The sequence below is a fragment of the Gymnoscopelus braueri genome (genome assembly GCF_963280865.1).
Source record: "Gymnoscopelus braueri genome assembly, chromosome: 4".
In the NCBI taxonomy this organism is placed as follows: domain Eukaryota; kingdom Metazoa; phylum Chordata; class Actinopteri; order Myctophiformes; family Myctophidae; genus Gymnoscopelus; species Gymnoscopelus braueri.
This window is the reverse complement of record NC_137605.1, coordinates 15,022,730-15,089,867: the sequence shown is the minus strand read 5'-3', so window position 1 is coordinate 15,089,867 and position 67,138 is coordinate 15,022,730. Positions and strand designations below refer to the sequence as shown.

Genomic DNA, 67,138 nt, shown 5'->3' with positions numbered 1-67,138 from the left:
TGGGGTTCAAATCCACCGCGGTGTCCACGCCTTCGCCGTGCTTTATGAACACATGTTGGCCTTGTAGATTGTTTTGTTTGAGTTCAAAGATTCCTCAAAGAACTTTGACAAAAAAAAGGTTATCTAGAACTAAATGAGGAACACGAAGAACCATTCACTAGATCAAATGGTTCTTTAGTACTAGAACCATATAGCCTTTTAAAGAACCATTATTTTTCTGTATGTAGGGTAATGGCTACTAGCATATAGGGTACTAGCGTATAGCGATGGCAAACACAAAGGAATGTAATAGGGAGGGTTAATTGGCACAACAATGAATTTGGGACAGACAATAGACCCCCCCCCCCCCTGCTGATTAAAAAAACGCTAACCCTAGTGCCACATTTCACCGTTTGTTTGTGCACCTGCATAATGCTAAGTCTAAGTGTCCCTCATCTTCCAGCAGAGGATGACAAAATGAAGTTCAAACTGCTGTAAATGACTGCACCGCTTTGTCACCTTGACTTACATTATTCAACCTATTTTAAGGAACGGAACAGTTTGACAACACTGCATCCAAAAAGCTCCAGTTCATTTTGGCCTTTAGATAGAAACGAGGATTCAGAAAGTCCCAAATTAATAGCAACACCACAGAGGATTAACCCATTTAGATCGGGAAAGAATCGGTCATTTTTTTGATTTCTTTGGCTATTCAAAAATAGCAGATCTGCAAGCTCTATGAGCTTGCAGATCTGCTATTTTAGAAAAATCGTGAAGGTTTGTGCAAATCTTTGAATATATATTTTTTAAAGCGAACATTTGTAACTCAAATCTTTGCTTTCTGGGAGATTCTAAATGTCTTCTAAATCCTTCTTTCTATGTCAGTGGTTCTCAATTTTTTTCATGTCGAGGACCCCGAAAATTATATATATTTGGTCGAGGACCCCCATCTCAAAATATTTTGTAGTAGGGACTAGGGACCCCCAGAAGCAAAGATTTGACTCAAAATGTTTTCAGTTAAAAATATATATTCAAACATTTGCACACATTTTCACTATGAGCTTGTAGATCTGCTGTTTTTGAATAGCACAAAGACATCTAAAATGACACACAGATGCGTTCCCGGTCTTAGTGGATTAAGGAGCCTTGTACATGTCCCTCTCTGGTGAGTTGCCTTGGATAATACTGGGACACTACTTTGATGTCTTCTTCAGCCCGATTTATACGCCGTCATGGCGGTGTTGCGTGCAGAAAATAGCAGATCTACAAGCTCACAATGCATTGCGGCGCAATGTGGTGTGAGCTTGTAGATCAGATATTTTCCCCGCGTCCGAGACAGGCATACTACGACACAGTATCCCGTACATTAAGCCAGTGGTTCTTAACCCGTTAAAACCCGGGAAAGCATCATTTTAGATTTAGCACACTTTGGCATATAGCATACTTTTGCTATTCAAAAATAGCAGATATACAAGCTCATTGCGCCTGTAGATCTGCTATTTTTGAAAAATCTTGAAAATGTGTGCAAAACATTGAATTGGGGGGGGCACGGCCAAATACATATAATTTTGGGGGTTCCTTGACATGAAAAAGTTTGAGCACCACTGATATGGCAACATAGGTTTTTCAGAAAACATTTGTAGAATCGGCCTCGGGTCTTAATGGGTTAAGCCAGTGGTTTTTAAATGGTATGCCGAGGCATGCCGGTGTGCTGTCCAGGTCAACGGTTTTCAAATACAACACATGTTTACCGTCACCGATCAGTGGGAGTTCGGCACAAAGTCAGTGAAAACCGTGAAAAATGACGAAAGAATGGGCCACGAAGGCAGGCTTGCAGAAAGACAAAACACTTTTAATTGGTTCCAGGCCAGTACAACAAAACCAAACAAAAATTGTACAGCTGAACAAACTGTAACTGAAAATTCTAACAACTCGAATGGAGAGGTGAAGTGTCAACCTGTCAACCTCTGAACCTCTCCCCACTACACTCCTAGCTGTTATCTACTTTGCAAACTCCACCCTTGGATTTCTAATCACCCAACCACAGTAGAATAGCAATCCACCCAAGATGCTCCCCGTGTTCTAATCAATCAGCTCTTCAGGCACCAAGCACCCTGCACTACACAGCTATAGTCGCTTCCCCAGAACAGCATCTTCTTGTGCAATGCAGATAAAAAAAAATGTATTAGACATTCCAGTCACAATAGAATAGAATGTGTGCACCTTCTGTGGGACTGGGAATACATGTTACAATACATTTCAATATGCTGAACATAGAGAACATTGGTCCGCAAGAGGCTGCTCTGCGACATTTACATTTGCAGTGGAGCAACTATAGGACTCTAAACTACTACAAGTAATCTATATCATATCCTCTCTATTATTTTCTACCAAAACACATCATCGTCGGAGAGTCACAGAAGGTCTGCGACGGAGCCTGCCGTTCCAACAAGCTAAACTCTAAAGCTAAATTCTATCATTTAGAATGGAACATAATCATCACCACTTATCCCTTGTCTATGACATTATTCTGTTGATACAGGCTTTGAGCTGAGAGCTAGAGATAGGCTAGAGAAGAGTGTTGATGTGCTTTTAAATATAACAATGCTGTATCCCTTATAACGTTGCTCAGCTGACCTGTTCAGGCAATAAAGAGGCTACTCACAGGTTGTCCTGTAACTTGTGGTGGACGGCACGTCCATGCGTCTGCGCTTGAGACAGCTTCGGGGGAAAGTTGATTTAAGCATTTGTGATAATCATTGTTCAGTCTCCTCAGAGCTTTTCAGTTCAAGTGGTTAAGTGTGTCCACGGTCCACCTTTATGATTAACGTCTTGCTTGTGCATCGCACTCTCGTTTGAAAGTGTCTGTGGCATATTTCAACTCGTACTGATACAAATAGTTTTGACTGTTCAATACCGCGCACTGCCATCTTGTCTCGACAACTTCGCAGCAACAACACCTCTCCTCTTCCTGTCGTCCCTTCACAATAAAGTGTCTCCACTTTACCTCCCAATGCCCCACATTTTACACAGGTTATTATTAAATAGGTGTAAATTAACAGCATTGGGGAGAGCGAGCGAGCGAGCGAGCGAGAGACAGAGGGCCCCGGTGCAAGGGGGCTCCCCTCCCTCGCACCGGCCACCCCCCCCCCCCCCTCGTTCCCCCCCACCCCGTTTGAATTGAAACGGGAGAAGCATCGCTAAGGCCGCCACTGAACACGGAGGATGTACAGATGTACAGTATAGACAGGTTTCTTGTTTACAATCATTACTGGGTGTCGTGCGCACTCAGGGTGCAAAACCTCTTTAAAAGAAACACGCACAGCTGAGATTAACAATCTGTTTGATTAGAGTCAGCTATAGAGCCATGAGCTGCAGTGTGCGACGATGGTGATCACTTTACCACACGTGCCTCAAACTAGATAAGATAAGACCTTTATTGCCAGGTACAAATGTTCGCTTTAAAAATATATTTATAAAAAATCACGATTTTATTAAAAAAAAATAGCAGATCTATACAAGCTCATAGCTATGAGCTTGTATATCTGCTATTTTTGAGTAGCCAAAGAAATCTGAAATGACAGAGATGTGCTCCCGGTTTTAATGGGTTTAAGCCAAGGCACCAAATTGCTCAGAGGCCGGTACTGTCTCTCAGGTCTTCTGGTTGTACCCAGGACCAGTCTCAAAACGACAGTGACCGGGGCCTTAGTTTGCAGTGGTTGCTCCCACTCTGTGGAACGCTCTCTACCTTTAGTTATACAAAAAATGCTGAGTCAGTTGACTGTTTCAAGAGTATGTCGAAAACACATTCTGTTTCGTAAGCACTTTGTCTTATCAGGTTTTACCTGACTGACTCACTTCTGCAGGTTAATGTTTTTGCTTTGATTTATTTATGTGTTATTGCTCTTATGTGCCTTGTTTTAGCTCTTTTTTTAATGTGTCGTCTCTGTCGGGTGGAAACCTCATATGTCCAAAACTGTTACTTTTCAGGATTCAAATTCAAAAGTAGCAAAAGTAGCAGATCTACAAGTTCGAAACGATATAAAAGACAGAGAGAGAGCCGGGGAGTGGCAAAGGTCCGTCGGGGTTGGGAATTGAAACTCTCTGTCAGGCAACAGAGCCTATGTGGTATGCCACATATCCACTCGGCTATCGGCGACCTCCGTTTCAATTAGATTTAACTTTATTGTTGTCTCCGCCAGGCCGAAGGCTGGGATTTTCATATCCCAGCCTGATTGGCAAATTTTGAACATTGCTGACCCACAAAAAACCTACCTGACCTGGCGGAGACCTGTGCTCTGAGGAGCGCTTTTTCTAGTTTATTTTGTACAGCACTGTTTAACTTTGTTTTGACTTTGTTTTTAATAAATACAGTTTAATTACGTACTTACATACTTATGTAATATCAACGTCAGCAGCTGCGATATGAGGTTAAATGCGAAAGCTAGGGGGTAGCAATTGCCACCTGGTCGGGGTGGCTCTTCACTTCTGGCATCCAAGGCAGGAACGTTGGTGACGTTGACTTGACGCAACTCCGGCAAACACCCTCTCGGCTGCAGGGTGCATTCATTTGGCATCACACTGATGGATTCTCAGCTGGGAGGAGGTGGGGTGCTTTGGGTCCAGTACTATTGGGTGGATGGCTCCTTCCTCCAACACGCTGGTGAGGTGCGACCGCCCCTCCAACCCGGATAAGTCCCAGGGACACATCCATTTCTGGGGAGAGTGTGACAAGCCGGCTGGTGGATGGCACTGGTCTCCCAAATATCGTTCGCTGTCGGGTGGAAACCTCATATGTCCAAAACAGTTACTTTTCAGGATTCAAATAAAGAAATAGCAAGTATCGGATCTTCAAGCTCAAAGTTTCGAGCTTGTGGATCTTGTGACGCTTTTGTCTGAGGCTGCATGTGCGATCAAGTAGGGCGTTGATTTACGAAAGAAAACACAAAAAGTTAGAATATGGAGATATAAGGTTTCTTCCCGACGGCAACGATTTGCATAAAAGACCTGAATTTGAGGTTAAATGCAAACGCTAGAGGGTGGCGATGGCCGTCTCCTGGGGCCCCTAAATGATGCCCCTGAAATGATGGAACGTGCACCCCTGCTCTGATCTGTGCACCGAGTTGATCTCGGTACACAGAACTGCTGTAAACGATCCGTGCAACTACCTTTAAATACTATTTGAAAAACCACTGCTACCTCTTCACTATCTTAAATACACTGGAAAAAGGTTTTATACCAAGTGACAGCTAAATCGTGAAATATTGCTATTTGTTCCAAGCGCGTTATACCAAAGTACCCATGCTTACAAAGTGACATGTACTATAACTGATGCTAACAGCAAATGCACCATTCTTCTGGTTTTGTAAGCTAGTTCTTTCTAATGCAATGTGACACAGCTGTGTCTACACATGTCTTGTCTTCTGTCCCTTTTTTATTGTACTGTACGTACAATTCTTTACTCTTTTCATTTGGTTTTGATTGGTTTGTTTCATTTTCACTTTGGTAATGTAAACGATGTAAATGTTTCTTTCATGCCAATGAAGCACCCTTTGAATTTAATCGAAATTAAATTAAATACAATTAAATGAGACAAAATTTGACGAAATTGAACAGATTGTGAAGTTGACGTTCTCATCGGTCTGTAACTCTGAGAGCGTATGCAAATGTACGCTCTCAGTGTTATGGGGGTCCATGGCAACTATCATCCATGGGGGTCCATGGCAACTATCATCCCCTCTGACCCCAAATGACAGCCCTGAAATGAAATCAGTGTTGATTTTGACAGCCAATCTTGATTTAGTTTTAGTCGTAGTCTTTTGAATATTTTTGTCAACTGAAATGTTTTAGTTTTTGTCTAGTTTTAGTTGACTAAATATCATAAGATTATAGTCGACTAAATCTACAGTTGATTTAGTCGACTATAATGTATGTTGGCGGTGCCTTGATGGCGTCATAATGGCTGATTTTACACTTACGCATGCTGAAAATAGCCGATCTACAAGCTCACAATGCGTCGCGCTGCGACGCGTTGTGAGCTTGTAGATCTGCTATTTTCAGAGCGCAACACCCGAGCGCAACCAAACATAAAATGACTTGTCTCTTAGTTCTACTGGATCTCTTCTCCACTATAGTCCCTCACTAACATTTTAGTCTAGTTTTTATTTGTTGACGAAATTGTCAATATATTTAGTCTTATAGTTTTAGTCATCGTAGCTTAGTTTTTATTTTGTTTTTATTTAGTTTTCGTCAGTGAAAAAAGGTAGTCGACGAACAATTTTCGTCATAGTTTTAGTCGACGAAATCAACACTGAATGAAATGCAATTGAACAGTTTTGTGAAACTGACTGTCTTCCTGTCTTGTGTGTGTTTGCAGGAGAACCAGCCATCATGTCCTCTCCAGTGGAAGCTCTCTGCTGACAGAAGAAGCATCCTTCCACACCACAACCAGCAGCATTCCACCAGCACAACGTTGAGCACACAGAGAGAGACAGAGAGAGAGAGAGAGACAGAGAGAGACAGAGAAGAGAGAGGGGAAGAGAGAGAGAGAGAGAGAGAGAGAGAGAGAGAGAGAGAGAGAGAGAGAGAGAGAGAGAGAGAGAGAGAGAGAGAGAGAGAGAGAGAGAGAGAGAGAGAGAGAGGCAAGGGGAGAGAGAGAGAGAGAGAGAGGGGGCTTGGAGTGAGAACAGTAGATGGATGCTGTCCGGCTTGAGGGGACAGCTCATTCTTCACTAACGGGGAAGCCAAACATTTCAAAATGGAGTCGAAGGATAGGAACACGGCGTCAGGTAAGAATTCCACCTGAAGGGGCTTCGGGCTGTGGTTGTTTGACAACTCCTAGCATGACTGAGTGTGTGTGTGTGTGTGTGTGTGTGTGTGTGTGTGTGTGTGTGTGTGTGTGTGTGTGTGTGTGTGTGTGTGTGTGTGTGTGTGTGTGTGTAAAAGTATAGAAATACTCTGTTACAAGTAAAAGACCTGTATTATAACTTTTACATTAGTGGACAAACTATAGCCCGTCAAAATATACTGTTCTACATGTTTTCAAAAATAACAAATCTACAAGCTCAATGCAATTACAATGCCTCACAGTCGCGACACGTCGTGTGCTTGTGGGCTTAGCTTGTGAGCATATGAGCAGCTATTTTTGAATAAAATAGGGCTTAATTGCATGTGTTGTAATAATAATCTAAATCTACAACGTAACTTGTAACTAAGGTTTTCAAGTGTGGAGTGTAATGTGGAGATGTAGTGGAGCAGGAGTGAAAAATGCTACTTGAGTAAATGTACTTAGTTACTGAGAATGTGTGTGCATGTGTGTAGGCACTCAGGCCTTCATTAGTTTGTCAGACCGCTGCTGCGGTTAATTAGAAATGCACACATTTCATTTTTGTTTGTTTCTTTGTTTGTTTGTTTTCAATGTAGTCGCTATGCCAATTGATCCCTCCCCCACACACATGTCACTGTGATGTCACTGCTGTTGTATCCTACGGACTCACCTCCTCCCAGTGAGGAGCCCCCACTGGGAGGACGTCGTAGAGCCTTCGTCCTTCTCCTCCCGCCCAACACTCCTATCCCTTGACAAATATCCCACCACCACCCCGGCTTTTCTCACCCAAACATGGGCCGATGAGCTCTATAGACCATATTCACACGGCGGCCATATTGGAATTTAACATTGAAAGTGCCGCCACCCGGGGTGGCTACTTTCATTGACTTCATAGAAACATGGCCGCCGTGTGAATATGGTCTATGCACAGCAGCCATATTGGGAAAACTTTGAGCCCCTTTCCTTACTTCCTTCACAGGTGTTACCAATGATACTAATGAAGGCTCTGTTCCATTCTGGTCAAACAGAGTCAGGGTGCTGCAGTGTTGATTTTGACGGCAAATTTTGATTTAGTTTTAGTCATAGTCTTTTGGATAACATTCCATTTAGTTGTAGTCATATTTTTGTTATCTGAAATGTTTTAGTTTTTGTCTAGTTTTAGTCGACTAAATATCACAAGATTATTAGTCGACTAAAGCTACAGTTGATTTAGTTGACTAAAATGTATTTTGGCGGTGCCGTGATGGTGTCGTAATGCCTGATTTTACACTTGGTTGCATGCTGAAAATAGCCGATCTGTGAGCTTGTAGATCTGCCATTTTCAGCGCTCAACACCCGAGCGCAACCAAACATAAAATGACTTGCCTTTTAGTTTTACTGGATGTCTTCTCCACTAGTCCCTCCATAATATCAAATTTTTATTTGTTGACGAAATTGTCAATATATTTAGTCTTAGTTTTAGTCATCTGTAGCTTAGTTTTTATTTTGTTTTCGTCAGTGAAAAAAGATAGTCCGCCATAGTTAAAGTCGACGAAATCAACACTGGGTGGCTGGTATTGTGCATGTTGGCTCACTAGAAACACTCTGCTACACCAGTGGATCTCTGGGACCTTTATGGTTCCTAGAGAGGATTCCAAATGGCCCCTTACGGGTGTGTAACTCTGAGAGTGTACGAATAGAACCAAATGGACCCGGAAGGGTCCATTTGGTTCCATTCGTACTCTCTTGGAGTTATGGGGGTCCTTGAAATTAAAAAGTTTGAAAACCACTGCTAAATGGAGCAGAGCCTTCATTAGCATCATTGGTAACACCTGTGAAGGAAGTAAGGAAGAGGCCCAATTTCTTTCCAATTATGGCTGCTGTGCACAGAGTCTATTGTGTTCGTATAGACGTTCGACGAAGCGGGAAGCACCACGGTGGAATTGAACCCCCAACCTCCGTGGTCTGCACCCGTCATTCTTTAGGTTTAGTTTATTTCGATCCACATCAACAATCATGAAAAATTACACACCGCAATCCAACATTTATTTCTGGTTGATCGGAAAGGCATAGGCTGAAGCTCAAAGCTTATTTATACATGTTGGTTTAAGTTAGTTACATCAATTACAAACTTCATAGTGAACGAACACTCAAAAATATTCAATATTTACATTCAAGACTTCATACTTCACAATCACACACAAATATACACCCGAATGTGTGTATATACCCATATACACACATTCAAATATACATACTGTATACAAACACTAACACTACCACATCATACCATACCCCTCAATCATCAATGAACTATTATTTTATTATGTATTAACATGTTATACAGAGCAAGCAACACTCCCTAATCCTTATATATTATCATATGTATACAATATGATATATATATACAATATGATGTATATAAATATGTATATATATGTATATGTATATGTATATGTATATGTATATGTATGTATATGTATATGTATATGTATATGTATATGTATATGTATATGTATATGTATATATATATATATATATATATATATATATATATATATATATATATATATATATATATATATATATATATATATATATATATATGTATATATATGTATATGTGTATATATATATACCCGCCTATACAATTAGTATAATTATATACTGTATACATCTTTTTTTCCATATATCCCTCAATTATCATGTCTATATTTCTCAACAAAAAAAAACTGCTTTTTAAATTGTATTACATTTTTTTCAATGTTGGACATCATCCTAAACCATCCCATACCTTCACTCCACTGACAGATATGCACGTGCTCTTCAGAGCGGTGAGAGCACCAAGATGTTTCCAATTCAATTCCCTTCTCAATTCATACCACCCCTCCCTATCCTTGTTTCTGTATATTTCCAGGTAGTAGTTTATTCCTTGCCTTGTAAATAATTTGTTTGTTTTAAATTCAACTAGATCTAGAAACTTCAATGTGTTAGACCTTAAGAACAATGCATTTGTATATGATCATGATATCCTACCTTGTGAACTATTCTTATTGCTCTTTTTTGGATTGTGCATAATGGTTGAAGGTTGCTGCGGTAAGTGTTTCCCCACACCTCCACACAGTAGGTCCGATATGGCAGTATTAGCGTGTTGTACAAAGTGCACAGTGACTTGTAACTTTTAAATATGCTTTGCTTTATATAGTACCCCAATACTCCTTGCCACTTTGGTCCGTATATGATTTATATGGGCTTTCCAACTGAACTTATGGTCAATTATAACTCCCAAAAAGATATTCTCATTAACTCTTTCCAATATTACTTTATCAATCATTAACTCAACCTGTGTATTTAAGTCTATTTTTCTATTCCCAAACATCATGAATTTTGTTTTTTTTTGGTTAAGTGATAATTGATTTGAATCGAACCATAATTTCAGTTTCCCCAGTACCACCTCAAATATTAGTATCGTCTGCATACACAACAAATTTCAAAATGCTTGAAACTTTGCATGTATCATTTATATATAAAAATAAATAATTCTGGGCCTAATATAAAGCCTTGTGGGACGCCAAGGGTCTATATTAGTCCCAAAATTATTTAAAGCATTGGTTCTCACAGTGGGTTCCGGGGACCCCCAGGGGTCCTTGGGGGGTTCCAGGGGGTCCCCAGCAAAAGTAGTTAATGTAGCATGCACAATCATTTTAACCACTTTATCCATGTATATGTTGGCTATTCAAAAAATACCAGATGTACATCTGCTATTTTTGGAAAATGTTTGGAAACTTTTGAATAATGTTTAATCTTTTAAACACATCTTCTCTTCTGGGGGTCCCTGGCACAAAACATATCCAGATGGGGGGTCTGCAGCCAAATACACATACATTTGGGGGGCCCTTCGCATGAAAAAGTTTGAGAACCACTGCTTTAAAGTACTGTCAGTAGAGCACACTTTGTGACACTTAACTCAGGACGTCTGTCCTATAGCATTTTTATTATTGTGGAAGTACTGTATAAGTTTGCGGTATACACTCATCAGGGTGCGCTTGTGCGCTCCCCTCCAGGCATGCCTCCGGCGCTATAGGGAGGGGAGGCGTCACACGGTAAAATCTGCAGGGAAGATTTTCATTGATCTTAAATTAATGGACCCAAACGAATCCCATAAGGTTGCAACTGACGCACTCACGGTTAAATGAACACTGAGGGTTTTGCTGTGCAGGTTCATGAATATGGAGTCCTTGCCTTCGCCTTCTGCCTAGTTAGGCTGACTCAGCACCCAACTTCTCCTTCAAGGACATGCCAGAGACCACCTGGATCCGTCACACACACACACGCACACACACACACACTCACGTACCATCGCGCACGCACACAAGCATACACGCAAGCAACGTGACTCCAACCCTTGAACCTAACCTCTAGTGCCTAATCCTAATCCTAACCCCAAACTGAATCTTTTTCGAGGTGAAACTATAAAACATAAATATCCCAAGTGAGGACATGCAGGGAAAATAGGCACAACGGGCATCATTCACAAACCATAGGTACACCAACTGCAATGAGGCACTCATACGTGTCAGAAACCATGTGAGGATGTTATTAGAATGCTCTCATGAAAAACATCTGTTAAACAATCTATTGCTTTTTTTTAAAGTAAGAACGCATACTTTTTTAATTTATTTTTTATGTAAATCTATTACAAATATTTTTGGCTGCATTTGATGTCATGAAAGGTGCTATACAAATACAGTTTATTATTATTGTTATTACTGGGCTTATAGTCATGAGGCAAATTCAAACCGAATTAATCTCTAATAGCAAAACTGGTTGATCACATGAACGCCACTAACACTGTGTATACAGTGTAGAAGTCCTATAAGGTACGTTCCTCTCGCCAAATATCTGTCTATTCACTTGAATCCCTCCACTTTGGTGGTCTGCGTTGTTGGGGGGGGGGGGGGGGACAACCTTAGCCTCAGTTGGAACTTTTCATGTCTTTGCATTGACTTTGCTTGTAATCGTGCCGTTCGACCATTTTTGATCTTTCGGGGGGGACAACACCTTTACCATGTGATGAAGATTCAGTCTTGATGAAATCTAGCTGGGTAATACAAGCACACACACACACACACACACACACACACACACACACACACACACACACACACACACACACACACACACACACTGACGCATACCCTTCCTCCTCCTCTCCATCTCACCTTCTCTACTGAGTAACACCATCCCCTCCTCTCCTCTCTTTGTGTCCCCGTCTCCACTTGGCCCCTATGACCCCCCCTCCCCCCTCCCCCAGGCTCCAACCCCCCCCCCCCCCCCCCCCCACCCCATCCCGTTCGCTCGTGCTATTTCTGGGCTTCCTGAATCCTGTTTCCTTTCCGCTCGTCATGCGAACAACGTTCAAGAAGAGTTCAACCTGACCTCCGCCACTGACACTTTCATCACATCTAATGTTCCCCTCCTCCTCCTCCTCCTCTTCCTGTCTTCCCTTTCTCTTCTTTATTACTGTTCCCTCCCCCACACTCCCAATTCAATTCGAAGGGGATTTTATTGGCAGGAGAAAGCATACATACACAGTGTTACGTTGCCAAATATGAAAGAACAATCCAAAATCAAAACTAAAGAAAGATATGGTCGCTGTCGAGAGGGAACCTTGTGTGTCCCAAACTGTCACTTTTTCAGGAAATGAGGGGAAAAAAAGAACCTGCGTTCCACTGGATGTAGTTATTATTTAGTCTTGTTGATACTTTCATTGGTTCAGTAGTTCTTAAACCCACAGACTTAACCGCGTTCACTTTAAAAAAAAAAAGCTGATCTACAAGCTCACAATGCGACGCGTTATGGGCTATTTTTGCTACTTTTGTGAGACACTGTATAGTATGACGATGTAGGGCGTTAATTTACGGGAAAAAAAGATCCTCTGTTAGCACGTAAACAAAGGCAAACAAAGTTGATTCAGACAATATAGAACATCACCAAACCCAGTGCTGTTTATTTATTTTATAAAAATGTTAACTTCCTGCTGATTTTACTATTTTGAAGATCCGGATCCGGCTCCAGATCCACGGATAAATTCTTCCTAATAAAAATGGCAAAATCAACAGGAAGTTAACATTTTTATTTAAAAAAAAAAACTGCTGGATTTTGTGGTACTCTATATTGTCTGATTCAACTTTGTTTGCGTTCGTTTACATGCCAAAAGAGTGACTTTGAGAGACGTTTCAGTGTACAATGTAAGTCAATGAGGAGCATAATTTAGAATGATCAATTTCTGATCACTGGAGCAAATATCTTTTATTTCTTACATCATGGCAAGGTAACTACACAACCCAAACCTCTACCAAAGTGGTCTTCCCTTTAAGAAGAAGTGAAAATATCCGATCTACAAGCTTGTAGATCTGCTATTTTCACTAGTTTGGGTCCCGGGGAGACTCTTTTAGGTCTCCACCTAAAAGGTTTGGGAACCACTGGTCTCGATCAGTGATCCTCAAAGTCAATGCATTAGTCCACGGAACCCCATCATACAATTTGCTATCTCCGGGGGCATCAATCTATACTTTTAATTTAACTTGGAGAATGTAATGGAACCATTTGTACAGAACCCCTCAGGGTCCATTCGGACCTTTTGGTCTACAATAGATGCTCTCAAAATCTTCACTATGATGTCAGGCAGGTCGTTTTTATCTCCTCTTAGTTTTCTGACACATGCTTTTTCAGGCCAGTTTTGAAAGAAGCCAGTGATTCAGGTCCTTTAATGGTGCTAAAGTAAGGTTAAGTATCATAACCACAACCCCAGGGACCTACAGTACAACATAAAAAGAGGAAAACGGCACGTCCAAAATCAGTTTTTTAAGCTCCTGAGCCACAGTACAAGAAAAGCCAAATCCACGCAAGAAGCGCCTTTGGTTGCACCTCCAGCACACTCACGTGACGTGGATTCCCTTCCCCTCACACGTATATACCAGGGCAGTGATTCTCAACCTTTTTTAATTTCCAGGAAACCCAGTTTAATATGCATTATGCAAAGGACCACCATTTGACCATACCATCTTTTCATCTCTGGGACCCCGATCTACACCGTAAAGTCCTCAGTGTTCATTTAACTTAATTTAAATGTAAGTTACAGACCTGTAAAGGGTTCATTTTTGGACCCCTGACGGTCCCTGGAGCCAACATTGAGAAACAGTGTGCCAGGGCGTCACTGTAGAATAATTATCCCCGTTGATCAATCGTTCCTCTCTCTGTATACCTTACAGTATACATTTTTGAAGAACCACCTAAAACAATGTTAGCTACTGTTTAAAACAAGCGTTTGCTTTGATAGCGCTGTCGCCTCACAGCTAGAAGGTCCTGGGTTCGATTCCCGCCGGGGGACTCTGTGGGCGCTGGGGGCGTGTTCTCTCCTCCGCGTCATCAGTGCCCATACCCTAGGTGGGGTTGGCGAAAGGGCCTTTCTGTGTGGAGTTTGCATGTTCTCCCCATGTCCCCTAGGGTAGGTACCCTCACAAAAAACATGCAGTAATCCTGTTCTCTATACTGCCTCCCCCTGGTCAGCCGGGGAGCCTGATGGAGGGGAAAGGAACAGGTTGGAATAACGTGTTCCTTCCATGCGCTACGTCCTACTGGGGAAACTCCCCCCTGTCAGGTGATAAGAAGCGGCCTGCTCACTCCTCATGCATTGAAGGAAACATGAGCTCAGTTCGGGGCTCTCCCCAGGCTGGCAGAGGGAGAGTAGCGCCCAGGATTACAAGCTTAGGCATTGGCACTGGGTGAAAAAATGGGTTGCAAAATCGTGGGATAAAAATGTAATACAAATAAAACAAGCGTTTAACCTCGATTTGTGAGTAATGTGTATATCTGCTATTTTTGAATAGCCAAAGTATAATTATTGACCCCTTCATATTCGTTTCATATTCGCTCTGCTCGTTCACTAGTGGCCTATACATCTTTATTGAAGACTCATTTTTTCACCGTGGCCTTTGACACAGTTTGATTGTGTAAATTGTATAACTGTTTTTAGCCCTTTTGTAATGCACTATTTGTTTTGCCTCTTTTTGTCTTCTTGTCTTAATCTGTTTTTTCTTTGTCATTGTCAGTCTTTATTCTGACCTTGTACAGCACTTTGGTCGACCTTTGGTCGTAGAAAATGTGCTTTATTAACAGAGTTTGAGTTGAGTTGAGTACTGTCAAGCTCACGTCGTCGCTGTAGATCTGTTATTTTCACTATTTTCAAATGTTAGTCATAAGGCATAAGACGCCGCGCAAAAGTTTTTTGAATAGTATTCCATTTAGTTTTGGTCATATTTTACTCACCTGACATTTTTTTGTTTTAGTCTAGTTTTAGTTTACGATTTTAGTCGATTAAATCTATAGATGATTTAGTCGGCTAAAATGTATTTTGACGTGATGGCGTCGTAATGCCTGATGTACACTTAGCTGCGTCTGCGTGCCGAAAATAGCGGATCTACAAGCTCACAACCTGAGCTGTGAGCTTGTAGATCGGCTATTTTTTTTGTGTGTCACCCGCACACAACCAAGCAAAGAGTCCTAGTTGTACTGGATCTCTTCTCCACTATTAGTCTCGCCCTAACATTTTGGTCTAGTTGTTATTTGTTGACAAAATTGTCAACAAATAACAACTAGACGGAAATATTCAGTCATAGTTTTAGTCATCATTGCTTGGTTTTTATTTCGTTTTTCGCCGAACATTTTGCGTCACAAGTTTTAGTCGCCGAAATGAACACCGACTTACTTGCTCACTCTCATCTCCTCCTCCTGCTCCTCCTCTTCTTCCTCCTCCTCCTCCTCCTCTTCCTCCTCCTCCTCCTCCGTCATCCAGGCATGGTGTGTGAGAAGGGGATCCAGATCCTCCTCACCACCGTGGGGGCGTTCGCCGCCTTCGGCCTGATGACGGTGTCCATCTCGACGGACTACTGGCTGTACTCGCGCGCCATGATCTGCAACAGCACGGCCAACATGTCCGACCAGGACCCGCACAACAAGGACAAGAAGGACCCCGGGGCCCTCACGCACTCCGGCCTGTGGAGGATCTGCTGCCTGGAAGGTATGGAAGGGGCCCGAGAGGGGAGAAAGGGGGGGGTTTCAATCCGGGAACGCATCTCTGTCGTTTGAGATTTATTTGGCTATTCAAAAACAGCAAATCTACAAGCTGCCGCGCGCTATGAGCTTGTAGTTCTGCAATTTTTTTTGAAAAATCGTGAAGATTTGTGCAAATCAAAGCGAACATTCCTCAAATATTTTGTTCCAGGGACCTCAAGAAGCAAAGATTACATTTTTTTTAACGAAAGTTACAAATGTTCGCTTTAAAAAACATCTATTCGAAGATTTGCACCAAATGAATGTTCAAGATTTTATAAAAAATAGCATATCTACAAGCTCATAGCGCGGCACTCGGTGCAGCGCTATGAGCTTGTAGATCTGCTATTTTTGAATAGCCAAAGTATAAAATAATGGTTATAACTCAAAATCGAAAATGACACAGGCGCTCATTGAATGGGTTAAACTTTTTGACATTTGACATTTCAAGGACCCCCGGCCAGTTATGCATTAGTCCAGTGGTTCTCAAACTGTGGGTCAGGACCCCCAGGGGGGTCCCCAAATGATTTTGGGGGAGGTTCCCCAGATGATTGGCTACTTAATGTGCAACATTGTTTCCTCACTCGACAGTAAACAAACCAACATACAGTACAGTATTAACCGTTATGGACATATGAGGTTTCCACCCGACAGAGACGATATACATACTGTACTAATAGGCAGGAAACATCTCAATTTACATTGTAATGTTATAGTGCTAAACCACAACAAGTTGTCTCAAGACACTTTGCATTATAGAGCAGAGACTGAGTGGCAGAGAGAGACTGCTGACAGAGTTTGCTGGCAACAGTAGAATTTGTGTGCCTGTGGCCGACAGCAGACAAACAAAGCCGTTGCTTTCCAGACTCTTCTGTCCAGAAGAGATCAGCTACATGTTTTAATGCCTTCTACCCACTCTGGCTCACATGGACAGTGCATTGAAACCTTGTTTGTCCAAACCAGACCCATGGAGAGAGAGAGTTGCGTCACGCTTTGATCTCGCCGCCAAGCGGGGCGTTGCCTCCTGTAGTTCCAAACATTGGAACTTCCTCATTGAGATAGAGGGGGAACTTCCGCATTCCATTCTTACAATGGGAGTCTATGCTAGTGACGTAACTCTCTTTCTCTCTCTCTCTCTGGGCCTGGTCCAAACCAGGCGGCAAGGAAGCTCCGCTGGATATGAAGCCAATAAGGAAGTGCTTTTCAGCAATGCAGTTCTCATTACTGGCCTATAGGTGTCGCTATTTCCACCCTGCTGGCTGCAGAACAATTACCACAACATTGATCATAATGGGGATTTGACCGGACATTAATCATTCATTCATAAATACTTTATGCTTTCAGTCGCTAGTTTAAAGGCTTCTTTCAATTACCATTATATGTGTTTAGAAATTATGGTCCTATTCATTTTTAAATGGATGATAAAATGGATGATAAAATGCTATTGGCTGCCTTCCAGGCAGCCAATAGCATTCGTTTTCCAGTTGCTTTTCGGGACCGGATTTTCTAAGATGGTGGATTTGAATTCACAGAAAACAAAAAAAAAATGCATAAAACGGGTCTGATGTAGGAACCAATGGGTGACGTCACCGTTCCCCTCGACCATAATGTTTACAGTCTATGGTCCAAAACGCGTTACTTTCCAGGAAACGGGAAATAGTTATATTATCTAGCGTAGTTATTATCACAAGTTCTTGTTAATACTTTTAATCTGTTAAATATTTTCAAAACCCACTGACCACTTTCAACCTGGCGTCTCTATTTTGGGCTAGTCAGTAAGGTGAAAATGTTTTTTTTTAAAAAGCAGATCTACAAGCTCACAGCATGTCGCATTGCGGCGCATTGTGAGCTTGTAGATCGGCTGTTTGCACTACTTTTGCGTCATACGTCACATGTAGATCGGCTTTATTAATAAAATGTTATAAAAAAATAAAAATGAAAAATAATAATTTGGACATACAAGGTTTCCACCCGACAGCGATGATATATACGCTGCCTGGAAGCAGCGGTGGAAAAAGTATGAAAATAGCAGATCTATAAATAGCTAAAGTTTAAATAGGGCTAAAGTGGTTAATGTATGTTTTGTAATAATAATTCAAATCTACAAAGTAACTAGTAACTAAAGATTTCAAATAATTGTAGTGGAGTAAAAGTAAAATATTTGCCTCTGAGATGTAATGGAGTAGAAGTAAAAAATATAGAAAATTGGAAATACTCCAGTAAAGTAAAAGTACCTCATAATTGTACTTAAGTACAGTACTTGAGTAAATGTACTTAGTTACTTTACAGCACTGCCTGGAAGGTACAGTGGGAGCAGGAAAACGTCTGCACGCATCGCAGATCTCTCAGTGAGAAGTGGTGGTGCAGGAGGGAATATGACCTTTCTTGATTAGCTATGGGGATTTTTTTTTTCTTACCGTGGGAGGTCCGCGGGGTACATCTCAGAGGGAATTAGAAGTGATGACCCGCACGCCTTTTTTCATCACATTTTCTGCTACGCTCTCAGTTTTATATGGGTGCCTGTAATGTAGACGTTAGGGGTTTTTGCCTTGAGGACCCGAGCGAGTTCATTAATTCTTTGAAATCTGCAGACCGGCACAGAACTTTTTAACCGTCCTGTATATGGATATGCCAATGCATTTTAATAAAGCCTTTTTTTAGTTTTACGTTGAAGAGTGCTTGACTTTCTTTGGTTAAAGGCATAGCTAACTTGTTGTCCTGTGTTTACATGACAAAACAATGAATATATATTTTTTACCAGTGATTTCCCTCTATACCAGCAGTTATCGGCCACTGGTGTAGTGTGGTGGTGTTTACCTGCAGAAACACACTGCCCTCTCATTGTATTTTGGTGTTTTCACTGTTGTTTTGATTAAGACGGGGATGTTTTTGGGCCACCAAAACAAACAAATGGTCAAAATCTTTTGACGTAGCAGATCTACAAGCTCACAAAGCATCACGATGCGATGTGTTGTGCACTTTTTATTTTAGAATAACCGAAGTACTTAATATACCAATAAATAATTAGCCTCTGAGATGTAGCAGAGTATCAAGTATCAAAAAAAGACTCAACACTTATATACTTGAGTAAAGTACCTCAAAATTGTACAGTACTTGAGTAAATGTACCATAGTTACTTTCTACCACTGAACAGATAAGACCCTCCACTGCCCATGATGCACTCCCACTCCATCTGTCATGTTCTTGAGCTCGCCTTAATGTGTTTTTTTAATGCATCATGTTTTTATGCACATTTGGTTTTGCTATGGAGCATATTTCATACCTCGCGGCAAGGCCCTTTTTGGAACGCTTTATTTAAACCATTAAAACCAGATAAGCATCTGTGTCATTTTAGATTTTAGCATTGGCTATTAAAAAATAGCAGATCTACAATACAAGCTCCCAACGAGCTTGTATATCTGCTATTTATTTTGATATATATATTTTTGGGGGCTTTTCTGCCTTAAATTGGATAGTATTAGTGGAGAGTGACAGGAAACAGGGAGAGAGAGACAGGGAGTTGGGCTCGGGAATCGAACCCTCGACTTGCTGTCAGGCTGTATTAGAGCCTATAGTGGTATGCGCCTCGCCCTACATCTGCAATCTTTCTTGTTGTGTTTGAAAAAATTTGAATAATTTCGTTTTCTCTTCTCTTTTTGGGGGGGGGGGAGGTCCCTGGCACAAAACATTTTCAGATGGGGGGTCCACGGCCAAATATATTTCAATTGTGGGGTCCTTGGCATAAAAAAGTTTGAGAACTACCGATTTAGAAGGCATTTTGCAGAATCGGCCCGAGGTCTTAATCGGTTAATGTTTACTTTTTATGCATCATGTTTTTTAATGCACATTTGGTTTCGCTCCGGAGCATAATAGTTCATACCTCGCGGCAAGGCCATTTTCGAAAAAAAAAAAAAAAGGGCTTTTAACCTGAACTCAACCCGTGGAGGTTGAACGAGAGGACATAAAGAATAGGAGGGAAGTGATGTGGAGCCACGCTGCGCCGCGCCGCAGCCAGCCGTCTGAGAGCTACAACACTTTGTGTCAGGTGATAAGTAGGAGAGAATGGATGCTTGTTGGTTTTTCATGCCGTTTCAGCCTGTGGAATAATTCAGACGGACGTTTTTCTTTTGTCGGTCGTAGTGTGTGTGTGTGTGTGTGTGCGTGCGTGCGTGTGTGTGTTTGTGCATGCGTGCGTGCGTGCGGGCAGTAACACTGTTATGGTGCGTGCATGCTTGCATGTATTACCGTACTTGTGAAGACTCCATGTCCCCACGAGTATAGTAGAATTTGAGAAACAGACATTGTGAGGACCAGTTTTTCCATAAAAGTGCCGTTCTAAAATGTTGATGTCCTCACAAGTGCAGTAATACAAACGTGTGTGTGTGTGTGTGTGTGTGCGTGTGTGCGTGTGCGTGTGGAGGCGGTGTTGTGTTGAGTAGTAGCGAGGTCGGAGCGAGTTGACAGGAGCGATCCTGACCCCTGTTGTCTGCTAAATGTGTAAAGAGCAGGCAGATGTCACGCGCTACGGTCGTCTGTAATATCCCCAACGCTGAAAACCAGAGTAAAGTCAATAGCCGGGATAACAGAGTGTGAAGTGCATGCAGTGCAGGATGGATGTGTGCCCTGCTACTATACCAGAGATACACTATGCTACCAGACCACTGCTTCTCAAAGTGTGTGGGGGGGGGGGTTCCAGGGAGACCCCAGCAAAAGTAGTTAATGCAGCGACCACAATGATTTTGACCTCTTTATTATATCCATTTATACGTTGGCTGTTCAAAAATAGCAGATGTACAAGCTCATGCCGTTCAAAACTGCTATTTTTGAACATTGTTTTGAAAAATCTCGAAAATCCTCCTATAATTTGACAAACCTCTCTCGCCAAAATTGCTCTGCCCGGTTCTCCTCAGCGGCTGGAGCAATTGATCCGAAATTGCACATAGCCATTGATCATTACCATGTGCACCTATCCATGTTTCGATATCACCAAATCTCAGCTGTTTATTAGCGTTTTTGTGTAAAACACTGCCGCCATGGTTACGGGGCTGCCTCCCGGGTTGCCAGATCATGTGCGCATATCCCCCTACGGATGCGTCGACCGGGTATGGACTAGTGTTGAATAATCTTGCATTTGTTTTTACATAAATATTTTCTTCTGGGGGGGAGGGGGTCCCTTGCACAAAAGGTTTTCCGATGCGGGTCTGTGGCCAAATACATATCATTTTGGTGGTCCGGCACGAGAAAGTTTGAGAATCACTGCACTAGACCACTGGTTCTCAAACATTATCATGTAAAGGAACACCCCCCCCCCCCACACTCCCAAATGTATATGTATTTGGCCGCCGCGGACCCCCCGTATCTAGTGCCAGGGACCCCCTCCCCCATTACACACTTTTGTGTTGTTAAAAATTATATTCTGGTCCAAGCGTGGGTGTATCAGGAATTGTGGGGCATGGATATGCTACTGTATACCTCTTTTCAGAAATGAGATAAAATAAACAAATAAACAAATAAGTATGTAAACAAACAAACAAATACATAAATAAGAAGCGTCTTTTATCAAAAAATTTGCTGAAAATAATACACAAACAAACAAACAAAACAGCTAAGCACTGAGACACCCCCACTTGCTAAGTTCCTCCGGATAAGAGCATCAACATTAAATCAACATGTCGCGTTGGCGACACATTGTGACCTTGCAGGGCGGCAATTTTTCACAGAACGTTTTGCCCATATATTATGACATGTCCCAGAACAAGGGACGCTTAGCACTCAGTGTGGTTTAATAGGGGCCGTTATAGTGGTTACATAAAAACCATGATTAGCGCAGTTGTTCTGCGCTGTGTTTCATTGATTCCCACGTGTGGGTTGACGGTTACGTAGTGACAAGGAAAACTGTCTCGGCATAAAATTAATTCTAATCACAGTCAGTGGTGGAAAGTGTCTAAGTACATTTACTCAAGTACTGTACTCAAAATACTGTACTAAATACTGTACTCAAAATAGTACTTAAGTACTTGTACTTTTACTCCACTATAATTATTTGACAACTTTAGTTACGAGTTACTTTGTAGATTTTGATTATTATTACAAAACCACTTCAGACCTATATACTTTGGCAATTTGAAAATAGCAGATCTACAAGCTTGTGAGCTTGTAGATCTGCTATTTTGATTGATATTTTCACTTAGGCAAAAAATGTCAGTACTTCTTCCATTACTGATCCCAGTATACTGAAGCATAGCCCCCCCCCCCCCCCCCACCCCCCTCCGGTCAAAATAAACCAGTCGTCTCTGTCTTTGATTCACACTGCTGTTCATTTGATTCAAGAGCTGCAGCAGCAGCACTAGACTAGAGGATGGAGGAAAAAAAGGTCCCTGGTCACTGCAGCCCTTTGACTCTCTCTCTCTCACTGATACTGTCTGCATGTCGCACGGCCACGTCACTCCACCGTAAGTCACTGGTTTTCTGCAGCAGTGGTTCTCAACCTTTTCAGGCCGTGACCCCCCAAAATGATCATATTCACCCTGACAAGCACTCGGAATTGTAGGAGTTGAGGCGTTAGTTTGACTCGGTTCCACAGATAGGCGATCTATTTTACAATTTGGCTAATTTTTGACCAGTTTTTATAGTATAGTTTGTTGATTACTTTTGATGCAGTAATGTTCTTTTTTCATTACCCCCCCGCCTGAAATTGTCTGTGCCAGGGACCCCCCCAGAAGAGAAGATGTTTTACTAGAGCACATGTTGACTAGGGGCGATATGAGTTTCGATTCTGTCCCTATAGTGCTTGCCAACGTGTCATCACCACGGGGGGCGTGGCATAGTAGCTGCAGACACACTGGTGGGGGCAATGTTAAGTCAACCTGTTCCCCCACAAAGATGTCCGGCGCTACCAAATGACACTTGTTGACGCCCCCTTCAGGATTTTTGGCACGCACTATCGGGACATTAACTCGAACGGTGCTGTGAGTCAGCTGAAGCGGACTTCGCGATACTCAGCGCGGCGACACTCGAGGCTCAAGTCCGCTTTAGACGGCGCGCCTCTGCCGTTTTAACAGTTTTTTTAGCGGCCACCCTTACGTCTTGGGTTTGAGAACGGCACTTCCCCATCCCTGGAGTGCGGAAGTGCCCGGGGCGACACCGTTTGCCTGGAAGGGTACCCACCTCCAAACTTTTGACGTTTGGTCACATTTGTCCCAAGAAGTCACAATAAAATATGCATTTTGGGTATAGTGAGAGTGTGTTGGTTGTTGTTGTTGTTTTTTGGAGAGGTCAGAATGATCCTTCTGGCTTCATGAAGCTTCCTCTCCTCTCCTCTCCTCTCCTCTCCTCTCCTCTCCTCTCCTCTCCTCTCCTCTCCTCGCTTTGCTCCGGTTCGGTCATCGTGCAAAAAGCTAATTTGTCCTCCAGCTAAAGCTTCCTGATAACAAAAGCAGCCTATTAGAGATAAGCTCCCGGCCTCTCGGAGCTCTTGCTGCAGTGCCCACCATGCCCCCCCCCCCCCCCTCCCTCCCCCACCTCCAACACGTTGCATCGTGTCCCCATATCTTTGCAGCTCTGCTGCTCTCCTCCCCTCTTCTGTCTTAGCTCCACCCCCTCCTGTCTTAACTCCACCCCTCTCTCCGTGTTCTATTTTTTAATATATATATCATTGCTGTCGGCCAGCAGAAACCTCCTATCTCCGTATTTTTGTGTTTTTTTCCCGTAAATTAACGCCCGACTTGATCATGCTATAAAGGGGCACGCAGAAGCAGATTGTAGATTTACTTTAGCTATTTTTTATTTTATTTGAATCCTCTCTCTGTCTCTCCCTCCCTCCTCTCCTCTCCATGCACTCTGTCTGTCTGTCCATCTGTCCTTGTGTGTGTGTGTGTGTGTGTGTGTGTGTGTGTGTGTGTGTGTGCGTGTGCGTGTGCGTGTGCGTGTGCGTGTGTGTGTGTGTGTGTGTGTGTGTGTCTGTCTCTCTGTCTCTCTGTCTCTCTGTCTCTCTCTCTCCGCGGTTGCGGCAGTGCAGAGAGTGAGAGTGAGGTCCTCAGTATATTGTGGAGAGAGAGAGTGAGAGTGAGGTCCTCAGTATATTGGCAGTGGAGAGAGAGAGAGAGTGAGGTCCTCAGTATATTGGCGTGGATTTGGAGGTCAAGTATCCTTGCTGTCCGCTGGGTATCGAGGTGGTCCGGCTGCTCAGTAGCCATGCAGCGGTGCAATGAGCTGTGCAGGTGCACTGAGAGAGAAGCTTCAGGACAAGCTGGGCACTGAAACATTTATGCCAGTGGGTGGGTGCACACACTGCTGCTCTGTAGAGAGAGAGAGAGAGACCAGTCTTCTTCTCTCTGCCTCCTGTTTATGCCCGATTTATACTTGGTCGAGGAGCGGCCTGTGTCACGCACCGAAAATAGCCGATCTGGAAGCTCACGACGCGCCACCGAGTGACGCGTCGTGAGCTTGCAGATCGGCTATTTTTGCGGGATACGACGCAGGCGAGCAAACTAAGGGGAAAAAAGGGTAGTGTTGATTTTGACAACAAACTGTGATTTAGTTTTAGTCATAGTCTTTTGAATAAAATTGCATTTAGTTTTAGTCATATTTTTGTCATCTGAAATGTTTTAGTTTTAGTTTAGTCGACTAAATATCATAAGATTTAATAGTCGACTAAATCTACAGTTGATTTAGTCGACTAAAATGTATTTGGCGCCTTGATGGCGTCGTTATGGCGGATTTTACACTACAAGTTGCGTGCTGAAAATAGCCGATCTACAAGCTTGTAGATCTGCTATTTTCAGAGTGCAACACCGGAGCGCAACCAAATATAAAATGACTTGTCTTTTAGTTCTACTGGATCTCTTCTCCACTAGTCCCTCACTAACATTTAGTTTTTTATTTATTGACGAAATTATCAATATATTTAGTCTTAGTTTTAGTCATCATAGCTTAGTTTTTATTTAGTTTTTATTTAGTTTTCGTCAGTGAAAAAAGGTAGTCGACGAACATTTTTAGTCATAGTTTTAGTCGACGAAATCAACACTGGTATAGGGTCACACATGTTACATGTCTGGTTTGTGGCATGCTTGTTGGCCGCGTGGAGATAACGCAAACCGTGCAACGCAAAACCGTGCGACGGCTCGACGCCTCGGCACGCGTTGCGGCTACTCCCCTTCAGTCACGTATGTGGGACTGTATCCTAAGGGGAACGCCTATTTTGCATGTCTGGTGATTTCACCTGAGTGCCAGGAGGACGCACGCACACCATAGCGCTTTGTCCAAGCTGAAAGCTCTGCTAAAAAAACGCTTCCCAGGGTTGAAAATATGAATAAGCATGTTAGATATATAAGCATGTCATCGTGTGGAGGTAGGTTATTCAGGAAATGAGACTCATTCCTTTCTCAGAAGTGTGGCGAATCTGTCTTTACGGAATACTATTATGTACAGTGAAGCGACGTTGCTACAGTATGCTAGTTGAGGGGTTGATTGTTTTGCTCAGTGGCAACTCAACGGTAACCGGAACCCTCATCCCAATTCACGCTCGCCCCCATTTTGTGAGCGGATCGCTCGTCCCCAGCGGCAGAACACTCGCCGCGCCGGTGCGGAACGCTCACCCTGCTTGGTGAGAACAGACTACAGGCCCTAACATTAAGTTAGGAAGTAGTTAGGCCAAAAAAAAACGGTTTCAATGACGGAGGCGTGCCGTCTGAAGCGGACTTGAGCCACGAGAGGCACCGGCGAGCGAGTCACCACGCCGAACGTGGCGAAGTCCGCTATAGCCGACTCAGCGCCGTTTGAGTTATGTCCCCATAGCCCCCTAGTCTCTGTACCCCCGAGACTAGAAACGTGGCCGAGTAGGTTCTGGTGGCCAGTGGGTCTGACCGTTCCAAGGTTGCCCGGATTTGACCCGAGGCAAGCGTGTTTTGGGGTGACCGTTCTCAGCCATAGTATACTGTGGGCCTGAGGGAAACCGGTACCGGGACTCCCCTCTCTTCCCAGCTCCCAGGAACCACCACCATCAACCCAAAAAATATACTGCCTTAAATAATGAATTCAGGGTGGGCTGACAGCAAAGTAAACAAAAGGAACTGAATAATGACCTAACAAATGAAATAAACGCAAGTACAAAAACTAACGTAACTACTAGAGGGAAAAGCTGGTCAAACACAAATGTTACCCCAGCCCTTCCAAACGCAGCTGTTAAGTAAATGAATGATTGCAACGTTACGTTCCCAAGAGGAGCACTGCACACACATCCAAAAATTATTCCAAGCAGGGCTGTAGAAAAAGTGGAAAAAAGTAGAATTAAAGGAAAAGAATATCCTCACACAGTCTTAAAGGTAGGGTAAGTGATATTTTTTGGTTAAAACGAAAGTTTTTTTGTTAAAAGGTTAAAGCACTATATTCAGATAGTAATCATTGCTATAGAGTGTTTATTCAGTAACGGGAGTCTCCCCGTCTCTCCAGATCTTTAACATATTGACTGCCAATCGCGTAGATCTACGCGAACCTATTTAAAGCCGCCACGTGCCAATCGCGTAGATCTACGCAAAGTGGTGTTTTTTTTTTTTTTTTTTTTTAAGTTCAAATTGCACTTTTTTCAATTTTCGATACACTTCCGTTTCCGGTAGCACCACCGGAAACGGAATTATCCGGTTTCCGGTTTTTCCGATCGTTTCCACTTCCTGTCTAGAACGAAACCTAAAAGTCGATTATCTCGGTTGTTGTTTTTCTCATCGCTGATCACTGTTTAGCATTCACCGCTGTAGCTTCAAGATGGCGGATCGCAAAGCGAAGCGGTCTTCACTGCTCGTCTCACACAGATCCCCTGTGTGTTTAGAACCAAATGAACGCGCACTTTTAACGGATTTAGCAAGGTCTGTGGCGACATGAAAAAAACTAAAAAACAACAATAAAACGCTAGCACTGGTGAGTACGTTATGATATTAAACACGTTTGCTGGCAGTGTGGCTGAGCAGGGAAAGAGAGAGAGAGAGAGAGAGGAAAGCCCACTGGAGATATGGGGAAAGCCGGCTTCTTTTAACCACTTAAACCCCGGCGTCCGTATTGTGGGGAAAGCATTCGCTGAAAAGAGCAGATCGACAAGCTCACAACGCGACGCACCGCGTCGCGTTGTGAGCTTGTCGATCGGCTCTTTTCGTCGAAAGCCTTCCCCACATTAACAGAAAAGAGAAAATACACTAGAGAGGCTGCAGAACCAATGAGGTCCCTAGAACAACCGACACACACATCATCCACTCATTCAATCAGCCAAACACACCTGCATCTCATCACGCACGCACACACACGCACGCACGCACGCACGCACGCACGCATGCACGCACACACACACACACACACACACACACACACACACACACACACACACACACACACACACACACACACACACACACACATACAGAGAGAAGATTAAAGTCCCTGTCCACATGTCCCATGGTGCGGTTTCAGATCATCTGAAAATTTCATTTCCGTTCAATAAATGTACATGTCAGGTTTTTCGCCCTTAAAAAAGAACGTCCCTAAAGGAGCTTTACAGAACCTATTTCTTTGCTCTATTTTTGCCCTCATTCAGTATTCCATAGCGTTGCTGTCGGGCAGAAACCTCCCACGTCCATATTTCAACTTTGTGTGTTTTCTTTTGTAAATGAAGGCCCTACAGGCCCTACTTCGTTATACAATAGTAGAATAGAATAGAAACATTTTATTGACATCAATAAAACACAACAATGATAGAAAACACTGAAGTGGATCAAATCACACACAAAGCCGAAGCCTGTTTCCATTGTGGTTCCACAACTTCCACTCCTGCTGTGCTGTGTCTCATCTGTTGAAAGTGGAAGTGGTTAAGTCTGTCAGTGGATTTTTATAAATATTTCACCAATGAAAAGTATTAACTCTTTGACTGCGGTTGACTCGATAACGCGTCAATTGCTACTTTGTCCAGTTGGCCGTCGACGCGTTGGACGCTCGCTCATTGTTTAATCTCTGATTGCGCTATTCTGCAATGTTTCACTCTAGGATTCGAGTTCCACTTACTTCACCCACACTTGCATCCGGTTTTATGACGCAGATTCCGTTTCCGGTTTTCTTTTTTTTTCCACGGTAATTTTCGGCCAGAATAGGGAAACTTATGTTTTTTCACACGGTATAAAATACGAACGGCTAGGTCCACTTCTATAATCTATAGTCTGGGTGACGAACAGTCATCGCCGTCGTGTATCACATCGTACATTTTTGCAATCGGAGAATCTGAGAAGACGTCACATCCGGTTTGACGTATTTCACTGTTTGGCTCTGTTGTGGGGGGGGGCAGCGAGTCAGCGAGCTGATGAAAGTGTCTATTTGCTGCTCTCTACTGGTGGAACGATCGTATGTGTTCAAAACCGCAGCTAGACTTACTATATGAAAATTAAATAACAAAATAACAAAACAAAAAAAACACGAAAATCGCTGGCACTGGGGGAGTACTTTATGAAAATAGAGTAAAGAGTTAACAAGAGAGAGACTAAATAATAACTACATTGGATCCATTGGAACACATAGGTTGTTTTACATTTCCTGAAAAGTAATGGTGTTGGACAGACACCGTTACTCTGTTACTCTTTCATCATACAAGAGTGTGATTTTTTAAATAACAATTAAAAAAGGAACGGTTTTGGACTTACAAGGTTTCCACCCAACAGCAACGGTTTATGTTTGATCTACCAGAATGTGGGTATTATCCACAGAGAAGATCCACCTAGTCTCACAACTTTGCACTTTTGGGTGAACATTGCTGTTTTTGATCAGACATTTTCTGCACACGGAAACGCTGCCAATTATGATACGTTACTGTGCCTGTCTAAGACAAGTCCCTAAGTAGTAGTGTAAAGCCCTATCACTGTGTATTTGTATATATATTTTTTTATTATTGTCATTCTGTTCTATTTTTAAATGTTCTTGCTTTAATACCGTTCCCCACCGATGTTGAATACACTTATTGTAAATCACTTTGGATAAAAGCGTCTGCTAAATGACTGTAATGTAATGTAATATATTTTTCGTTATGAAGCACAATCTGCGGGACAAGTCCTAACAACATTTTGCTGCTTGTACCTGGTATAACGTCTCTGTCGGGTGGAAACCTCGTCAGGATTCCAATTCAAAAACAGCAAAAATAGCAGATCTACAAGCTCAAAGCATGTCGCGTCGCGCCGCGTTTCAAGCTTGTGGATCTGCTACTTTTGATGCTATTGTGTGACGCTTTGTATGATCAAGTAGGGCGTTACATTTACGAAAAATACGTTAAAATATGGAGATAGGAGATTTCTGCCTGACAGCAAAGATAATTATGTCAGTGACAAATAAATACTTGAATCTCTTGAATCTTGAATCACACAAGCCAGACGATAAGATATCTCCTCCTACCAATCATCTGGATGCATTTCAGGCACCAGCGTGCCTTCAAATGTATCCAATGTGTGTGAAATAGGGCTCTGAGAGCTAATCCATCAACTTGACAACAAGGATTGTAATAATAATGCATTGATTTTTCAATGTGTCACTTGTGTATACACAACTCATCTTGGTATCTCAGCCGTGAGAAATGGAAACCGTAATTGGTTGTTTAGTGATTGGATCATGGAAGCAATGGGCGTCATATTGGAACAGCTTGGTATAAGCTGTGCATTAAAACCAGTGGTTCTCAACCTTTTGTGAATCAGGGCCCACTTGAAAATGTCAAAAACATCAGCTCCAATGTAGCAGTATCACAATAAAAACTCTCTTTTCAAGGTTTAAAAAAATACATACCATGACTTTTTTCTTTTTATACGTCATTTTAAAGAAATAATGTTATACTAGTGCATTGCTTCTCAAAGTGGGGTCCGGGGACCCCCAGGGGTCCTTGAGGGGGTTCCAGGAGGTCCCGGGCAAAATGTGATAATTCAGCGTCACAATAATCTTAACCCCTTTATCCATATTTGTTAGGTTGGCTATTCAAAAATATAGCAGATATACAAGCAATTTGGGGGTCCTTGACTTGAAAAAGTTTGAGCACCACTGGTCAAGTAAATGTACTTTGTTAGTGTCCACCACTGCTGACTGTACAATACTCTTTCTTCACAGAACCAGTGGAAACCTAAGAGAACATAATGAGAAAGAGACCTGTCCATCTGTCCCTCTGTTTGTCTACATCACTCCATCACTCCATCTTTCCCACAATCCATCCATCCATCCGTCAGTCCGTCATTCTGCACATCAGCGGTGTGCTATCACCATCCGTCCGTCCGTCCGTCCGTTCATCCATCCGTCTGTCTGTCTGCAATACAGATGCAAGACCCTGGACGGGTAGTTATCTGTGTGCGTGCGTGCGTGCGTGCGTGAGTGCGTGCGTGAATTGTGTTTGTACGTTCTTATCCTCCTGAGAACCAAGCAAAATTTTCATATTCCGATGTAGGAATTCATGTCATTTACTCTATATTTTTTAAGGTAAATAAACAAAAACAATAAGCTTTTATTTATATTTTTTATTAACATTAAGAATGACTAAATCTTGTACGTCGACCTGACGTCCACAACAATTGACAAGTACTCAAATGTACTTCTACAAGCAAAGTGAATATTTTGAGTGTGTGTGGGGGGGGGGGGGGGTCAGAGCCATGTGACCCCGACATGGAGCACCAGAATCAGAATCAGAATCAGAATCAGTTTTATTGTCACATCACAGGTTTACAAGGTAAAAAAGTGGGTGAAATTCGTTTTTGTACATCGTTCCCATCGCAACGTTAATTTCCATAGAAAGAAGAGGGGGGGAGAAGAAGAGGGGTGGGGGGCAAGTGGGAAGGAGATCAAAACAAGAGAGCAACAGAAGGCCAGACAAGTTATCTACATATTTACAAAGTACCTGAGATAATAAAAAACTAAGGTGCCTGAGCATAGCAGCAATGTATGTATACTGTGCATGTTATACTTATACTGTGCATGATATACATATGGACGTTAAGGTGCTTAGAGAAAAAAGAGCACAATAAAAAAGACAAAAAAAGTCAGTGCGTTATACATGGGATTAAGGTGCAAAAGGTCAGTGCGTGTCCACCTAGGGTGGACTGACCCTAGTATAATCCGCAAGTAGCTCCATGAGGGAGTGCAACGAAAAAGTCATTTGTACCTGGTGTAGTCCACAGGTGTGTCCGAGGGGGAGCTAAGTCCAAGTCATTGTCCCTGGTATAATCCACAGGTGTGTTCAGGAAGAGCCAGAAAAGTTTTGCACCGCCTGCTGTCAGGCTGCTGAACAAGGCTTATGCCTCATTCAGCATCCTGACAGCAGCCGGATTAAAACTGCACCAGTACCTGGTGGTGGAACTCTTGATACTGCGGTAGAGCCCCTTGCCCGTTCGCGGTCGTTGTAGGGGTTTGAACAGTCTGTGACTTGGGTGGTGCTTGTCCTTGATGATGCGCTTGGCTTTGACCACGCACCGCTTTTTGTACAGTTCCTGGAGCGCTGGGAGCTCGATTCCCATTATCCGCTCTGCCGATCGCACTACTCGCTGTAGGCTGATCTTTTCTCGGGCAGTGCAGTTCCCGTACCAGGCCGTGACACAGCCTGTTAGGATGCCTTCAACAGAACTGTTGTAATACAGCCTGAGGATGCGATGTCCTACTCCGAGCTTCTTCAGGCGGCGGAGCCAGTACAGTCGTTGCTGAGCCTTTTTCCTCACGTGTGTGGTGTGCGTCTCCCATTTGAGGTCCTCCTCGATGTGTACTCCGAGGAACTTGAACTCGCTGACCCTTTCCACTGCAGCACCGTCGATGAGGATGGGCGCATGGTCTCTCCGCGGCCTCCTGAAGTCCACGATCAGTTCTTTGGTCTTGTCGACGTTAAGAGAGAGGTTGTTCTCCCGGCACCAGAGTGCCTGTGAGTTGATCTCCTCTGTATAGTCAGACTCGTCGTTGTTGACGATTCGGCCTATCACTGTCGTGTCGTCCGCGTACTTTATGATGGTGTTGGAGACATGTGTGGCTATGCAGTCATACGTGTACAGGGAGTAGAGGAGAGGGCTCAGCACGCATCCCTGGGGTGCTCCGGTGTTGAGGGTCAGGGGGTCGGATGTGATGCTGCCCATTCTCACCACCTGATGTCGGTTGGACAAGAAGTCCTGTATCCAGTCGCACATGCTTGGGTGTAGCCCTAGGTCTCTGAGCTTTTTGTCAAGTATTGCTGGGACAATGGTGTTGAATGCTGAGCTGTAGTCCACGAACAGCATACGTACATATTTGTCCTTCAGCAGCTTGTTGTCCATGTGCGAGAGGACGGTGTGGAGAGCCATGGCAATAGCGTCGTCGGTGGATCTGTTTTTGCGGTATGCATACTGCCACGGATCCAGCGAGGCAGGTAGCGTGGAGCTGATGTATTCCCTCACCAGTTTCTCGAAGCACTTGCTGACGATCGGGGTGAGAGCGACAGGTCTCCAGTCGTTCAGGCATGTCACTTTGGCCTTTTTGGGAATGGGCACAATGGTTGACATTTTGAACCCTGCAGGGACCACAGCCTGGGAGAGGGAGAGGTTAAAGATGTCAGCGAAGACACCCGCCAGCTGGTCTGCACATGCCTTAAGGACCCGGCCTGGAATCCCATCAGGTCCGGCTGCCTTGTGGATGTTGACCCGTGCGAAGGCTGTACGCGCTTCTCTCTCCGAGATGGTTAGAGGGTTCTCCTCTGCTGGTGCTGCTGATGGCCCCGCTTGGCTGCCGCGGTTGGGGCTGATCTCAAACCGGCCGTAGAAAGTGTTCAGTTCGTTGGGGAGGGAGGCAGGCGGGTTCACCTCGCTTCTGGTTCTTGTTTTGCAGTCTGTCAAGGTGTGTACCGCCTGCCATGTGCTCCTGATGTCGCCATTGCTGAGTTTGTCTTGCATCTTTTTTGTGTAGGCCTTTTTCGCCTTCCTGATGGCGCTGTTTAGGGCCGCGCGTGTCGTGTTGCGCGTTTCCACGTCGCCAGATTTGAAACCAGCATCCCGTTCATGCAGATGTGCACGTACTCCGCTGTCCATCCATGGTTTCTGATTGGGATAGATCCGAACTGTCTTTTTTGGGACTATGTCATCTATGCACTTACTGATAAAGCCAGTGACTGAGTCTGAGAGTTCGTTGATGTTATTCCCAGCGGCGTTCTTAAACATCCCCCAGTCAGTCTGGTAGAAGCAGGATTGTACCATAGCGTCTGTGTCCTCAGACCAGATTCGGATTTCCTTCTCAACGACCGGCTCCCTTTTTAGCCTCTGTTTGTAGGCAGGTAGCAGCTGGATGGCGTAGTGGTCAGAGCTTCCTAGCGGTGGGCGGCGGAGAGCTTTGTATCCATCCTTGAAGGGCGTGTAGCAGTGGTCAAGAATATTGTCACCACGGGTACTGCAGGTGACATGCTGGTGGAATTTGGGAAAGACCTTTTTTAAGTCTGTCCGGTTGAAGTCGCCTAGGCAGATGACTGCGCAGTCCGGGTGGCGATTTTCTTGTGCACTGATCGCCTGGTGTAATTCCCTCATAGCTGTGTCCTTATTAGCTCCAGGATGAATGTAAACAACGGCTACAATCACAATGCTGAAGTCGCGTGGTAGGTAGAAAGGACGGCAGGCTATGATTAAAAGTTCAAGGTCTGGAGAGCAGTGACTATCTAGGATTTTAACATCTTTGCACCAGTTGTTGTTGATCAAGGCACAAACTCCCCCCCCACGTTGCTTACCGCTTAGTACAGGGTCTCTGTCTTTCCTATACACGGTGAAACCAGGGGGAGTGATGGAAGAATCAGATGCTAACTCCGTTAGCCACGTCTCTGTTAGCACAACAATAGACGTGCTCCTCGTCTCGGTGTTGTATTTAACGCGCACCAGTAAGTCGTCCATAGTGGTCACTGTTCTTGATTCACACAGAGATCTAACGTTCGCTAGCAGGATTGAAGGCAGTGCAGGTTTATATCCACGTTTTGTTGTTCTTACGAGGAGACCCGCTCTTTTCCCTCGTCGACCTGGCCGTCTTCTTCGCCGTTTCCGTGCCAGTGTCCCGGCCGGGACAAAGGGGAGCCCTCCCCCCACCCAACCGAGTGGAGGATTTTCCGCAAAAAAGTCCGGAATTCTGTGTGTAATCGCTGTGCTGATGTCCATAAGTGCTTGTCTGTCATAACTCCTCAGACACCCGACGGTGTAGGAAAAAAAGAGAAGGCTAAAAAATACTAAAAAGATGGAAAAACGTTGCGACGCTACAGAGCGATTACGAAAGCAGCCGTTCTCCATGGCGCTCCCTTGTTATTATTTTTTTTGGGGTAGTGGACCGAGGTGTATGAGGAAGAGGATAACTAGGAATGGAGCACCATTCCTGGGTAATAGGCGCTGTGCTTAATTGTAGTTACAGGTTTCCAAAAGGTACATTTTCCCATATCCTCCTTTAATTTGCTCTCCAGCTTTTTAACCAAAAACACACTGTCGGGCATTTTTCGTAAATGAATGCCCTACTTTGTCATACAAAGGTGTAGCGCAAAAGTAGCGAAAGTTGCCAGTACCGGTAATGGTACCGACCGAATCACGTCGGTACTACCAAGTACCAGTTCATTTAAAAACGAACGGGACTCACTCGCTCAGTGTTGAAAGTGAAAGTGTAAAAGAGGGGCAATGCTCGGCAAAATGTTTACCTTTTTCTGTATCGTATCAAAAAAAGGAACGGTAAAAGGAAAGGTAAAAGGTAAAGTAACGAGTAACACGTCCATTAAAATGTCAGTAGCCTAACTGTAACGGATGCTTTCAAGAGTACTGAAATGTGGTACCGTTCGTTTTTAAGTGAACTGTTACTCGGTAATACCGACGTGAATCGGTCCGGTCGGTACCATTACAAGTACCGTCTTTGCTACTAAACCCTAACAATGATGAAATTAAGTAACCGTTCTCGGTACATATCGAATTCAAGGTATCGGTTATCGTACCGTATTGGTTCAAATGGGAACGTATACTCATCCCTACCGATCTATGGGGAAAAAACTAAAAGGATACGGCCGGGTATATGTCACCTTCTGCAAACCATGGGACTACACCAGCCTGATCTCCAGAGATCTCCGTAACATTGCACGGAACAGTGCACTTCATTCCGTGGATAGTCGCCTAGAAACCCCGAAATTGCGTGCATATGTACGGCGAGTCCCACGGTGGGCGTAACCAGTCGCAAGCAGTCCCCACAACAAAATTTACGATTCTGTGCCTATCGGTACATAACTCAAACGGCGCTGAGTAGGCACAGGCGAACGTCACACCGTTCAGGACGGCAACTCGGTCGCCTTAGCTCCCTCGGTGGTCCTTCACGGGGTGACAGTTCGCCTGTGACTGCGCGCCTCCGTCATGGTTTAGTCACAATGGGGGAGATGCGAGGCGGCTATGCACGGAATTTCGGGTTTTTCCGTGTCTATTCACGGAATTTCATAACGTTCAAAAACGTTCAAAGAGAACGTTTCCTCTGGAGATCGGGTTGACTACACAGTTATGCACAGAGCCTATTGTGGAAGTTTCAAAAAGCTGACCTCTGGAGGTCAGTATTTTTGTTTTTTTTAGAAGAACCTGGAAGATGTCAGCATGGTCCAACCTCCACACATGTGGTGTCTTTGGAAAGCTCAGGATGTCCTCTTCAAAATGACAACAAGAATGTACAGTTTTTTTTTTACTCAAATGAGATGCAGATGAGATGCAAGAAAACAACGTCCACCACAGAGGGCAAGGAGGACCATCTGCTTCTCAGGAGTGTGTGTGTGTGTGTGTGTGTGTGTGTGTGTGTGTGTGTGTGTGTGTGTGTGTGTGTGTGTGTGTGTGTGTGTGTGTGTGTGTGTGTGTGTGTGTGTGTGGTATGTGTTTGTCTTTGCAAGCCAGAAGCTGTCATCTGTTCATAATTTCCTTTCACGAAAACAAAACAATCTTTAAAAATCTATATATATATCTTAAAATATATGTTTTTTAATTTCCATTTCTGCTAAGCTACAAGCTATATTATGCATAGAGTAGACTATAAATTCTATTTGATTTACAGTAGGTACAATTTTACGCGACGCAAAGAGGCAAACGGAAGTGGGATGGGAGGACATCCCGCTGCGGTTTCTTTGCATCTTCACCGCTTCGTTTTACACAGACTGTGTGACAGAAGCATTTTAACCACTTAACCCATTCATTGCCAGGTATTAATTAATTAATTAATTAATTAATTGATCCACCTCTGCCAGCGTTTTTACCCTATTTTGACGATTGAGCCACTGAGAGCCACGGAAGCCACGTTGTGGACGTGGATGTAAACAAAGGCTGTCTGGGGGGAGGGTCTCGTCTATCCACCGGAACAAAAGCATTTTTACCGCGATCGTCCGTTCTGTTGTAATCGTCAGTTGAATATGGCTCGTTTTCACACAAAAAAAGAAGAAATCCCAGCTAGATGTGTTTTTCTACATCTCATGACATGGGAGTGGATGGACTGACTGTTTTTGGGATGACCTCATCTCTGCTTCTATGATTCTCTCAGAGTCAAGAGTCGGAAAGGGAGGTGATGTAACTTGGGAAAGGGAGGTGATATGACTTGGGAAAGGGAGGTGATATAACTTGGGAAAGGGAGGTGATATAACTTGGGAAAGGGAGGTGATATGACTTGGGAAAGGGAGGTGATATAACTTGGGAAAGGGAGGTGATATAACTTGGGAAAGGGAGGTGATATAACTTGGGAAAGGGAGGTGATATAATTTGGGAAAGGGAGGTGATATAACTTGGGAAAGGGAGGTGATATGACTTGGGAAAGGGAGGTGATATAACTTGGGAAAGGGAGGTGATATAACTTGGGAAAGGGAGGTGATATGACTTGGGAAAGGGAGGTGATATAGCTTGGGAAAGGGAGGTGATATAACTTGGGAAAGGGAGGTGATATAACTTGGGAAAGGGAGGTGATATAACTTGGGAAAGGGAGGTGATATAACTTGGGAAAGGGAGGTGATATAACTTGGGAAAGGGAGGTGATATAATTTGGGAAAGGGAGGTGATATAACTTGGGAAAGGGAGGTGATATGACTTGGGAAAGGGAGGTGATATGACTTGGGAAAGGGAGGTGATATAACTTGGGAAAGGGAGGTGATATAACTTGGGAAAGGGAGGTGATATGACTTGGGAAAGGGAGGTGATATGACTTGGGAAAGGGAGGTGATATAACTTGGGAAAGGGAGGTGATATAACTTGGGAAAGGGAGGTGATATGACTTGGGAAAGGGAGGTGATATGACTTGGGAAAGGGAGGTGATATAGCTTGGGAAAGGGAGGTGATATGACTTGGGAAAGGGAGGTGATATGCCCTCGCTGCCCTTCCAGCCAATAGCATTAGTTTCGGGTTGCTTTTCGGGACCGGAAGTTCCAAGATGGTGGATTTGATTTTGCCGAAAAACAGTGGCTTCGAAAACGGGTCTGTAGATAAACCAATGGGGCTCCTTTCGTCCATATTTACAGTCTATGGTCATGACTCTCCGAACTAAAGTTCGGGAAGTCCTTTCCGATTATGTATTGTCCTTTAACACAGTGACTGCATGTTACTAATGTCTATCTGTCACCTAACACAGCGTGTTCCATTGTTTGTTCAGTGTCCATTATCATCCTCTCAATTTAACATGTCATTAAACAATAAAGCGTTAATGAATGTGTGACCAGAGGTGGAATCGCAGAGCCGAGCAGTGTGCATATCAGCAAGGATCCATTAGCTGGGATGGTTAGGGGATGGGTATCCATGCCTCTGCTTCTAATAGCCCCCCCCCCTCTCTCTCAGTTTTTTTTGGTTTAGCAGCACCTTTTATCCCTGCTTCTAGTCAGACTGAATTGAATAAACACATTTTCCTTTCGGGATATTCGGATATTTTGATATTATCATAATTAAATTAATAATGTGATGATAGAAAATACATTAACCCTGATGTCCCTATGTTGGACAAATGTAAAAATAATTGTCCAAATCGTTTTTTATTTGCAATTTTTTAATAGCGAAAATAGCACATCTACAAGCTCCCAACGGATCACAATGCGACACGTAGGTTGCTAGCTATTTTTATACAAAGTAGGCTATATAGGGCTTAAGTGGTTAAGAAAATGTCCCCCCTTTTTTATATGTAACATGGCCTCAGTGCCAGTGGTGTAGAACATATTGACACTTATATCGATATGAATATGAATCCACAGCCATATAGTGACATAATGATCCCATACTAACACTAACATGATGGCACCGCAGCAACAAGGTCACACTGACCATCATAGCTCAATAACACCGGACAATACAGAGTGAAAATGTGTACAAATGGGGTCCATTTGGTTCCATTGTGCACACGCTCTGAGTTAAATTAACCCTGTGGATTTTAGTGTGTGCATTATTATCACTGTGCAAAATATGCGATCAGATATATCTGTGTTCCAGTATGAATTGATTTTCTCTGTTGTCGTGTGTCACGCTCAGTGGTGGAAAAAGTACTCAAATGTTTTACTTAAGTAAAAGTATCAATACTGCTACTGTATGTAGAAGTACTCTGTTACAAGTAAAAGTATGGAATTCAAGATTTACTTGAGTAAAAGTACAAAAGTATTGCTATCAAAATGTACTTGAAGTACTTAAAGTAAAAGTACAAAAATGTTTGAAAATAGCAGATCTACAAGCTCACAACGCGTCGCATTGCGACGCATTGTGAGCTTGTAGATCTGCTATTTTCAAAGGGTATGTAGGTATAAATGGTCTAATGTGGTTAATATATGTTTTATAATTGTAATAATTGATACTTGCAACATTAGGAAGGCAAGCCCACATAAAGCAACTACACTTTCGAAACAAGCCGAAAAAAACGCAACCCGCAACTACCAATATATTAAAAACAACAGCATTGAGCCAAAGTGCTGTACACACTCAATAAACATGCTAAAATAAGATTTTAAAAAACTGATTCAAACAATACAAAGGGTGAAAAAAAACATAAGAAAAGGATAAAACGGTTAAAATAAATACAATTTAATAACTAAATGTATTAAAACACGTAAAAAAAATAGATTTCAGCTTTAACCACCTAAACCCCATCATCCTTGTTGTGGTGAAAGCTTTCGCTGAAAATAACCAATCGATCGGCTATTTTCAGCGAAAGCTTTCCCCAAAATAACAGAAAACAGAAAAGACCCTAGTATACAGCCCTGAGGGACTCCGGTCAACCATATAGGGTTTAAGTGGGTAATGTGATGTTGTGTGCAGTAAACGCTGAATGTGTGTCTTTCTCTCTCTCTCTCTCTCTGTTGTTTTAGGGGTGAAGAGAGGAGTGTGTTCCCAGATCAACCACTTCCCAGAGGACGCTGACTTTGACCACGACGGTGCAGAATACGTTCTACGTGAGTGTAACGCCGCACGATGGAGACGTTATTGTTGTTCATGTATTCATGGAGAACGAAAGAAAGAAAATCTATTGTTATTTTAGGGAGAGGAGAAGGGAGGAGAGGAGAGGACTAGGTGAGGAGAGGAGAAGGGAGGAGAGGAGAGGACTAGGAGGGGAGGGGAGGAGAGGAGAGGACTAGGTGAGGAGAGGAGAAGGGAGGAGAGGAGAGGAGAGGAGAGGAGAGGAGAGGAGAGGAGAGGAGAGGAGAGGAGAGGAAGAGGAAGAGGAGCACTGGCATGGTTGGATGTAGCACATTCCTCAACAGATTGTGGAGGGGAGAGGAGAGGAGAGGAGAGGAGAGGAGAGGAGAGGAGAGGAGAGGAGAGGAGAGGAGAGGAGAGGAGAGGAGAGGAGAGGAGAGGAGAGGAGAGGAGCACTGGCATGGTTGGATGTAGCACATTCCTCAACAGATTGTGTGAGCATCATGTGAATTAAACATGCTGCTTTGTGCATATTGAAGACAGTGGAGATGGGAGCTGCCCTAGTTGAAGCTCAGGCTTCATTTAGACTTCACTGCATGAACTGTGTCAGTGTCACTCCACCAAAAAATATGACGTCTTTTCAACCGAAAAGACGAACGAACACTATTTTTGTTGGGTGAGGGGGGGGGGGGGGGGGCATGTGTGTCCGTCCGGTGGCCCTGCGGTGATATGTCCCCTCTCCATTGATACATGGTACACACGTGTGTGTGTGTGTGTGTGTGTGTGTGTGTGTGTGTGTGTGTGTGTGTGTGTGTGTGTGTGTGTGTGTGTGTGTGTGTGTGTGTGTGTGTGTGTGTGTGTGTGTGTGTGTGCATGCAGTGCATATACGTCAAGGACAACACTGTGTGCATGCATGCCATGTTGCTGAGGCATTTGGGTGGCATTTAAGTGGCATTTCCCTCCTGTGGCCGAGCTGTCCTAGATGAGAGGATGAAGAGTGTTAACACATTCACCGCCAAAGTTTTTTCATAATAAAATCACCCACTGCCAGGGTTGTAATCATTTTTTTATAGAAACAATGTGAATTAATTGTCCGTTTATTTTTTAACATCGAAGTGAATGGATTATTATTATTATTTTTTTATTATTAATTTGTTAGGGTTAGGGTTATAAATTCATACTCAAAAATTAGAGAAACTTTTTAGGAATTCAAAAACAGAATAAAAAAATATAATTAAAAGAGGAGAATTCTCCCCTTTGGCGGTTGAGACCATTGACTGAAAAGGGGAGAATTCTCCCCTTTGGCGGTGAGTGTGTTGTGGAAGCGTCTGTTTATGTGTGGGCGTGTGCATGTGCGTGTGCACGTCTGTACGTGTGTGCGTGTGCGTGTGTGCGCAGTGGTGGAAAGTACATTTACTTAAGTACTGTACTTAAGTACAATTTTGAGGTATTTGTACTTTACTTGAGTATTTCAAATTTCCAATACTTTTACTTCTACTCCACTACATCTTGGATTCAAATATTGTACTTTTACTCCACTACATTTATTTGAAAACTTTAGTTAATAGTTACTTTGTAGATTTGGATTATTATTACAACACATACATTAACCACTTCAAATTGACATTTTTTTATTGGATATTCTGCATAATGAGTTCTTATACTTTTGGTACTTTAGGTACATTTTGATGCGAATACTTTTGTACTTTTACTCAAGCATATTTTGAATTCCGGACTTTTACTTGTAACAGAGTATTTCTTTATTGCAGTATTGCTACTTTTACTTAAGGTAGGGTAAGTGATTTGCATTGGTTAAAATAATTGTTAAATAGCTCTATATTCTGATAGTACTCATTGCTTGTACTCAGTGTTTTTTCAGTATTAGGAGTCTCCTTGTCTCTCCACCTTTTTATAAAACAGTAAATGCATTTTCGTTTCAGTTTCAGTTTCATTTCCAATTGTATCCAACCAGGACAGAGACTCAATCAGGATATAGATTAAACAAGTGAAATTGGAAGTGATGACACTAAGAAATGAGCAGGCAAAATTGGAACTGAAACACTATACAAATTAAGCTTAAAAATGGGTACTTTCTGACACCTACCGAAAAATGTATTTTCTGTTTATTAAAGAGCTGGAGAGACAGGGAGACATCTGTTACTGAGAAAACACTCTATAGCAATGATTACTATCAGAATATAGTATTTTAACCTTTTAACAAAATACTTTTTGTTTTAACCAAAAAATATCACTTACCCTACCTTTAAATAAAAAAATTGAGTACTTTTTCCACCAATGTGTGTGTGCGTGTGTGCGTGTGCGTGTGTTTGTGTGCGTGTGCGTGTGCGTGTGCGTGTGAGAGTGCGATTGGCAAACCTCCTGCAGCTATCATGAGAAGCCAATCAGTCATATGCCTGACATGGAGTAATTACTTTTATCACACAGCGCTGTGTGTACATTTTAATATTACACTTCTCCTCAGAGAGCCAGTTGATATCGTCGCCGTCTGGCAATAACCTCCTATCTCCATAATCTAACTGTTTGTGTTTTCTCGTAAATTAACGCCCTGCTTTACAGCGTCACACGAAACGAAAGCATCAAAAGTAGCAGATCCACAAGCTCGAAACGCGTCGCTTCGCGCCGCGTTTCGAGCTTGTAGATCTGCTGCTTTTGCTGAAATCCTGAAAAGTAACAACAGTGTTGGACACATTATGAAGTTTGCACCCGACAGAGACAGTATACTTTATTTATTGCTATATCAATCAAGGTCACTAGACATTTGGCTCAATGTGTTCATGAAAAACTCAGAACGAGGCATTAGGTATGAATTTCACTACCACCATAATCATAATACAGAAATTAAATACAGAAATCTGTCAGAAAGCTTGTTAAAGGTGCTGTGTTGTGTGTGTGTGTGTGTGTGTGTGTGTGTGTGTGTGTGTGTGTGTGTGTGTGTGTGTGTGTGTGTGTGTGTGTGTGTGTGTGTGTGTGTGTGTGTGTGTGTGTGTGTGTGTGTGTTAAAATGCATGTTTAATAGCTCTAGATTCCCATAGCAATTATTGCTATAGATCATGTTTTTCAGGCCAAGGACCCCTTAGCTGAGAGATAGATGATGCAGGGACCCCCACTACATAAGAATTGTGTTGCACATTCAATTTCTTTCATATGTTCCATAGATAGCTTCATAGTGACATGATACTGACCATGATACTGACCATGATACTGACATGATACTGACCATAATACTGACATGACACTGACCATGATACTGACCATGATACTGACCATAATACTGACATGATACTGACCATGATACTGACCATGATACTGACCATAATACTGACATGATACTGACCATGATACTGACCATGATACTGACCATGATACTGACCATGACACTGACCATGACACTGACCATGATACTGACCATGATACTGACCATGATACTGACATAATACTGACATGACACTGACATGATACTGACATGATACTGACCATGATACTGACATGATACTGACCATGATACTGACCACGATACTGACCATGATACTGACCATGATACTGACCACGATACTGACCACGATACTGACATGATACTGACATGACACTGACCATGATACTGACCATGATACTGACCATGATACTGACCATGATACTGACATGATACTGACGATGATACTGACATGATACTGACCATGATACTGACATGACACTGACCATGATACTGACCATGATACTGACCATGATACTGACCATGATACTGACCATGACACTGACCATGACACTGACCATGATACTGACATGATGCTGACCATGATACTGACATGATACTGACGATGATACTGACCACGATACTGACCAGGATACTGACATGATACTGACCATGACACTGACCATGATACTGACATGATACTGACCATGATACTGACCATGATACTGACCATGACACTGACCATGATACTGACATGATACTGACCATGACACTGACGATGATACTGACATGATACTGACCATGATTCTGACCATGATACTGACCATGATACTGACCAAGACACTGACAATAATACTGACATGATACTGACATGATACTGACCATGATACTGACCCTAATACTGACCCTAATACTGACATGATACTGACCCTAATACTGACATGATACTGACATGATACTGACATATTAGCATCATCATGGTTGTGAAAATACTTGTTTGTTTGTTTGTTTGTTTGTTTGTTTGTTTGTTTGTTTGTTTGTTTACACATTATCTTTTCTATTAATGTTGGGTTAGTTTTAATGTGCAGTTTACTTAGTAGACTCGACCTTTGGCTTTGTACTTGGTCTGCTCTTTTTTCCCTCTACACCAAACATCTTTGACGATCTACAAGCTCGGCTATTTTCAGGGGAATGTTCCCCTGAGGAACACATGCTAGGCGTCAAGTGGTTAATGTAGAAAATGAAATTAAAAAGTTCCTATCACACCTGAAAATGTATTTTCTGTTTACCAAAGAGCTGGAGAGACAGGGAGATTCCTGTTACTGAACAAACACTCTATAGCAATGATTACTATCAGAATATAGACTAGAGCATTAACTTTTTAACAATACCTTTGCTTTTGTTTTAACCAAACATATCTTTTACAGCACCTTTAATTAACCTTTTCTCAGAATTTCAAAATGTCCAGGCCCTTATAGTGTTTTCTTTGAACTGCTTAAAGCTGCAGTATATTATATGTAACTTTCCTCTTCTACCCCGGATTGGGGGGTAGAACTGCTGACATTTCTTTTTTAAATTGAGCTAATAGAGCCTGCCTGCTTGCTCAGGGGATAAATTGAATCTTGACCATCAGGTCAAAATACGTGTCAGAACCTGTGTCAGGTGAGACATGACCTTTGACACGATCTAAATGTCTCACTACTAGAAGAGCAGGGAGACCAAATACAACCACCCCAATTGTATAAGCATACTCTACCATACAGATTGGACAAAATTACAATTCATTAATTTTAAAAAAGTTAAATAGTGCAGCTTTTACCACATGAGCCCCAGCATCCCCATTCCGGGGGGAACGTTCGCCATCAAAAATAGCAGATCTACAAGCTCGCCGGCTGTTTTGACGCACGCCGTTTGCTGGCGGTGTGTGTCTTGCAATTTATAGCGACCAAAATACACAGCCGTACTTTTCATTTAAACAGAATGACCTTAACAAGCTCTCAGTCTTGCAAAACGTCGTTGCTTAACCCATTAATGCCTGAGGCCAATTCAAAAAATGATTTCTAAATCCTAACAGTTTTTTGAACAAAAATAAAAAAAAAAAATTTCACAATTTTTCAAAAATAGCAGATCTACAAGCTCATAGCGCGGCACTCTGTGCCGCGCTATGAGCTTGTATATCTGCTATTTTTGAATAGCCAAAGAAATCTAAAATGACACAGATGCGTTCCCGGTCTTAATGGCTTAAATGAGTGGATTTCTCAGAACTTCCTTCAGCTCAATCAATCCAACACAAAACTGAGATCCTTATCATGGGACCAGAGAGCATCTCTGAAAAAAAAAACATCCATTAAAAAAATCATTCATGCTTTTGTTACATCCCGTCTTCCATTATGTTGCAGTATATTACCACCCGGAGTCGCTCCTCTCTCGGCTCCATTTAATCCAAAATGTGAACGCCAGAAATCTTACAAATTGTCTCTGTCGAAACCGGTGGAAATCTCATATGTCCAAAACTGTTACTTTTCAGGATTCAAATTTTAAAAATTGCAAAAGTAGCAGATCTACAAGCTCAAAACGCGCCGTTTCTCGCCGCATTTCGAGCTTGTAGATCTGCAACTTTTGATGCTTTCGTGTGACGCTGTAGTGTAAGTAGGACGTTAATTTCCAGAGAAAAAACTAAAAGTTAGAATACAGAGATAGGAGGTTTCTGTCCGACAGCAAGGAAATACACGTCGTGGTAGAGGTCACACATTACACACAGTGCTGGCCTGCTCTTCACTGCATGGTTTGCCCTTTTGAATGCAGAATTGATTTTAAAATCCTTTTTAATCACCCCTACAAAACACTGCTGGCCCAACTTTACAGAACGTCTCTGAATGACTGCATCCGCTTCAAAAGTATGAGATCTCCTCCCAGGTCTTCTTACCAAGGCCTCCTGGTCGTCCATGAGGCTGGACTAGACACTAACACTAACGGGTGACCGAACCCTTTGCTGTGGTTGCTCCCACTCTCTGGAACCATCTCCCGTTACTTTAATCCATTAAGACCCGTAAGGCATCTGTCATTTCTTTGGCTATTCAAAAATAGCAGATATACGAGCTCATGGCGCGGCACCGAGGATAGCAGGGGGGTCCCTGGAACAATATATTTTGAGATGGGGGTCTGCGGCCAAATACATATAATTTTGGGGGTCCTTGATATGGAAAAGTTGGAGCACCACTGGTATAGCAACATACTGTTAAGATTTAGAAAACATTTTTAGATAATGTATTTGGCCGCGGACACCCATCTCAACATGTTTTGTTCCAGGGACCCCCCATGAAGATTTGAGTTACAAATGTTCGCTTTAGAAACATACATATTTCAAAGATTTGCACACATTTTCAAGATTCTTCAAAAAATGGCTGATACTGTATACAGGCTCATAGCGCGGCTTGTATCTGTTATTTTTTAATAGCCCAAAGAAATCTTAAAATGACACAGATGCGTTCTGGGATTGAATGGGTAAAAATGTATCATTTGATCTAAGCAGTTTGTTTTGTGTTGTTTTGCCTTCTATGTCACTATTGGTTCTGACTTATTTCCTCATTGTACAGCACCTTGCAACTATGTTCTGAAAGGTTCTTAAACTTTAAATAGATTTGGTGTTGTTGAGGAAAAGAAAGGAGAGTACCTAGTACAGAACCCTGAGGGACTCCAGTCAACTAAGTAGGGTTTTAAGTGGATTACATTCTGTAAAGGCCCGTTGGGAGGAGGGATTGGTGGGAGCTGGGAGGCGATACCCGAAGAGGGTTGTGTTGGGAAATGTTACGATGTGTGCAAGACATGCTCTTATTCAATGTAAAGTCAGTAGGCTACCATACTTTGATTGATTGAAACCTTTATTTGTTCTCGAAAACAGCATTGAGGTTTACCCTCATTTGCAATACTGTCGAGATTACATACTGTACACAAAAATCAACAATCAAGACATATACAGATATAAAATACAGAACTTACTACACCAGTTCGTTCTCAAACTTTTTCGTGACAATTAAGTATTGATACATAGAACCCCACCTGAAAATGTTTTGTGCTAGGGACGTCCAGAATTGAAGATTTGTGTGGGGGGGGGAATGGGGAAAAAAAGATTTTCAAAAATAGCAGATGTACAAGCGAGTTTGTAGATCTGCTATTTTTCAAAAGCCAACATATACATGGATAAAGACCCCACTTTGAGAACCACGATGGCATGATCACCAGCCTGTGATAGGTACCGCAATCTCCTGCAAAACTCATACATGTTTTTGGCTTTGCCCATCCATCCACAATTATTGGATTCCATTTGGTTCCCCTCACTGCCTTCCCTCCCCAAAAAAAAGAAAAGAAAAGGATGTGTTACAATAGCTTTTGTCACCTTACCGGCTAGAAGATTAATCTTCACCAATCATCTGTTTCTCTCTCTCTCTCACACTGACTGGATAAGAGACCTCATTTATTTTCTTAGATTGGGAAAAAAAAGAAAAGAAATCAGACTTTCGTTAAGTGGCTCTTCTAATACATTTGGGAAAGTATGGGGTCCATTCTTTCAATTCGTTCAAAGGATAATTTCCCCGTTCATTGCTGATTGAAACAACATTTGCAGTTTGGGAGAGTGCTAATACGTGGTGTTTGTTTGTGACCAGAGGAGTGCCGTACTGACTGTGAATGTATTATTGACATGCTTTAGCTCAGTGGTTCTCAAACTTTTCAGGCCCCATATTTGAACTGGGCCCCACCCGGACAAAGCACTTGGAATTGTAGGAGTTGAGGCATTACATTTAATTTGACTCAGTTCCACAGATACAAATTGTGAAAATAGCTGATCTACAGGCATGAGAGCATGTAGATCAGCTATTTAAAACCCCAAATCGATATGTATTTGCCCGCGAACCTAGCCTGGTAAACCCTCCCTCCGGAAATCTCATTTCCATTTGATTTCAGGAGTGAGTCTGGCCTGAAGGCTTGTCTGGGCGTTTCTAGCCCGTACACCAAATGGACGAGCCTATCAGCGTCGTCGCTCATCGTTCTGTGATTGACAGCGACAGTTGGCCAATCAGGTGGCGAGTTCGAGTGAGGCCGAATGAAGCCGAGTGCAGCCTGAGTGCAGCCGACAAAAGACGAACGGCAGCCAGTGTTGTTTGTGCGAGTGCCTTCACTTCTTACTTTCGGTTATAAAACGCTCTCAAACTTATTTTTTGAGGCACGGAATTTACTTATAAGATATCGTTTGGATAGAATTTAGTTGTTTAACTTCATATATGTGGTCAATTAATCATGACAGAGCCTATTTAAAAATAAAAATTCAGAGAACCGGCAGGGGCGGGCAGTGACACGCATGTATCCGAATAAGGCAACCTATTTTGGGCATGGCCATCTCAAAAGTCCCGTTGCGTCACATTGTCCTGGAGGTGGTAAAAATGCACTGCAATTGGCTGAAGGGGAAAAACGATCATTGGCTGAAGGGGTTGTCAGTCAACGGTATTACTCCCACCCAACTCCAGCCCACAGCCAATATTGCAGAATGGGCGATCATGCCAGACTCACTCCTGAAATCAAATGGAAATTAGATTTCCGGAGGGAGGGTTTACCAGGCTACCGCGAACCCCCATCTGAAAATGTTTTGACCCCCAGAAGAGAAGATTTGTGTTAAGAAGAAGAATGTGTTTCCAAGCATTTTCGAGGTTTGATCCAGATTTTTTTCAAAAATAGCAGATGTACAAGCTCAAGCTTGTAGATCAACTATTTTTGAATAACCAACGTCTAAATGGATAAAGTGGTTGATGCTGCATTAACACATTTTGCTGGCGGTCCCCTGGAGTGGAGTATACGAGTATTTCTACATTGCAGTATTGATACTTTTACTTGAGTAAAACATGTGAGTAATTCTTCCATCACTGGCTACTATCCTGGGTAAATAAATAAATAATGAAAAAAATGAGAAAAAAAGAAGAAATCCCAGCAGACCCTCTACACTGTCTTCCCCCCTGCTTGACACTGTGTCTGTCTCCTCCAATCCCGTCTCCCTCTCAGCCTCACCCTGCTGTCCTCCTCTATAAAGGGTGAATGGAGTGAATTAGATTAGATTGCATGTCCTTCATTGTCGGCGAGGGAAATTAATGTTGCTCAGGTCAGTACACTACATGCAAGACAAGACAATACATGTTTTGCGCTTCCCACTTTACTCAAAAACACACAATAATAATAATAATAATAATAATAATACACCTAATATTTATTACAAATACTATTTATCCATGACTGGTATTTTCCACAGTATGTTCCTTGGCCTTTTTATATATCATATTTAAAAAAATGTATTTTATTATATTTTTTTGCAGCAAAGTTGCTTACCAGAGAGAAATTACAGTAGCTACCTCTCAGATACCTTTCTCTCAGCAGAAACGGGCAGAAACCTTGTATCTCCACATTTCAACGTTTTCATCATACCAGAGTGTGGCACAAATAGTGAAAATAGCCGATCTACAAGCTCACAACGGGTCACGATGCGATCATGCGCCCTCTAGCGTAATCACTAAAAACATGTTTTTTTTTTAATTGGCGTAGATCTGTGTCAATGGCAGGGAATGTGTTAACAACGTGTCTCCCCTGTCTGACAGGGGTGGTCAGGGTTAGTGGGTTCGTGATAATCGTAGTGTTTTAACAGAGTGTCTCTCCTGTGTGTGACAGTTGTGGTCAGGGTTAGTGGGTTAGTAGCCTGCCCCAGCCAGTCTGATATCTGGTCTAGAGCGACGGATTCAAAATCTCAGGAGAAAACATCCGTGGGCTCCTATTGGTTCTCCGATCTGTGCGCTCGCCCCCGCCCCGCACCGCGCCCCTCCTCTTCCTCCAATGTGCGGCATTGAGAGCCCTGACGTCACAACATTTGGAGAGACGCCCACTGCACTCTGGTTGGTTGGGGAAATTAAAGGTTGACTCCCACTTCCTATGCCAGAAATTTCAACAGCTTGGTCCAGGCTTTATTTTTGAGCAAAACGCGAAGGAAAATAAAAGCCTGGAGATCGAGGCTAGTGGGTTAGTGATCATTGTAACGTTGTTTTAACAGCGTGTCTCTCTCTCTCTGTGGTACAGGGGTGGTCAGGGCTTCCAACATCTTCCCCATCCTGAGTGCCATCCTGCTGCTGATGGGAGGCCTGTGCATTGCCGCCAGCCGCTTCTACAAGAGCAAGAGGAACATCATACTAGGAGCGGGCATCCTCTTTGTGGCAGCAGGTAACATCTTGGATTCTGCTCACGTTGCTGTAGCATGCAACCTGTGTGTGTGTGTGTGTGTGTGTGTGTGTGTGTGTGTGTGTGTGTGTGTGTGTGTGTGTGTGTGTGTGTGTGTGTGTGTGTGTGTGTGTGTGTGTGTGTGTGTGTGTGTGTGTGTGTGTGTGTGTGTGTGTGTGTGTGTGTGTGTGTGTGTGTGTGTGTGTGTGCGCGTGTGTGCGTGACGAGATCCACTAACCTATGTGCTTAGTGTATGAGTGTGTGTGTGTGTGTGTTGGGGAGGGGTGTCTGGGTGTGGTAGTCGGTGTGTGCATGTGTTGTATTATGTGTGTGTGTGTGTGCGTGCGTGCCTGCGTATGAGTGCCTGCGTGCCTGCGCATGCGTGCCTGCCTGCCTGCATGTGTGTGTGTGTGTGCGCGTGTGTGTGTGTGTGTGTGTGTGTGTGCACGCGCGTGTGTGTGTGTGTGCACATGTTCACATGTGTACGTGTGTGTGTGTGGGTCTGGATAGCATTAGGTGTCAGTGTGTTTACGTGTGCAGTTACAGTGTGTACTGTATGTGTTGACGCTGTAGTGTACCTGCTCACTGTCTCTCCATTGGCCTGCTCTAACCTCTGGTCTTTAACACCGTCAACCGCCATGTCATCTCTGTCAGGCGGAAACCTTGTATGTCCAAAACCGTTGCTGTTGAGGAAACGGGGGGAAAAAGAACCAGTGTTCCAATGAAAACAGCAGACAAGCAGACAAGCTCACAACACGTCGCATCGCGACGCATTGTGAGCTTGTAGGTCAGCTATTTCCGCTGCTTTTGCGCGACAAAGTAGTGCATTAACTTATGGAGGGAAGAAATACGGTCTGCCCGACAGCAACGATCTAAGTCTCATCTGTTTATCGCTGTCTGGAGCGGCTCCATCTCACTTTACATGCAACCACTTGAACCCTAGCATCCCTATTCTGGGGGGAACATTAGCTCATAACATAATCCTGCTTCCTAGTATAGGCCTCCGGTTTTACTCCCATGTTTACAAACATTGCGAAAGAAAAACAAACTTATTATAGCTCCAAAATAGAGCAAATCCTGTTTGAGAAGAAAAATAAATAGTGTATTTGTTATCTGCCCTTGGTGTTAGTCAATTCATTGCCATTGCCAAAGCAAGTGTCAGAAACATAATAAACAATTTACGGGACAAAAATGGGGAAAGTATGTACAGTTGGATGGGGTACAGCATTGTGTAAACTGGCGTACAAAACCACTAATGTTCATTTGCTGCTAGAAAGTTATATAATCGTCTCTGTCGGGTGGAAACCGTCCAAAAAATGTTACTTTTCAGGATTCAAATTCAAAAGCTTGTGGATCTGCTACTTTTGATGCTTTTGTGTGACCCTGTCAAGCAGTGGTGGGAAGTAACTAAGTACATTTACTTAAGTACTGTACTTAAGTAAAATGTTGAGGTATTTGTACTTTACTTGAGTATTTCCAATTTCCAATACTTTTACTTCTACTCCACTACATCTCAGAGGCAAATATTGTACTTTTACTCCACTACAATTATTTGAAAACTTTAGTTACTAGTTACTTTTCAGATATAAATTATGATATAATGAAACATACATTAACCACTTTAAACCTATTTTATACAAAGGCTATTTGAAAATAGCCGATCTACAAGCTCACAACGCGTCGCATCGCGACGCGTTGTGAGCTTGTAGATCTGCTATTTTCAAATATTTAGTACTTTTACTTTTGGTACTTTAAGTACATTTTGATGCCAATACTGTTGTACTTTTACTCAAGTACATTTTTTATTCTGGACTTTTACTTGTAACAGAGTATTTTTATATTGCAGTATTGGTACTTTTACTTAAGTAAAGAATTTGAGTACTTTTTCCACCACTGCTGTCAAGTAGGCAGTTCATTAACGAAACAAACACAATAGGTTTAAATATAGAGATAAGAGGTTTCCGGCCGACATGCAACGATATACATGTTGACAAGGGTGGCTTGGTATAAAGCTTATAGTCCCAGATAGTAAAAACCTGTCCCTATATTTTAGTTTTGGTAGTGGAGCTACCATTAGATTATGTCCATGCCACCGATAGGGCCTTTTATGTCATGATTTATTTCATTTCACCCGTGGCGTGTGTCACATAACACATCCACTATCTATGTTGCCATCCTTTTGATTCCACAAAGCAGAACTGCCATGAAAGAAAAAGAAAACGGACATTTCCAGGCTTGCTCTGAGTCTAGGTCACTGGTTTTCAATGTGGAGTCTCTGGGCCAAAAAGGATCCCCTTTAGGGAGGTTCCAAGGGGTCCCCATGCAGCCAAATGATTGATATTTAGGAACCAAATGGACCCCTTGGATCTGTAACTAGAGATACAAATAAATAAATACAAATAAATCATATTTTAACTGGGGACCCCCCACCCAGATTTTTTTTTGCAGTACTAAAAAGGTCTTAAAAGTAATTAAATTGTAACTCTAGAAATGTGCAGATACTCTATATAGGCTACACTTATACTGTATGTTGGTTTGTTTATTGTTGAGTGAGAAAACAATGTTGCACATAAAGCTATAAGCTAATCATCTGGGGACCCCCCCCCCCCCAAAACCGTTTGGGGAACCCCCTGGGGGTCCCGACCCACAGGTTGATCATCAGTGTTCTAGAGTAACCACTGCGTTCCTATGCGTTTTCACAGGCCTGAGCAACATCATCGGGGTGATCGTGTACATCTCGGCGGCGCTGGGCGACATCTCCCCCAAGAAGGACGAGGACAAGAAGTGGCAGTACTCGTACGGCTGGTCGTTCTACTTCGGGGGCCTGTCCTTCATCATGGCCGAGATGGTGGGCGTGCTCGCCGTCAACATCTACATCGAGAAGAACAAGGAGCTGCGCTGCCGCTCGCGCACCGACATCTTCAAGAGCACCACGCACGCCATGCTGCGCCTGCCCAGCTACCGCTTCCGCCGCCGCTCGCGCTCCTCCTCGCGCTCCACCGACCCGTCGCGCTCCCGCGACCCCTCGCCCGTCGGCGGCGGCGGCGGCGTGGGCGGCATGGGCCCCGGCGGCGGCGGCAAGAACTTCGGCATGCCGCCGTCGGCGCTCCTCTCGCAGGGCGGCCCCGTCTCCGTGTCCACGCTGCCCAACCCGCACTCCCGCGCGGCGGCGGCGCTGGCCGGCGGCGCCGGCGACATCTCCCTCTACACGCTGTCCCGCGACCCCAAGCTGCCCGGCCTGCCGCCCATGTACGGCACGGTGGACCGCGCCACCCTCTACCAGCTGCACAACTGCTTCCCGAAGGACGGCGGAGGAGGCGGAGGAGGAGGAGGAGGCGGAGGCGGGGGGATGATCCTGAGCGGCACGCTGCCCTCGCTCAAGTCGCACAACCCGGGCAACTCGGTCAACTCCAACGCGGTCAACTCGGTGGGCGGCGGGCCGCCGCCCTTCAGCTCGTCCACCGTGGACCGGGACGGGCGCGGCAGCGGTAGCGGCGGCGGCGGCATGGGCACCCTGGACAGGCTGAAGGGCGACCGGGAGAGCAACTCCAACACCCTGAATAGGAAGACCACGCCCGTGTAGAAGAGAGAGACAGGGGGGGAGATGAGAGGAGACAGAGAGAGAGAGAAATGGCTCTTTTCCACTAGAACAGTGGTTCTCAAACGTTTAGATTTCAAGGACCTCCCTCAACTCTGGCAACCAAATGGACCGTAACGGGTCCATTTGGTTCCATTTGTACACTGCCAGAGTTACAGTCCATTTAGAACCCTTTCAAGCAGGGGCGCCGATTTATGTCCGCGCGACTGGGTGTGCAACTCATGCGCGCGCGCAACCGCTTTTTCACTTTAATGCGGTTAATTCGGTTAATTTGGTACAACAAATTTACTCCATGAAGTGTAGGTTTTTTTCTTTTTCTTTTTTTGTGAGGAGTTTGTGATGGGTGCTCGTCAATTCTCCTGGGTGCTTTAGCCCCGAGGCACCCACAGTATCGGTGCCCTTGCCTTCAAGGTCCCCTGAAAGCCCCTGGACCCCACTTTGAGAACCACTGCACTAGAAGACCTATAAGCGGAAACCGTGCCGTGTGGTGAAACTGTATTTCAACAGGTTCTGGTATTCGTTTCCGGGGGGTTTCAGATAATTGGTTTCTCGGGAAGCCTAATTTGGGCCCCATGCTCAGGAGGTTGTACTAAACTCTGAATTCTGTGGGGGGAAAAAACACAGAACTCAGAACTTTAGACTTTTAAAAACTGTTTTCTAAAAATAGCGGAAAAATACAGGTTCTGAAAAGTTTCAGGTTTTGGAAGGTTCTTGGTTTTACTAGTCGAAAAGAGCCAGTAGACGGGGAGAGAGAGGAGGCAAAGCGAGAGAGGAAAAGAGGAGGGAGCGTGGGTGGTCTTGGCAGCACTGTCATGGTGTCCGAAGGGGGTCAGGCTAGCCGCTGAGCCGAGCGAAAACGCTTCCTGTTTCACTGTTATAAATAGACTGCTCGATCTCACCGAGAAACTAAAAACGGAGAAAAAACAAACAAATACAAGACGAAGAGTAGGCCTAATAACAGAGCGATAATAACAACAACAACAACGAACTCTCACAATAAAACTATTTTGATATTTTAAAAGAAAAAATGCGCTAGAAAATGATTTATTTTATTAACGACCAAAAACGCAATTAACCTGGGGCTATTATGAAAGGGAAGAAGAGAAGAAAAATGTTCCACGTAATCTTTTTTTTTCTGTGTGTGTGTGTGTGTGCAATATTTACCGCTGATTCCAAACGCCAGATGAAACCTGTCATTTTGAGATTGTTGTTGTGATTATTCTTAAGCGTTATTACAAACTAGCTTCGTTTTCACACAACGCTGTAGTTCCGGAATGAGAATTTTACTTTTCATGATAGTTTTTGTTTGTTTTTGTTTTGTTTTTGTTTTGGATCTCGACGACTTTTAACTGTGAAATTTCTTCCATGCAGAGCCACTTCGGCTATGTAACTGTGTCAAAGTGTCTAAAGCATGAGTGTGCACATTGTGTGAGAGAATGAGAGAGAGCGTATTATTATTATTATTATTATTTCTTACTAATAATGACATTAGAACAACCTTTAATTTCATTTTAGAACCATTTGGAACATGAAGTCAACATGTGAATATTTGTACATTGTCTTCCAATACTGTTACTGAACGAGATGCAACACTTAAAAGGCGAGTGGCCGACCCACTCCGTGTCGTTATTATTATAGTCTTATGAGTTTTCTACAAGGCCTCAATTATGCCTGATTTATAGCGTGGTTGAGCGCTGTTGCCGCTCGCCGAACATAGCCGGTTTACAGAGCCCACAATGCGTCGCGCTGCAAGCTTGTAAAACCGCCTATGTTCGGGGCGAGCGACACAGACGCGCAACTAAGCATAAATCGTCCTTTTCAGTCTTCTTTTGGTTCTACTCCGTGTTACCAGTAGTACTAAGTAGCCGTTAGTCGTTGTAAACGAGACGTTTGTTTCCTGGGCATTATAAAGTGACAACTTCCCTCCGTCACGGAGGAGACACGCAAAAGCATAAATAGAGACCTAGAGAATATATTTGTACAGAATCAGGTAAAAAGGTCGCTTGACTGAGCAGAAAAACAAAATAAAAACAACAAAAAAACAACTCTCTTTTTTATATATACGGTATATATATATATATATATATATATACACGAAGGGTCCCAAAGTGATTTCACATGAGCAGACATCATGCAACATTTTCCAATTAAATATTTAAAAAAATGATATTGTACTTATAGGTGTGGGGTTGGGGGTGGTGGGGGTGGTGAGAAAGGAAGATGAAAAAAAAAAATACTACAGAGAAATCTTTTGAAATTATTAATATGTACATTGTAATTTAGGCATACATACATTTGCAAAAAGCCTATAGATACTTTCTTTGGGAGCACTCGGGGTGGGGTGGGTTGAGGGGGTATTTTGGGGTAGGACGAGGGTCCCCCGTCCCGTCCCCCTGGCCTCCCTTCTGGACTCTCACTTGGTGGAGGGAGGAAGGGTTTCCTCGTCCCATAAAACCCTGCTCCTCCTCCCTTCTTGGCCCCGCCCCCCCCTCCCTTGCCCATATTTGGTCATGGTCGCTAGTGTCCCCCCCCCCCCTTTTTTTTGTCTTAACGACCAATCACCACAGAGAACATGAGCCCCTGACCTCAAAGCCTTCCCGGAAGATTCTTTCACTGTGCTTTTTTCCCTCCCTGTGTCGTCCCCCTGACCTGTTGAACTTTGACCCTTATCTGTTGTTTCTGTTGCTGAGAATGTAATAACCTGTGTTTAACACTCTGCCCTATAAAAAAGACCCATCTCTAGTCTGTCCCTTTCTTCTAAAACTTTGTCCCCGAAGCCACACCGTGGACCGGCGGTTGTCTACGTGTGTTCCCTGCTACATACTACACTGGACAAAAACGAGACATGGACGAACTGAGAAAAAAGAAGAAGAAAAAAAAAAAGATCAAAACTAGACGCTTCCAGATATTTTTCTTTTTCTCTTTTTTTGTTTTTATTTTTTTGATTTTGATTTTGAGGTTTAAAAAAAAGAACATCAACAATAATGTGACAAAACAACTGCGCACAGATAGCATTTATGTGGGCAATATGACTAGTATGTAGTTGAGAATCGATATATCTAGACAAAAATGATTATGGTTTATCTAAATGTGTGATAAACTCAAACACTGTATTGCACGAAGTTTATAAAAAAAGAAAACAATAACAGACATATTCACAGACTGCTTGTCTTTTGTTTGTTTCTTTCCTAAAACAAGACAGCGGAAGAAATGCAGCAGGTATACGCTGCAGTCAAACACTTTCATAAAAAAAACTAGAGGGTCGCAAAAACGTTAAGCCAATCGTGCAGATGTACTGTATAAGCTCGTAGCTTGTAAATCGAGCTTGTAAATGAAAGTGATTCATGAAAGTATGTTGGCAGAAAGAAAAGCGTTGATCTGAAATTGGATTAAACTGCAAAACAACATTCAGAGGTGGAGCAAAAATGAATAAAATAACTGAATTTTGAGGTGAAATATGTTGATACTAAATAAGGCTCTGTTCCATTTAGTGTAGCACATTGGTTCTCAGTGGTGCTCAAACGTTACAATTTCAAGGACCCCCCATAACTCTGAGAGTGTACAGGTGGACCTTACGGGTCCATTTGGTTCCATTTGTACACTCTCAGAGTTACACACCCATATACGGAGCTATTTGGAACCCCCTCAAGGAACCATGAGGGTCCCTGGACCCCAATTTGAGACGGTTCCACTCAGCATCCTGACTCTGTTTGACCAGAATGGAAAAGAGCCTTCATTAGTATCATTGGTAACACCTATGGAATTTCTTCCCAAGATGGCTGCTGTGCATAGAGCCTTATAGCAGGGGTGGGCAACTTTGATGATGGAGAGGGCCACTATATTTCCACACTCACTCCAGAGGGCCACATTGCATATACTGTCGGGCCATTCTATGTCACACAAAAGTAGCAAAAATAGCCGATCTACAAGCTCAAAACGTGTCGCAGTGCGGCGCGTTTTGAGCTTGTAGATCGGCTATTTTTGCTATTTTTGAATTGGAATCCTGAAAAGTAATTATTTTTATTTTTATTTCAGATACATTTAGTTATACTTATGTTAACTTTATTAACTTAAATACAAATACATTGGACATAAAGACTGTAGACGTTTTTTAATACTAGTCATTAAGCTACTAATATAGACTGAATTAAAGCGGGTCATGTTTGCATGTTTGGAATTGTAACAGCTGAAATCAATAATATATCAGTATTCCGATATTAACCTGCGGGCCGCATTAAGTGAAGGTGAAGGGGCCGCATGTGGCCCCCGGGCCGCCAGTTACCCATGTATATGGCCTATAGTATCAGGACTTAGCAGGGCCTCTGGTCGCTGGGAGTTTGTTATTAAGTCTTTGCATGCCATTCCTTGCCATTACCATAGCTCCGGGGCTCTGGTCACTGGCACCGCAGTGCAGCGATGAGAGGTGGGACTACCAAAGGCACCAGAGGGACGCCCTGCCAAAGACACACGAAAGTAACTATTTTGTTGCTGTCGGGCAGAAACCTCTTATCTCCATATTTTAAAGGGATAGTTCACCCCCAAAATGACTTTTTTTTCCCTATCGATTAGTCACCCCATGGAGACTTGAATTCATGGATATTGTTTGTTTTTTTTTCGCATTCCTAAGCCAATAATTTGATGACTGGCAGCGGTTCCGGTAGGAGACACAAAGAGTCTCCTTTGTGTCTCCTACCGGAACCGCTGCCTACCGTTCGGCTGGTCATCAAATTATTGGCTTAGGAATGTGACAAAACAAAAAAAATATCCATGAATTCAAGTCTCCATGGGGTGACTAATCTATAGAAAAAAAGGTAATTTTAACCTTTTGAGTTTTTTTTCCGTAAATTAACGAACCAGAGATTCCTTGCATGTATAGAGATAACTATATTCCCTGGAAATACATTTAAAAAAATAATCTAGTATTTAATTTACAAAGAGGAAACATCCCTTAAGGTACTTGACCAAATTCAGTGAATGTGTGACTGTACACAGTCAAATCTAATTGGATTAATTAATTTTTTACCGTGTAAGAATGTGTGTTTGTCGTTATGATACAGGGGGTTATGGCTGTGGGGGTGATAAGGGAAATTCTTTTAAGGGGTTGATGATAGATGGGTTGACAGAGATGTCTGGCTCAACAGCGTCATACAAAAGCATCAAAAGTTAAAAGTAGCAGATCTACAAGCTCGAAACGCGACGCGAAGCGACGCGTTTCGAGCTTGTAGATCTGCTACTTTTGCTGTTTTTGAATTTTAATCCTGAAAAGTGACAGTTGAGGTTTTCGCCCTACAGAGACGATATACTCAAATACTGTACTCAAGTACAGTCCTGGGGCACTTTTACCTGAATATACAGTATGTACATTTTTCGATACTTTATACTTCTCCACTCCACTAACACCTCAGAGGCAAATATTGTACGTTACTTTTTTTTACTCCGCTACAATTATTTGATCAACTTTGCTTACTAGTTACCTTGCAGATTTAGATTATTGATACGAAATACACATTAACCACTTAAGCTCTGTTTTATACTTCGGCTATTCAAAAATAGCAGATCTACAGGCTCACAAAGCATGGCGATGCGATTGTGAGCTCGTAGATCAGCTATTTTCGAAGAAATCGAATTGGACACATTTTTTATTTTGCTTTTACTTTGGTACTCTAAGTACGTATTGATATAGATGTTTTTGTACTTTCACTCAAGTAAAATGTCTGAATACGGCCTTTTACTTGTAACAGAGTATTTCTATATTAAGTACTTCTTCCATCACAGAGAAACGCACACTCTACAACAGAGCTGTAGAGTGGGTCCTTGGGGCGGTTCCAGGGGGTCCCCAGCAAAATGACTTAATACAGCATCACAGTCATTTTAACCACTTTAACCATATTTTATGACTATTCAAAAATAGCAGACCTACAAGCTCACAGCGCGTCACTTTGTGCTGCACTGTGAGCTGCACTGCGAGCTTGTACATCTGCTATTTTTGAACAATATTGAAAATGCTTGGACATCTTTTGATACGTTTTTTTTTTGGCACAAAACATTTTCAGATGGGGGTCTGTGGCCAAATATATATCAATTTGGGGGTCCTCGGCATGAAGAAGTTTGCTCTACAACACAAATTAGAGCTCCTGGCAGTAGCCTACAAATCCAATATGATAATTTCAGCCGAATCATTAATTTTATCATTTGATGTTACGTTAAAGAGATATTTCATAATATGCTCATAATACAAATGTATTTTCATTCCTTCAGTGTTGTCGGTTCTCCAAGAGATTTTGTATTGTTCATTATTTGTTTAATTTAGTTTTTTATACTTTCTGCTTGCTTCCAAAAAACTAAAATCCAGAGTCACTGCACACACTGATGCAATGCAAAGTAACTCGGTCATTTGAAACCGATATATCGTCAATGTTGGGCAGAAACCTTGTATGTTTGAAACTGTTACTTTTCATGAAATATATATATATATTTTAAAAACTGTGTTCCAATTTATTGAATAGTCACAAGCTCTTGTTAATACTTTTCATTGGTTAGATATTTATAAAACCCACAGGCACCACTTTCACTTTCAAAATGTTTCAGATTTCGTCATTTGATAGCCGATCTAAAAGCTCACAACGCGTTGTAAGTTGTAGATCGGCTGCTCGCTATGCGTAGGACAAAGTAGGGCATTACTTTACGGGAGTGGGGGGACATAAAATATTGAAATACGGAGATGCAAGGTTTCTGCCCTGACAGCGACGATATGTTCATAATAATTATTCCTAAGGGAGGCTTTTCAGGCTGCAAATCTTCCTCCATTCATTTAGCTAATGACATCACCAGGAGGACAAACGCAAACTATTAACTCTCATCAGACAAATGAGTTAGGGCCAGATGATTCACTATTTGGTGACGGGGACAGGGGGACGGGGTAAGGTTTATATACACAGAATAAATCAACAGTGAGTTTTTGTGTGCAACATTCCTTCCACAAGACACCCAGAGACCTAGTTCTTGATGGTGGGGTGCGTCTTCTTCTCACGGGCGGATGTGTCTTCTAGGATAAGAGGTGTCTGGCCCACTTCCACAGACAAACAGTTAAGTTAAGTGTTCATATGCCACTCGTCACCAAGTCTCCTTAGAACTATTAAACAGCTCTAAATATATAACGTTACAGCCAAGATCACGTATCATTGATGGGATTTAGTCTTTCGCCACTGGGAATGGTGAGTATGCTGTTCAAGGATACAGGACGTGCGTGTGCGCGCGTGTGACTATTATTCGATATCCCGCTTTGACCTCCAGAGAGCCATCAGAAAGGCCAAGCAGGAGTACAGGAATAGAATGGAAGTCCAGTGACAACGTGAGGAGTTATGTGGCAGGGTTTACAGACTGAAGAGGGAGAAATCATCAGCTGTGTGTAGAAAGCCCCTCTGCCTCCCTCCCTGGTGATCAGAATAGCCTTTTTCCCTCAGTTTGAGGTAAAAGAGCGGTCGGTAGTGATGAGCGGGTCGACCCGTAACCCGCGGGACCCGCGGGTCAACCCGCGGCGCGGGTAGGTCGAGTCAGGATTTCAGAGAAAATTATGCGGGCTGAGGGTGAGCGGGTCAGCCGCTCTCCACGAAAAAAAAAAAAAAAAAACCCTATTTTGACCAACATGCTTGTTTATTCAGCCCATGACAATGTTGTGCTACTGTAGACATATAAAGGGACTTTGGGTACTTAAAAGAGCGCTATATAATATATATATATATTCCCACCGCGGGTCGCGGGGCGGGTTGAGCCATAGATTTATATATGGGTTCGCGGGGCGGGTTGAGGCGGGTCGCGTTCCGTCGCGGGTTGGGGCGGGGCGGGTCATGAAAAAACCCGACCCGCACATCACTAGCGGTCGGAGATAGCCCCACCTAAGGAGGCCAGGGGCCTGTTCCTCAAAAGGTGAATTAGAGCTAAAGCCTGGCTTTACCACCTATCCTGGCTTAATTTAGCCAGGATTAGAGCTGAGTCGGTTCCTCAAAAGGTGAATTATCTTGAAGATTAGTTTAGCCAGTTCACCCTGGCTAAGTTTAGCCTTATCCGATTCCTCAAAAGAGAATTGAAGCAAGCCTAGCTTAGTTACCATGGCAATTTAGCTGTGAAGTTAGCCTGGTCAGGAGCAGGCTAACAGCCAAGCTTACTTAATCCAGTGTCTTTGTTCTTCAAGTTTTTCCACGGTTAATTCAACACATGTGTTTGTATATGGACTCATTTGAATGACCCTGCATTCAAATAAAATGAAATCAATACAATAAGATATAATCAATGTAATTATATTACTGAAATAGTGTGTGACCATGAATTATAATTGTTTCACAATGACTCATGTGCTATGTCATTGTCACTATAGTTCATATTGTTGTTAGATGTTTGATAATATATTACCAATTTTTTTTTTATATTATAAAAAATGTCTAAAACATATATATATATATATATATATATATATATATATATATATATATATATATATATATATATATATATAAATTATTAGTTACGGGTTTAAAGGAGCCTCTTTGTAAGTCAATAAGGAGCATATTTTAAATTATCAATTTCTAGTCAATGGAGAAATTATTTTTTATTTCTTGTCCACCTTTGGAGTTACATCATGATGGCAAGGTAACTACACAACCCAAATCTCTACCAAAGTGGTCTTGCAAATGTGGGGTTATTGTGTGTCTCGTCCCGTCCCCCGTCCCCCGCTCATCCCGTTGCGCTCAACCCCCCGTCCCCGTCCTCGTCCGTCCCGTCCGTCCCGTGCGTCCCGTTGCGGCCCCCGTCGCAGTACACCAACCCGTCCGTCCGTCCGTCCGTCCGTCCGTCCGCCCCGTCCCGTCCCGTCCGTCGCAAACACACACACACACACACACACACACACACGCACACACACACACACACACACACACACGCACACACACACACACACACACACACACACACACACACACTCTCTCTGTGTGTGCTTGCAATACTTTGCCACGCTTTCTCCCTGGATTTATTAATAACAGCCGTGTTTCCTTTTCTGTTGATAACATATTTCACTTCCTCATATATGCTTGCATGAGCTGCTGCTGTTCGGCCACAGAGAAAAACGCTGCTCGAGTTTTGTTCCCCGCTGCCATGATTGGTCAAGTTCAAGGAATCTGCGCTCGAGTTCATGGTCTTTTATAGAAATACGTCGCCGGCGAATCGCCGCCCATTCAGCCTGGCTTCATTATCCTGGCTGGACACAGCCTGGCTTGACATAGCCTAGCTCGGCAAAGTTGCTCCTTTTCAGCCTGGCTTGGCGTCTGAGGAACGGAATAAACGAGGCTTTTCGGACCCGACTTTGTCAAGCCTGGATTTGGCTTAAGGCCAGGCTTTTTTAATTCACCTTTTGAGGAACAGGCCCCAGTCTACTAAAACCATTGGTTCTCAAGGTGCGGTCCCATGGGCCCCCAGGGGTCAGTGAGGGTTGAGGTTCCAGGGGTTCCCCAGCAAAATGATCTGTTAGGCTGGCCCATTAGCGGCTGTAATCAGTACAGAGGCACTTGTACAGTGTAACCCAAACGTGTTTTATTCACCGACACAAAAATACACAAAAACAGGAGCTCCAACACAGGTGACATGGTGGTGCCTCATGTCCCACCATCAGCTCAATTAATGTACCTTTAACCCTCAGGAAATTATTAAAACTCCATGAACTACACAACCTTTTTCACACTACTACAACTTTACACTTTAGCAATTCCACAAGCACATCGCAATCCCCCTCTGCCTTTCTGACTAGGTCCAGCCCAATTACACTGGAACACAAAACAGCAGCACTGTAAAATGTTAAATATCCAATCAAACTTAATATTCTCTATATTGCACCTAATCTCATACACATTGCACTTACTTGCACATCATGATTTCCCCAAACATTTCTTTGAACTTCTTTCCACAGGTGGAAATCGTTGGCTGAGTGGCTCAGCTAAACAGGAAACAAATCAATGTGTTCTATCAACAATAAAATCATGACTGCAAACTAAGTATGACTGTGCAAACCATGTTGTGCAAAAATCTAAAGTGCCAATATGCTGTGCAAATGATGAGGTTACAATTAATCTCTCAAAATCTCTCAAAGATTCTGCTAACAGCGGAATCTGTCAGCACCACTGCCCTAAACATGTAGTATTGTTATTAGACCCATTAGATAAATTATTATCGAATAAACGCAGAAGCATCCGGGAGTAAGAGGACTTACCAAGTTCCTGTTTCTACACAAAACAGGAGGCGGTGCCCCCAAAAGCAAAAACTAAGATTGGGTTACAAATATAGGCTACTGTGGTAACAGAGGACCTCTCTGTTACATGATCGATACTGTAGTTAGGAACCGAATGGACCCTTACAGGGGGCCATTAGGTTCATTTGGTTTCATTTGTACACTTAGGATTTTTAGAGTGTAGATTAGGGTCCCGCTCTCAGAGATTTAAATGGTATCAAATGGGGGGTCCGCGTGGCCTAATTAATTCAAACTGGGGGTCCTTTAAATTAAAAAAAAGTTTGAGAACCACTGCACGAAACATCTCTGAGGAGAGCTTTCAGGTGGGTGAACATCTGTACGGCTGCAGGCCCTGATGGCATCCCGGGCTGGGTCCTCAGAGCGTGCGTGGTCCAGCTGGCGGGCTGGGGTGGGGGGGGGGGGGGACGACGACTGTGGTCCCTTGCGGGCTTAAAGATGTCCATCCTTGTGCCTTGTCCTAGCCTGGCTCCAGCCCATAGACCCCGCCCACTCTCTGAATGCAGCTTCAGGCTGATAATCAGGCTAGCCTTGTCCCCAAGCTGTCGCCCTCACCTCAAGTGACAGTGGATACTTTGAAACGCCATTTGTTCAATTTGACCCGCCACGCTGGACTGGACCCGCATGGCAATTTGCATATCGTTGCTGTCGCGGGCAGAAACCTCTTATCTCCATGTTTTAACCTTTTTGTGTTTTTTCGTAAACTAACGCCGAACTTGATCATACTACAGCGTCACGCAAATGCATCGATAGCAGATCTACAAGCTCGAAGCACGGCTCGAAGCGCGACTCGAAGCGCGGCTCGAAGCGCGGCTCGAAGCGCCACTCGAAGCGACTCGTTTTGAGCTTGTCGATCTGCTTACTTTTGCTGTTTTTGTATTTGAATCCTAAAAAGTAACAGTTTTGGACATATGAGGTTTCCACCCAACAGAGACGATATCAAAAAAACATCTAGCATGGAGGGATGTTGTACATTCTTGGTATCCATAACCCGTGACAATTGCATTGCAATTTATTTTTAAAATCACGAATAGGAGTTATTGAACTCTATCAAAAAATGACAATACTGGGGTCTTAGTGAGGATGGCAGCTATTGCATGTTGTATGAATGAGAAATGTTTTATTTAATGCGGTTTTCATTGTTATTTTCAATACCGCTTGAAATGAAAGGAAAACAACAACAACAACAAATATACCTACTGACGATGCAATTGAATGCTGTTTGTGGACTAAACAGCTCAGCATTCCTGCCAAGCTCAGCGATCGGGGAGGGCATGCACCCGACCATGTGCAGATGGATATTGGAGACTTCCTGTCGTCCAGGACGGTGATCAGAATGATGGACAACACCACATCATCAGAATCACTGACCCTCAATACAGGAGCGCCTCAGGTCTGCATGCTGAGCCCTACTCTCCTCTACTCCCTGTACACTCACGCTCCACAGGTCCTCATCAAGTATGCCGACGACACAACGAACCTTCTGTTTTCCCAAGCAGCCTAGCTCAACCTCCTGAGCCCCTGCCATCCAGTGTTAATTTTGACAGCAAATTTTGATTTAGTTTTAGTCATAGTCTTTTGAATACAGTTCCATTTAGTTTTAGTCATATGTTAGTACATCTGAAAGGTTTTAGTTTTAGTCTAGTTTTAGTCGACTAAATATCATAAGATTATAGTCGACTAATTCTACAGTTGATTTAGTCGACTAAACTGTATTTTGGCGGTTCCTTTGATGGCGTCGTAATGGCTGATTTTACACTTGGTTGCGTGCTGAAAATAGCCGATCTACAAGCTCACGACGTTGTGAGCTTGTAGATCGGCTATTTTCAGAGCGCAACACCCGAGCACAACCAAACATAAAATGACTTGTCTTTTAGTTCTACTGGATCTCTTCTCCACTATAGTCCATCACTAACATTTTAGTCTAGTTTTTATATGTTGACGAAATTGTCAATATATTTAGTCTTAGTTTTAGTCATCGTAGCTTAGTTTTTATTTAGTTTGTATTGAGTTTTGGTCAGTGAAAAGAGGTAGTCGACGAAAAAAATTTCGTCATAGTTTTAGTCGACGAAATCAACACTGCTGCATCGCCTTCAACCGCAGAGCGCTACAGACCTGTTGGTGCAAACGGACCCAGCAGCACGTCATCGGAGGTGAATGAGCTTCAGGACAGGAGGACATAATACTGTACATGTACGCCAAGCGTCGCATAGCGTAGGCTGAGCTGATAATCAAAGACACTCGCCACCGTCAGCCACACTCTGGTTCACGCTGCTACCGTTACGCCAGGCGACACCGGAGGAGTATCAAATGTAGAACGGAGTGGACACACTAAAGGACAATTTAATACTTCCGACAATTTGCACGGCCAGGCCGCCTGGCTGCTGACCAGGCGCTGAGCTCTATCACCATGTCTGTCTTACATAATTCCATTATACACAGTGATGAATTTTTTTTTTTTTACCTAAGTAAAAGTAGTGATACCACAATGTATAAATACTCTGTTACAAGTAAAAGTCTTATATTCATGTTACTTGAGTGAAAGTACAAAAGCACGGGCATCAAAATATAGTTCGATTACCAAATGTGAAAGTACAGTACTCATTATGAAGAATGTCCCAAATTTGAAAATGCTTTTTGAAAATAGCCGATCTACAAGCTCACAATGTGAATAGCCAAAGAATAAAACAACGCTTAAGTGGTTAATGTACGTTTTGTAATAATATAAATCTATAAAGTAACTAAACTTTTCAAATAGTTCTAGTGGAGTAAAAGGGACACAATTTGCCTCTGAGATTTAGTGGGGTAGTTCAATAGTAGTAATAGTATAAATGATCAGAAAATGTAAATACTCAAATAAAGTAAAAGTTCCTCAAAATTGCACTGAAGTACAAAACAAGCACTCTCACTGATACATTCACATATTGTACATCTTATTATGCTGTATGATAACTGCTGCTATATCTCTTTATTTCACTCTTATTCTTACTTAAAGTTTAACCGCATCTCATTTGTGGGAAGCTTGCACAAAATAAATTCACCCATTCTTTTATACCCATAGTGTGAACTTGTGATGTGACAATAAAAGATCACACCTCATCACAAGTTGAAGTGTGTGCGTGCGTGCGTGAGTGTGCCAATATAAGGAGGAAAAAAAGCCCTCACACTGACAAAATCCATGGAGAGGTTCATCAGATGCAAAGATAGAACATTTAATTACAAAGAAGGGTGATACAGTGAAAAAGATAAGGTCAACATTTTGATCTTAAACCATCATCAGCACAATTGAATTTTCATTACCACGTGTGTGCGTATGCGTGCATATGTGTGTGAACTGAGCTGTTGAGTGTTATTGGGCCTTCAACAGCAGTCAGTCTCATTTCACTTTTACTGTAGTTAGTGAACACCCTTAGACAGGCAGACAGACAGACAGTTGGACATGTGTTGTTTAGAGAAGCCCAATGTGAATTCTAGCAAAAAAACGTATTTTGAAGAAAATGCAAAATGACATGAAACTTAGTTAGCGGAAATGGGAACGTTA

General features: G+C 43.0%; 1 protein-coding gene across 1 annotated transcript; it reads left to right on the top strand.

The window, feature by feature from the left end:
* Nucleotides 1–6,736: 6,736 nt before the first annotated feature.
* On the top strand, nt 6,737–53,291 carry cacng8b (calcium channel, voltage-dependent, gamma subunit 8b; the record flags this gene model as incomplete). The annotated part of the gene is made up of 5 exons (XM_080426703.1): nt 6,737–6,767; nt 15,642–15,866; nt 39,201–39,284; nt 49,571–49,711; nt 52,411–53,291. The coding sequence occupies 5 exons, from the start codon at nt 6,737–6,739 to the stop codon at nt 53,289–53,291; spliced, it is 1,362 nt and encodes a 453-aa protein (XP_080282829.1).
* Between the last annotated feature and the right edge of the window lie 13,847 nt (nt 53,292–67,138).